The following is a 72,089-nucleotide window of genomic DNA, read 5'->3' on the forward strand; positions in this document are numbered from 1 at the left end:
GGTCTTTGACCTTTAGAAGTAGGCGGATACTTGTGAAGGTATCACAGCCTCACAGGTTATGTACTCAGCCTTAGTTTTTCTCTGGCGTGTAGGAAATTGTCTTTTACTTTCTCTATGTAGTTTAGTTAAGTAAGGAGCTTATTATTACTTCATGTTATTGGCGTAGGAGTGCAGTCAACTTGACATAGTTGTTCACCTGCAAATCCTGCTTTTATGCGATCTGTTCTTCCACCCAGTGAAATACTATTGCACTGTTTTTGGGGCTTCTTTTTTTTTTTTTGAAATACCATGGTTTCTTTGAAGTTTCAAACTTCAAACTAAAGTAATTTAATAGATTGTGTTCTTTTACTATGGATAATTGTTAGTGCTCCATTTGTTCTGCAAATTTGTTTGCATTTAGTCTGTAGATTTTTACAGTTGCTGTTTTGCAATATACTACTGGTTGACATCTATGATTCTTTGAATGTCTTATTAAAATTATTTTTTATCATTTAATTTTTTTGTAGGCATCATCATAATGGGCGATGGGAAGCACGAATTGGGTGCGTTTATGAGAACAAGTACCTCTACTTAGGCACTTTCAGTAATGTCCTGAACTCTATTTCTCTCGTGCTCGCTCTTGTTCTATGAGATTTAGGATCACGAGCACACACACAAATACGTGGTCAGACAAAGTGATTATCATAATCACAGGGACAAAGATACTTAATATTTGGACTGTCCCTTTTGGTTTGGTCACTTTCTGTGATCATCATATATAGTATATGTTGTATGTATTCCTGTCCACTATAAACAATAAGATATAAAGGAAAGGGGGTGAGTACGGTACCAGTAGATCTGCCATTAATTAAAAAATTGCTCCTACGGACTCACATGGCGTCACGTGAGTCAAATATTGTGAATACCTCTTAGGAATGGGTTGCTTGATCTGATTTTATGAAGAAAATTATTAGTATGATTAATTAATTAGGTAAGGTTTTGGTGAAAATTATGATCCACTAAGAATCCTGCTCTTTGCTTGAACCCCGTCACACCTGACTATTACATATGCAGTTATGCACCCCCACCTTTACTTATAAAGATATGTAATAAAGTCAAATTTGATCAGAAAAGAAAACAAAAAGAGGATTAAAGAATAGAATCAATGCCGAATAACAACTTTTATGTCACATGGCAGATTAAGTTGAATCAACTATGTTGGTTTAATATATGTAATTTTTTATGGCAGATTCTTAATTATGCGGAAGTGAATTCCACAAGTTGCTCGAGGTTCTGGTTGTGGACAAACGATTAAGGCGGTAGTACGCATACGAGATTGTCTTCACTTGTGGTATATATATCTGAACCATTCTTTGCAATATTAACTTATTTGTTCTGGTTGGTATAATGATTGTGAATTGTATGAGATTTTTAATTGTGATATAATTGATTGGAATTGCAATAATACTTGCATCATTGACTTAGATACCCGTTTAGGGCTTACTCATTAGGAGTAAGTCTTGAATAGTCCCCGGTTTGGGACTGTTCTTGAATGTTCTATCTCATTTAGGTGATAACTACTTGAATTGTTTTGGATCTAAGAAGATCATGGCTCACTATTTCCCGATTGTTCTCTGGGTACATATGTTGATAGCCGATTATCTACATTGTGTGCTTGGAGAACTATAGGGAAATGCTGCCGGATTTTCTTTAGAACCAAACTTTACAAGTAGTTATTAGTGAGATAGGACATTCAAGAATGGGTTAGGTTGGAGTGATAAGGACCTTATTGGATCATCCGGAGTTGCATTTACATGATATAAACTTTGAATGAAAATGTTTGATGCCTTATATTCTTGTTTATGGTTAAGGAGCTATATATGTTACAAAATATACACATTATCTTAAAATTAATTTTGTTATTCAGTGGTTGAAAATGGATCGAAGTTGGATGTATGGTAAACGAAATTGTACAAGTTTTTTACGAGGAATTGAAGAGTTTAGCACTGTTGCCTTAAAACACCAAACAGAGAATAAGTCAAAGAATATTCTTTGTCCTTGTTGTGACTGTAATAATTCGAGGGGATATCGTGATATAGTTGATATTAAAGATCATCTAATTCGTCGTGGGTTTAAAGAAAACTACACGAGGTGGACATGGCATGGTGAGAGCATATATATTGAGGCAAGTTCTAGTTATTGTCCAAGGGAAGATGAGAATCATTGTGATGATGATAATGACCCCCAAGGTGAGGATATCGATACAGCTGATGATATTGGTGTTGAAAGTGAGAGTGAAGTGGAGAAGGACAGGATAGATGAAATGATGCAAGATGTTGAAGACCATTTCACAGAGTGTCCCCAGACATATGATAGTATTTTGAGAGCTGCTGAAACCCCGTTATATCCTGGTTGTACAAAGTTCACTAAACTTGGTGCTATTATGAAGTTATTCAACTTAAAGGCGAGCAATTGTTGGACTGACAAGGGTTTTACGCAGTTGTTAGAAGCCTTAGTAGAAATGTTTCCCGACGGGAATGAACTTCCAAACTCCACCTATGAGGCCAAGAAACTTATGTGCCCCTTGGGTATGGAGTATGAGAAGATACATGCTTGTCCCAATGACTGTGTGTTGTATCGAAATGAGTATGCTGATTTGCATGAGTGTCCAAGGTGTGGAGTTTCTCGTTACAAGATGAATGATACTGGTGAGATGTGTAAGAAAGGGTCTCCGGCTAAGGTATTATGGTATCTTCCAATTATACCGAGATTTAGGAGACTCTTCTCGGATGAAAAAACTGCAAAATTATTGAGGTGGCATGCTGATGGGAGGAAGAAAGATGGGTTAATGAGGCATCCTGCTGATTCCCCGCAATGGAGGAACATTGATCGAAAGTTCAAGGACTTTGGTGAAGAAGATCGAAATCTTAGGCTTGGTCTTAGTACAGATGGAATGAACCCATTTGGGACACTAAGTACCCAATATAGCACCTGGCCGGTTCTTCTAACTATCTACAATTTGCCTCCTTGGTTATGCATGAAGTCTAGATACATTATGTTGTCCCTTCTAATATCTGGGCCTAAACAACCTGGAAATGACATTGATGTGTATCTAGCGCCTCTCATTGAAGATTTGAAATTGTTGTGGAATGAAGGTGTCCAAATGTTTGATGCATATAGTAAAACCAATTTCACTTTACGTGCCATGATTTTTTGTACGATAAATGACTTCCCAGCTTATGGGAATTTGTCGGGGTACACTGTGAAGGGAAGAACTCCTTGCCCCATTTGTGAAGATGATTTGGAGGCATTGCGCCTAGACAATTGTGGCAAGCATGTATACATGGATAATCAAAGACATCTTCCAGAAGACCACCCTTTTCGATTCAATAAGGGGTCTTTTAATGGAAAAGTGGAGTTGAGAGAAGCTCGTGGCCCTTTACGTGCAAGTGAGGTTTATCAGCGGGTCAAAGACATTGAGAATGAGTTTGGTAAGCCTTACAAAAGCAAATCAACTGGGGGTTACAAGAAGAAGTCTGAGCTATGGTCTCTTCCATATTGGAGACATTTGGAAGTTAGACATTGTCTAGATGTAATGCATATTGAGAAAAATATATGTGATGCCATTGTGGGAACTTTATTAAACATGCCAGGAAAGACAAAGGATGGAGTTAAAGTAAGAAAAGACATGGCTGCTATGGGTCGTTCAGAGTTGGCACCCGAATCTCGAGGAAAACGCTGGTATCTTCCCCCAGCTTGCTTTACCTTGTCTAAAAAGGAAAAAACTAGCTTATGTGAGTCATTGCATGGTTTAAAGGTCCCGGCTGGATTTTCTTCTAATTTTCGTAGACTTGTGTCAATGTCTGACTTGAAATTGGGTGGCATGAAATCTCATGATTGTCATGTCTTGATGCAACAATTATTACCAGTTGCCATTCGAGGAATTTTGCCACCTCAAGTGAGGTATACAATTACAAGATTATGTGTCTTTTTTAACACTATCTGTAGCAAGGTCATAAATCCAAGTATTTTAGATGACTTGCAAGCAGATATACTTGAGACAATGTGTCGATTTGAAATGTATTTTCCCCCATCTTTTTTTGACGTGATGCCTCATTTGGTTATTCATCTTGTACGTGAAATTTAACTTTGTGGACCAGTGTGTATGAGATACATGTATCCTTTTGAACGAGAAATGGGTGACTTAAAGGGAAAAGTCATGAATCCGGCCAAACCTGAAGCTAGTATTGTACAACGAACAGTTTCTGAGGAAGTGGCAGCATGGGTTGCTCAATATCTTGCACGTTCACAGAAAATTGGGTTGCCAAAGTCTCGACACGATGGGAGGCTTGGAGGTCAAGGTACTATTGGCAGGAAAAGGATATCCATGGGCTTTGAAATGAAAAATAAGGCCGAGCTTTTTGTGTTGCAAAATCTTAGTGAGGTTCATCCTTACTTGGACGAGCACATGCTTTTTCTTAAAAATAAATATCCTTCCAAAAGTGATCTTCAGCTGATAAAGGAGCATAATTGTTCATTCGTTACATGGTTCAAGGAACGAGTGATGTCCCAACTATCCACCACACCTAACGATATATCTGACACATTGAGATGGTTGGCATATGGTGCTAAATGTCAAGTCATGTCATATGAGGGATACGACATCAATGGGTATTCTTTTTACACTAGCCGACAAGATGACAAGTCAACAATGCAAAACAGTGGTGTTAAAGTAGTAGGTTTGTCATCTGAGTATGTTAGTGCACATGATAAAACACTTGTGGATAAGAAGAAATTTTATTATGGAATCATTGAAGAAATAATAGAGCTGGATTATGTTGATTTCAAGATTCCTCTATTTCGATGTAAGTGGGCTGATAGTAGCCGTGATGTAAAAACAGATGAACAAGGGAACTTGACCCTTGTAAATCTTGGTCGACGAGGGCATCTAGCTGATCCATTTATATTAGCTTCACAAGCAAAACAAGTTTTTTACATGGCTGACCCAGCTGATTGTAAGTGGTCAGTTGTTTTAGAAGGTAAAAGAAGGATACTTGGCATTGAAGATGTGGTGGACGAGGAAGAATATGATGAGCAATTTAATGAGTCACCACCTTCCGTTTGGAGCATCCCTCCAATAGTCGATGATTTTGACACAACGTTGAAACGAAAAGATCATAATGAAGGATTTTATATCGCAAAAGAGAAGAATGAAGGAGGTATGAATTCTATGATTTTTTTTTTCCAATATGTGTTAGTAATTGCATAAATTGCTTATTATTGTTATGTGTTCAAGTTTATAATTTAAAAATGATATAAATCGATGTCTTAATTTATTTATGTCTTTTTTTTTCAGGTAAGTAATAATGGAGGATGAGGATTTTCATAATCGTTCCATGTCTTTGCAAAGTGAGGAAGATGAGCCACACAATCAATCACAATCAGAGCTACAAACAACCGACTCTCAGAAGAAGAAAAAAAAGCCAAGAGGTCCTTCAAAGGGCCTAAAATCCATGCCTAGGGTTCCTAGAGTGCTTGAATGGGATGAATTGTGTCGACCCATTGGAAAGTGGGCAAAAGCATACAAAATTCATGTTGGTGAAATAAGTCGTGCAAAGGTGTCTATATTGTATAAAGATTGGAATCAAGTTCCACAAGGAATAAAAGACACTTTGTGGGAAGATGTTAAGGTAATATTCACTATTATATGTTAAATGTTATACTATTATATGATCATTTTGACATTATTTGAATATGATGAAAACAATTTATTTGAATATGATGAAATTATTTACTAACTTTTTTTATTTTTTTAATTTTTTGCGTAGAGAGAGTTTCAAATCGAAGAAGATGAAGACAAGAAAAAAAGGTCCTACGCACTTGTGATAAAACTTGGAGAGATTTCAAAACAAAATTGGTCAGTGGTTGGATCACATGTACCAGGAATATGCCGAAGGAGAAAAGAATGCCGTATGTACTCTATGATTTCATATCTGAGGATATGTGGAAAACATTTGTGGAGGAGCATACGACAGATGATTTTAAGGTTTGTGTGTATTAATATCAATGATCATGCGGGTTATTAATACTTTGTTAACGGATTCTTATGTACTAATCTTCATTTATGCTCGTGAAAATAGGAAATCAGTGAGAAGGCAAGACAAAGCCAGTCTTTCAACGAATACCCTCACCATTTAGGAGCCAAATCATATGGTGAAATGAATATTGTATGGCGTAGAAAAGGGTATATTCCCACGACATCTTCAGCATCCAGTACTTCATCTTGTTCTTCGGTTGTGTCTAGTTTGCCGGATAGGACATATGCTTGGCTTCTAGCAAGATCAATAGAAGATGATAAGGGAAATCCTTATTTGCCAGATGAGAAAACAAGAGAGGTGAAAGAATCCATTGTAAGTATATAATAAGTATATGTAATAAGTCTTTATTTCAAGTTTGAATATATTTTGTTAAGTTTATGTATTGCAACCAAAGTTTTCTAACTTGAAGTCATTGTGTAGGATAATTGGAGAAAGCAACAAGCTGAAGGAAACTTTGTTCCTAATAGGCATGATGATATCTTATCTCGTGCCCTTGGGAAAAAAGATCGTAATGGTCGGGCAATAGCATTTGGCAGTGGAATTGGCACTAAAGCTGTATGGGGATCCGGAGAGAGGCGTAGTGGCCGACGGGGTAGGGAATTCGGAGATGATGAGCTGGAAGAATTAGAGGCAAGAGTAGCCCGGAGGGTACGAGAGGAGACTATGCAAGAGATGGATTCTAAAATGGATTCCATGGTTCAAGAGAAGTTTATGTTATTTGCTAAACAGATTGGTATTCAAATTCCAACTGAAATGATAGAAATGAATAACATAGGCCGGACGACTCAGCAAAATCCTAGTAGTTGCCAATCAGTGGGTGATGATCCATTTGCAAACATACAGGTATCCAACACTTTGTTATTTTATATTTTGTATCTTTTTTTTTTTTAATGATTTATGACTGCAACATACTTTTAACTTTGTAACTCAGTTTTCTATATTTTTTAATTATGATTTTTTTCTATCTTTATAAGGAACCGGTTCCTTGTCGGCTATCATTGTTGAAAAATGACTCTGAGAAAGTCATTGTAGCTGAAGGTACATATCATCCGGAGTTAATCCTTGATCATCATAGTAACCTCCTTCCGGATCACGTGAGGGTGAGTGTTGATGATTTTTTTGACGAGTTCAAAGAATTCTCGGTTCCAGTTCCTTCTTCAGTCATCAAGAAACTTAATCATGCTCATGGTACATTTACCCAATGGCCGAAATACTTGGTTTCACTCATGCATGACAAGGTAAATTATTTTTGTAACAATTTACATATAGTTTGCCATACAAAATATAGCAAATTGTTGAATAGATTTGCTTTACTATTGATTAGGAATTCATATCAAATAAGAACAATGGTAACAACAAAGCGGCCAAAGAAAACATGCAAGACAAAATGAAAGTAGTTGAAAGTGGTCGCGAAACAAAAGAGTCCAACACCAATCCAAAAAAAGCTTTTCTTATGGATTATGCTTTGGAAAACTTGTCTCAGAAGTGTGGGTCTTTGAATAGTTTGTTATCTTCATTACCCGAAGGTGAAACTATTAAGGTTAAGGCTGATGCTTGGACCTTTAGTTATGAAGACAGTAAGGACATCATTATCAAACGTGAAGATGTCAATCAACTTCTCACAGGAGCTTGGCTGAATATTTCAGTTTTGCAAGTTTTTATGATGTAAGATATTCAAATTTCACTCTTCCCATATACTTATTTATTACCATTTATAATGTTATTACATGATATATATGTAGGGCCTTGAGTGACTTACTCGATACGGAGGAAGTGGCTTCCATTGGATTCATGTGTCCGGAAATGATTTCAGAAACCTATTTGCATAGTGATGCTGATCGTATCCTACTATACATGACACATGTGATGGAAAAACAAAAATCTAAGCAGTTCATCTTATGCCCATACCATGAAAAGTATAAACTTTGAACTTGTATTTATTTGAACTTTGCAAATTGTTGATATTATTTTACTCTTTTACAAATGTGTGTCTAATTTATTATGTAGGAATCATTGGGTTCTTTTGGTCTTATGCATGGCTAAGCGTGAAGTCATCATCTTTGATTCTTTGAGGCAGAAGCGAAATTTAGCAATTAAGTTTGCAATGACAAAGTAAGTCTAGTTTGTTATTAATGTCATGATTTTATGTGTGTAAGGGTAATATATATATGTTTTTTGTTTCACATGTGTAGTGCTTTTCGAAGTTTTAAGGCATTAAGTGGACAATCTAGGGGAAGTAAATTGACATGGCATTTGGGACAGGTTACCTTAATTTCTGACCCTAAATTTTAGTTTCTTAATAATTGAAGTATAACAATTTAATTCAACTTACAAATATATTACATGTAGTGTCCTCAACAATTGGGTGGACGTGAGTGTGGCTACTACATCATGCGTTATATGTACGAAATACTTGAACATCACCATAGCAGTGAAGATCTTATTCAGGTATGAGTTGTCAAATATTTCATTTTTGTTTGATAAATACAATTTGATGTTAGCTACAATCTTGAATTAAAACTTTCCTCTTGTATATTTGTTGTGTTGATAGGATTTTTCAAGAACTACACCGTACACCGAGGAGGAGATAAATGAGATCCGAGATATTTGGGCAGAGTATTTTATATGTAATGTTGAACTTTAGATTTATCACTTAGCGCATGTTTGACTCTTGTTTTGGATTATAGGCTTGAAATGAAGTAATTTGGTTAATTGGTGTTGGGATGATGAGTATAATGTCTATGATATTGAGATGTAAATTATTGGAAAGGTTGTTAATATAATGCCGTCATTCCCAATTTTATGGGTAGGCCAAATTACAAAGGAGACTCTGCCGAAATTTACATTTGCATTATTCAATAATATTGCATTTTAATTTCAATTATATTAGCGTTAGCATATTACTTTATACCTAGGAAAACAGGTACTACAAACATATACAAGGCAATTATTATATTATAATTAAAAAAAAAAAAAAATTCACCTCATTTGCGTCACTCCTATATAAACAAGTGACGCAAATAACAAAAAAATCCATTTATTGGAAGAGTCATTTGCGTCGCTTGTTTATTAAGGAGCGACGCAAATAACAAAAAAAGTTTATCAAAAGAGTCATTTGCGTCGCTTGTTTATAAAGGGGCGACGCAAATGACTAAAAATAAGTTTATCAGAAAAGTCATTTGCGTCGCTCTTTTATAAAGGAGTGACGCAAATAACAAAAAATAAGTTTATCTAAAGAGTTATTTGCGTCGCTCCTTTAGAAAAGAGTGACGCAAATAACAAAAAATATGTTTGTCAGAAAAGTCATTTGCGTCGCTTATTTATAAAGGAGCGACGCAAATGACAAAAAATAAGTTTATAAAAAAAGTCATTTGCGTCGCTTGTTTATAAAGGAGCGACGCAAATGACAAAAAATAAGTTTATAAAAAAAGTCATTTGCGTCGCTTGTTTATAAAGGAGCGACGCAAATGACTCTTATTTGCGTCGCCCCTAGGAGCGACGCAAATGACTTAAAAGTCATTTGCGTCGCGAGCAGTTGCGTCGCTCATAGAAGCGACGCAAATACACTATAAATGAGCGACGCAAATAAGCCTTTTTCTACTAGTGTGAAATAAAAAAAAATAAAAAATAAAATAAAATAAAACAAACTAGAAACTAAAAGGAAATAAATAAAACGAGAGAAGTGGGAAATTATTAACTAAAGCTACAAAAATAAAATAAAAACTAATAAAATTGCAAAAATACTCAAAATAGAGAACGAATAAGAAAAATAAGAAAATAAGCGAAATAAAGTATAAAACTAGAGAAAATATTAGAAACTAAACCGGAAAATAAGCATAAAAAATACCCTAAAAGTGACATAAAAGTGACTTATCAGTTGCTCACTTACACCATTATCCATTAAAACACAAGCTCTCTCATCCAATGAACTCACATCCAAAGGGCTCTCCTACAACTCGTCATTATTCAAATTTAGCTTATTCTCAATCACACCCTCCTCATAAACTTCACACCATAAATGAGCTCTCAAAAGCTTTAAATCATCATTAAGGTTCAAAGGAAGCTCATCCAAGGGTTGAGGGTCAAACTTGGGAGGTAGCTCAAAATAAACATGAGAAGTACAATCTCCCTCTAAAAAGGCCTCAACATTCTCAATGATGGAAACATGAGACAATTTTGTAGGCTTTATCAAGAAGAGGGAAGAGGTGTTGGTGCTATAGTTGATAGTGGGAGTGATTCTTACTCTTCAAGTTCGCAAAGAGAACCAATGCCGGGACAAGAAGATGATGTTTTGTTTCGTGAGTTCGAAAATCCGGAAGATTAGGAGCTCTTAGGAGGGATTTTGCTACCTGTCACGGAAACCAACTTCACAATTCATCCCCAATATACTAGAATGGTCCAATCGGAGCAATTTTCCGGAAGTGCAAGTGAGGACCCCATTGAACATTTGGACTTATTCCTCGAGTTGTGCGCGATGATGCAAACCAATGAAGTTAGCCAAGACTACATTTGTATGCATCGCTTCCGGCAATCTCCCACCGGAAGAGTAAATAAATGGCTAAAGCAAGTAAAGCCTAACTCTCTCACGACATGGAGGGAGGTAGTCAAGGCATTCTTGAAGCGGTTTATTTCCGAGGAAAAGACTACCGAAATGAGAAGGAAGATCGCATAATTTGAGCAAGAAGCTGATGAAAGTCTTGGTGAAGCTTGGGAGAGGTTCAAAGAGTTAGTGCAAGCGTGTCCTCACCGTGAGAACAATCAAGGTTTGCTCATACGGTTTTTCTACGATGGATTGGAGTCCATGTCTAGAGCCAACTTGGATGCCGGGCGGGTGGACAATTGATCAAGATCCCCCAAAATCACGTTGAAGCAAAAATCAAAGAGGTAGCAAAGAACTACTCTTGGGGGGGTTGAAGAAGGAATGCACCAAAGAGAGGTGAGATTTATGAATTGGAGAAGGTTGATCAATTGCAACATCAAATTGATCAACTAACACAAGGGCTTTCCAAGTTGAACACGAGTGTGAATGCAAGTGGAAGTGGTGGAGCAAGCTCCTCTCAAGTTAATGATACATCTTATTGTGGAGGTTTGAGCCCCGAGCATGTAGCGGCATACAACACAAGGCAAGATGGATTTAGAGGAAGCGGCGGTGGAGCAGCTTGGAGACAACCACCACCCGGGTTTGCATCTCAACCTCAACAATGGAACCAACAAGCTCAACCTTCCTACAATTCCAACCCTCAATACCAAATTCCACCTCCATCCCAACACCAAAACCCAAGAGGAAGCTACTCAAGGAACAACTAATACAACAATCAAACCCAAGTGCCTCAAAGAAATCAAGAACAAGCACCTCAAGCGGAGCTAACACAAACTCAACTCCTTCAAGCCATGCATTAACAAATGCAAACTTTTGGGCAACAAATGCAAGAAATAGGAGCTCATAACAAGATGGTTGATTCACAACTAGCTCAATTGGACTAGAGAACTCTTTTCAATTCACCATATACTCTAGCTGGACAAACACAACCTAACCCTTCTCATAACACAAAACCAGATACATGCAAGGCGATTACATTGAGGTCGGGAACTTCCTATGAAGGTCTAAATGAGGGGGATAGTGAGGAAAAGAAGGGAGGAGAAGAGAGTGTAAATGAGGATAAGAGAGGTGAGAAAGAAAAAGTTGATGAGATAGAAGGAGGTTCGGAGAAGAAGAACCTTGACATTGAGAAGACAACTTCAATTCCTAGTGAGGCTAGGAATCTTGATGGACCGGTTCCTTTTCCCGGTCGACTTGCGAAGAGGAAGTTGAACGACAAGTTTGAAAAATTCCTTAGTGTGATGAAGAATTTGCACATCATTCTCCCTTTCATTGAAGTTGTCACAAAAAAGCCATCTTACTCCAAGTTCCTCAAGGATATTCTCACCAACAAGAGGAAGTTAAATAATGATCTTATCACTGTTCCACATCAAGTGAATGCTCTTGTCCAACATAAGATGCCCAAGAAGGAAAAAGACCCGGGAAGTTTCACTTTACCGGTAAAAATCAGAAACATGGAAGATAGGGGCGCCTTAGCCGATCTTGGACCAAGTGTTAGTTTAATATTTCTATCCATTGCTCAAAAACTCAATATAGAGATGATCCCTACAAGGAAGACAATTTAATTGGCCGATCGATCGGTAAAATTACCTTGTGGAGAGCTTGAGGATGTTCCAATTCAAGTGGGACATTTACATGCCTTGTGACTTTGTAGTGATGGATATGGAGGAAGATATTAACACTCCTTTGATCTTGGGACGTGAAGCTCTTAAAACTTTGGGGGCGGTCATCAATTGCAAGAACAACACCATCACATGTGAGGTGGCCGATGAGGAGATTGTCTTTGAGTTTTCTAAGTTGCTCAAGACCCCCATGGTTGAAAAATGCTATAGAGTTGATGTTGTGAATGAGGAGTTAGATCGCTTGGGGAGGGTAATGATGAAGCCTCGAGATCCAATGGTAGAAGCTCTTACATGTAAGGAAGAGTTCCACTCTCAAGAGGCAAAAGAATTTGTCATGGCAACGGAGGAATCCTCAAAGGAGGAGGTTAAACGACAAGTTGAGATCGAGCTTGAGTCCAAGGAAGAGAAATTGGAGGAGAGTTCTAAGCCTCCACCTAAGGTAGAACTCAAGCCCTTTCCTCCCATTGTGCAAGCTCCGGATTGGAGCTTGCCTTTTGAGCTAATGTGCGATGCGAGAGATTTTGCAGTGGGTGTCGTGCTTGGGAAAATAAATGAAGGAAAATCATGTGTCATCTACTATGCAAGTAGGACTCTTGATGACGCTCAAAAGAACTATACAGCAACGGAGAAGGAAATGCTAGTGGTTATGTTTGCCTTTTATAAGTTTAGGTCCTATATTATTTTTCTCTAAGGTCATTGTGTACACGGATCATATTGCGGTGCGATGTCTCATGACTAAGAAGGAACCAAAGCCTCGACTAATCCGTTGGGTTCTTTCTCTTCAAGATTTTCACATGTAAATGAGGGACAAAAAGGGAGCGGAGAACTATGTTGCGGATCATGTGTCTAGGCTACCCTTTGAGAACAAAAATGATGTACCAATCAATGATGAGATAGGATTTGAAACTCTCATGGCTATGGCTTCAACATCTAGCCCTTGGTATGCGGACATCGCTAATTATCTTGCTTGTGGAGTCATTCCCCCGGAATTTTCTTCTCAACAAAAGAAGAGGTTTTTCAAGGAAGTGAGGAGGTACTTTTGGAATGACCCATACTTGTTCAAACAATGTGGAGATGGCCTTTTTTGAAAATGTGTTCCGCATCATGAAATCGAAGGAGTTCTTTAGAATTGACATTCGCTACCATGTGGAGGATATGGGGGTGTTGATAAGGCGGTGGAAATAATTTCTGAATCTCTATTGTGGTGACCGACGATGCATAAGGATGCCCACAAGTTCATTTCCCAATGTGATAGGTGTCAAAGAAGTGGTGGCATAACCAAAAGGGATGAAATGCCTCAACAAAGTATTTTGGAAGTAGAGCCTTTTGATGTTTTGGGGATGGACTTTATGGGGCCTTTCATTTCCTCTTGTGGAAATCTATATATCTTGGTAGTGGTTGATTATGTGACAAAATGGATTGAAGCCATACCCTCTCCTACCAATGATCACAAGGTTGTGCTTAAGCTTCTAAAGAAGATCATTTTTCCTAGATTTGGGGTTCCAAGGGTGTTAATTAGTGATGGAGGCTCCCATTTTGCCAAAAAGCAATTTGACGCTTGTAGGGAATATTTCAAGCATTATCGCTGGCTTGAACCCCACTGTGATCATACACTTAAGTACGGTGGCGTCCAAAGGGAAAGAAGCTAGAGCAAAAGAGTCGCCAACAAGTTTTAGGAACTTGTAAACCGTTCACCAGGTGAAGGTTACACCCCTTAATGATCTAGGAGATCGTCAACTCCAATAGGTCTGGAACCATGACTGGTAGCTCGGGGATGAAGGTACAAATCCAACCTAAAAGAGATTGAACCTGCCCTAATAATAGGCCTCTACTTTATTCTGATCGTATTCATGTGCGCTTTTTTACTAACATGCAATCAATATGATTAACCCTAAACCTAATTAACCTATGTTGGTTGAATATTAATGCACAAATAAACCTATTATTGGCAATAACTTGAATTATAATCAAATTAACCCTAAACAAGATTATTAATTATCTTATTAAGCGTGATTACAAGTACCAAATTCCCTTTAAACATGCATGAAAGGCGTGATCAAGCAATAACAATAAATATCAAGCAACATAATAACAATAAATTATTATAACAATTATAATCATAAAAAATCATCATCATCATGTTAATAATAAAGCATAATAATAATAGCAAGATCCTAGGCATGATACTAACAAGATTAATAACAAACCCTAGCATGTCACTAAACAATAAAAATTAAAGCTTTAACCCTAACATGATACTAACGATCATAAATATTAGGAAGAAAATAAAAGGCATCATACTTGATATTAAAGTTACCCTAGACTTGATACTAGGAAGATCAAAATACCCTAACATAACACTAGGAATCATAACAACAACCTAAGCATGATTTATACATCATAATATCAATAAAAACCATTAAAGCGCTTACTTGGATGCCTCGTACACTCTTTCTAATAACAAAATACACACGTTAGTAACTTCAAGGAAAATAATAAAAAACAATTAAATTAAATAATTGGAACAGAGATTTGGGACTAAACCCTCAGAAATTAAAAACCTTTCACGTCTAGGGCGAAGGCAACTTCGAATAACACTGGGTGTATCTAGGTCTCGTGAATGAGGAATTTTGTAAAAAGATGGTAAGTTTAGAACAGAGAGAGGGAGAGAGAGAGAGAGAGAGAGAGGGAAGCTTTAGCTTAGAGAGAAAAGAATTAGAAAACTAGAGAGTTGATGATTGTAGATGATTCCAAACGGAGTTTTTAGAAGACAATTTATAGAGAAAATCAGCCAAAAGATAGAAAATCGAACCAGAGTTCTGACGTGAAAAAAAAAGAGTTAGCGCCAAACGCTAATGCTAGCGCCAGGCGCCAAGCTTAGCGCCATGCGCTAATGCTGGCGTTAGGCGCTAACCAAGTTTTTTACGCATTTTCTAAAATAAGATAGAAATTAACCGTTCAGGAGGATAAAATCGTAAGATCCTCAAAAGCACTCTTTTATTCCGATTAAAACTCTAAAAAGTCAACAAAAGTCAATTTATCAATGCTAATTGAATTAGGATTGAAAAGAACCTTCTAGAAGAATCTAGAAGACTAAAACCATTCCTAATTGCATTAGGAATGATAAATCCGTATTAGGCCCTCCCCTAGATCATTGGGCCGCATATAAGGCTCAAACCAGCCCTAGTTTAGTAATTTGGCCATAACTTCCTCAATATTCATCGGAATTTGGCTTATAATATATAATTCATCGGAATTTGGCTCAAACCAACCAAACTGGATTCGCTGTTTTCTTAAAATAGATATTCAAAAACAGAGAGAAAAGAATAAATTAAAACTATCCGCAACACTAGACTTTCCACACTTTCACTTCATTCGATTATGATTTGACGTGAAAGGTACTCATCACCGGGTTTGGTTTTGGGGAGACACAAATGGGTGACTACAGAAGCCCCCACTTTGACTGAGTTTGGAGAAACGCCAGTTTCGAAAACAAAAGTCAAAGTAGCGATAGGGATGGAGAATGATTCAGAACGTTCTGCGATCCTAAATCATTCTTGTAACGCTGATACCTGCAAACCAGCATTAGTTAAACAGATAAAAGAGTTAAGAAACACGTATCTTGCATCGTCGAGCACACGTCTCTGAAAGTAACCGATCTGTTGCTGCATTTCTGTACTTTTGTATTTTTTTTTTCACAACCTCCTACAATCTAGAGAATGCTGCCTAAAGACTGCTACGCTTGTAATTGTCTCCACTTCCACCATGATAAACTTCTGCAAGCTAGAGAACCCCATCGAAGATTGCTTCGCTTGAAACGACCTTGTAGCACTTTGACCATCTTCCGCAAGCCAGGGAACAGGATCGAAGACAACTTCGCTTGAAATCACCTCCATTTGTTTGTGATAACTCTCCGCAAGCTAGGGAACGCTGCCGAAGATATCCTCGCTTAAAGCTATCCTCATTTGTTGCGATAATATTCCAAAGAAAATTACCGGAGACCTACGCTTGTCGATCTATAAAAGCTCGCTTGAACTTTGCTTCCGTTATGCCTGTACGCCGACACTTTTGCTGTTTTTGAACCTGTATGCCGGTGTCTTTTGCTGAATGAACCAGTATGTCGGTGCCTTGCTGAATGAACCAGTATGTCGGTGCCTTTTGCGATTAGCCAATGCTTAGGCGCTTTAAACTATGTGAGACGATCTTTCATCAAGTCGATCACTTTACGTAATTGTAATCAAGACGATTACTAAAATTGTGTCAATTGCTCAGAGGGGCTAACTAGCGTACCAAGGAGCCTAAAATATATTGCAAAAGGTTGAAAAAACCGTACTAAATGGCTGAGCGATCAGGCGCCCCTGAAATAACGCTAGCGCCGCTTATTTGGCTGTAGCGCCAGGCGCTAAGCCTTATCGACTGACGCCAAGGTTTGACGCTTGGCGCTAGAGTCGGGTTTTCCTTAAATACCCTTCTCTTCTTCATTTCCGCTGCTGCTGCTCGCGTTCTTGCTCGAGAAATTCTCAGAACTTCATTTGGCTCATTCTTGCTCTTTTCTCAACCGAATTCGCTCAAATTTGTTTCAAATCAAAGCTTATTCCATCCATTTTCCCAATCTATGTAAGTATCCTCCAATCTAACGCCGGTTTTAATGAATTTTGCATGCATTTGTTTACGAATTTCTTAAAAATTCGAATTTTAATTTGCTAAATTCTTTTTGTTTATCAAATTTTATGCCATGAAATTGCTTAATTATGTTTATATATTGCTTTGGGAGTAATTTGAAACTTGTTTGACTCAATTTGGTGAAGGAACAAACGAATCACCATTGTTGGACCTCTTAATGTCGGGAAGACAATAAGGCTTGTTCCTGACGTTTTTGCTAGCAATTCTTGTCCAATTTTTCAGAATAATTACCATAGTATTGCAAGAAATTGTTTGAATGCTTGAAAAATGTTGTATATGCTCAATATGAATTTGCACTCTGTTTTAGTACTACGTACTCTATTTTTTTTTTTTAAATATTTTTTTTTTGCGAACATAGTATCATGCGGCTAGGTGAACCTTAGCTACCATAGAACCTTAATTTATGATTATTCTTCACAATGTAGCATAGCTAGACAGCGAGGCTCAGGTTCACGGTCCTGAGACGTTCGACGGGAGCATGAGCTCGTAGAGGACGACGCTGATCCGTCCACTTCACTCGGCCGACTCCCTGAGTGGGATGAGCGGACTTTGTACTTCTCTCCCGTTCACCACATCTCTAAGAGGGTGAGACGAGGCATTACAGTTGGGAGGACGCGCTGTCATGGTTTTGGTTGCGACGGTTTTGGCGACCTGTACAAGATGTACATCGTCAATGATGACGAGACAAGACTTCTATGGGAGTCTTGCAGACTGACTGCACTGTTTGAGACCTCAGAGGCCATGATTGCCTCTAGCGGGGGTCACCAAGTGGTTCACGCTCTGGTGGAGTTCTTTTGGGACACCACTAACACTTTCCACTTCCCTTGGGGTGAGATGATGGTCACCCCGACCGATTTCAGTCTCATTACGGGACTGGACTTTAGCTCTGTGGCACTGCCGTTCGATAGCGAGATCAGCGTCTTTTCTCCCGAGGTCGAGGAGCTGTTGGGTCCGATTGTTGTTCGGGCTCTAGCTGAGGTGGAGTCGATTCAGTTCAGCGCGAAGGGGATTCGCCGCTCAACTCTAGCAGCGGCTTTTGTTGATGGTGCGACTACCCGAGAGCAGCGGGTGCGCATCTTTGCACTTATCTTGCTGTCAGGGAAGTTCTCCCCTGACAAGGGTAGTAGGGCGCTGCTTTACTACCTTCCTGTTGTCCGAGATCTACACCGGATCGGGACTTACGACTGGGCCAGCTTGGCCTATGCTGACTTTATTCGAGCATTTTGACATGAGTCCTTCACGGGGAACGTTGCTCTATCCGACTTTTGGAGGGTCTTTGAGGTACACTTTATTTCCTGTAAAGTTTAGCTCTAAGCTTTAGTTAGCACTTCCTGATAATTTTTGCTTTTGTAGATCTGGTTCTACGAGTACTTTCCCTCATCTTTGTCAGCGAGACCGTCGCTGCGCAGGTTTCCAGTAAGTGCTTCCTGGGGAAGCCGCCGCGTGGGGATGCCCACTTCTTATGTCTGAGATTGGATCATCTCGGTATGGTTCTTTACATATTTGAACATTTTGTGATACCTTTGATAGATTCTCGTCGGATAGGCGTTCTTTGCAGGAGCCTGATGTGCAGTACCGACCGTGGGTCGACTTGGCAGTCCTTGGGCTAGCCGCGCAGTATTTTGCTGAGCGTCGCTATTTCTTAGGGACCTATGGTGCGGTCGCGTATCTTGGGGAGAGAGTTTCTATTCAGCATTCCTCAGATACCTTGGTCGTTCCTACTCCTCCACCGCGTCACATGTTTAATGTCGCGAGGTTAGTGAGCATGTTAGAGGGAGCTGGTACCCCTTGGCGATCTTATACGATCCCTGGGCGGTGCTATGAGGAGGAGCAACTGCCGTTGTTAGCTCCAGTTCCTGTACCTGCTGAGGAAGTGGCGGTATGATTTTCATCTTTTACCTTTCGTTAAGTAGCCCCCAAGTAATGCTTTACTGATTTTGACTTGCTTTGTCAGTGTGGTCCTACTGAGTTCGTGCCACCTCGTATGTCCATACACTATCAGGGGACATACGGGCCGATTAAGGAGATGATTCCTCCGGCTCCTGAGGGCGAGCGCTTTGTGGAGCGGTCGATTCCTTGTCACCAGACTTGGTAAGCTTATTTTTCTGCAACTTTAGTCCATATATGGTATGCACGTTTACTGACTTACTTCTTTGACAGTTCTCACGCGAGGTGGTCTCGGCTATGACACAATGCGTAGATGCCTTTCGGAGCCAGCTCATCTGGATGAGGAACGTGGCTACATATCAGTCGAGACGACGCCGTTCAGGAGGTAGCTTCCCTTCTTATGTTTTTGCATTACCGCTTCTATTTTGCATATTTCTGATCTTAGTTTCTTTTACAAGGTCATCCCATTCCTTCTCGTACGCATACGAGACCTGAGGTGCAGAGGGAACCGGCGAGGTCTAGCTCGAGACGTCACCGCACCGGTTCGGGTGGTCGGGGTGGTCATTTTGAGGTTGCCCGTACCGAGGCGGTAGAGGGCTCAGGCTCTTCATCTGAGGGTGCACATGCTGCGCCGGTAGGCCAGGGAGAGGCTACCTCCGCTCTTAAAGGTGGTGGGATGTACGAGGTCGGCTCGTCATCGCAGCAGCCTCCGCAGCCTCAGCCTCAGGTTGATCTTGGGTGGACGGGTCATGTGCTGAGTTTTCCACCTCCCGAGGAGACCGGAGCTAGAGCTGGAGCTGGTGGAGAGGTTACTCCTCATACGGCGCAGTTTTATGAGATGATGGGTGTACGTCCCCCGGCGCCGTAGTTTGTTCCTGTGCTTTTTATTGTTTTATTTTGACTTTTTATAGAACTTTGCCTTTGATTAGACTCATTATTTAGACATGATTGTATACTATTATGAGTTTATTCATCATTTATTATTTTTTCATTTTTTTTTCTTTATTTTTATGTGGATTTTTGTGTGTGCAAAGAATTGTGAAAATTAATTTTGCGCAAAAATTCCGCCATTTTTATTATTGCTGGAGGGTATCCGACTTTCTCCTCAAAAAGAACAATGAAAAATAAAAGTCAAAAAATATTTGATTTATAAAAACTTTGAAGTTAGTCTAAATAAAATCCGAAAAATAATATAATTAATATAATAGTTGTAGTAATTAAGAGGAAGAAATAAATGAATTTTAGAAAAAGATATAAAAAAAACAATAAAGAAACCGTAAATTCATTGGTCAGACTCGAATCAGGTCAAAAAACGCGGTTTTTGGAAAGCTCGTACGATAAGACACATTAGCGCCAACTGGCGTCACGCGTTTTGGTGGATCGTCAGGCGCTACACTTAGCGTTTGGTGCCAGACTCTGGCGTCAGGCGCCAATGTTTGGCGTCTGGTGCTAATGAGCACTGACTCCGAATCCTTCCCGGATTAAAACTGCGCCGATTTTGTGTATAAGTAGCGCCCTGCCCAATCAATTATCTTCAAAACATCAGCAGATTAAATATTTTCTTAGCTCTTAAAAAATAAAAATCATGTCTCTAGTCTCTAAAAGTTTTACCAACTTCACTCATGAATGGTGTCGGTCTCTTAATGCGAAGGAGAGAAGAGAGTTAGATCTGTTTCACCTGGGGTATTTATGGTGTCAAAGGGGTAGATCTTGATTTAGATTTTATTCATACCGCTCTATAATATTGGGATGTAGATACTCATTGCTTTAGAATAGAGTATGATGAAATTAGCCCTTTGCCGGAAGAATTCGGTGCTATTTTAGGCTTCCCTGCACTAGATCTTGTAGTAATCCCTAGAATAAATGAATATTATTATAAGGATTTTGAACGCTTCTTCAATTTAAAAGACAAAGATCTAACAGATATAGTAGATGGTAGCATAGTTAATTTGAAAGAATTTGCTCGCCATTATTTTGATAGACCTTATTCTGAATCTTTCCATGTTCATAGAAGAAGGGCTTTTCTCTTTTGCATGCTTAATCAATATTTTTTCACTAGTGGTAAAAATAATGAGGGTCAAGCAATTATATCAACTGTTTTAGAGCAGATTGAATCTGCGAGAAATCCAATTCCCTTAATAGTTGGAGAGACTATGCTTAGTCTTGATGAATTAAAGAAGAATCCAAAAGCACCTTTCCGGGGCTCTCCAATTTTATTACAGGTAGAAAAATAATATTTTTAATTACATAAATTAAAAATATATTTTTGTATAGTAATAATAATTTATTTGTATTGGAATTATTTTACAGATGTGGTTAATGGAAAGACTAGAATTAATTAGTCCTCCAGACAATATTGAAAAGTACACTCCAAATTGCTTTGTGAGAAGGAAGAAACGCTTCTCTAAGGGTGGGGCGCCATGAATGGAAGAAGGTCTTCGGATCTTGCAATTTTTCCATCAAGTGGGTCATCCCTTGGTGGAAAATAGTAAAGATGGTTGGTGTTAACAAGCAACCTTTCTGCCGTCTTCCAAGCTTGTCCCGAATGACTTTTTATTACCCCTGCAGGGTAAAAAGACAGTACGGACTATTTCATAAAATTCCTTCCTGTAATGTTCATCGTCCCTATGAGTTCCCTGTCTTTCAGGAAGTAGACAAATTTGATGCTTATTGGAGCGCTAGACCTTTATGGGAAGTGATTACCCAAAAGGTTCCTCCTTCTTTGCCCAGTGATGTGAAAAAGTGGCTTATGAAGAAACCTTCAAAGGATGGGAAAAAATATCAGAGTAAAACTGATGTGAAGAGCCGTCTAGGTGACAAAGTGATTCCTGTTAAGGAACGCTTGGGTGAAAGAGTTGAGTTCAAATCACCTACAATGCCTAAGAAGAAAAGTTTTGTGAAAGATAAAGGAAAAAGGAAAGCTAACACCACAGAGAAGAAGATTTAGGTAGAAAAGAAGCATGGGGTCCTAGCTAAGGGAGAGACTATTTACTCAAATATTGAATGTAGGTCCTCTAAAGGATGCCTACTAGCTAAGGTTATGGATGAGGAGGAAGGCGCAGATAAGAATTGGAAGAGGGCTAAGAAAGAGAAAGAAGATTAAGAGCATTGCTTAATTTTCAATTTTTAGTTTTTAAATTCAAAGTTAATTTATTTAAGCTTTATTTAAATGTAATTTATTTTATTAATGAAATTCCAGCTTTTTAATTAAATTATTTACTTTAAATTTAATTTATTAAAGCAATGAAAACCGAAAAATTAATTTTCAAAAAAAAAAAATCGAGTACGGAAGTCGAAAATTTTTCGAAAAACACCAAAATATTCCCCGATATTTTACAGTAAATTGGCACCATGATTCTGTGACTAGCGCCAGCTACAGCAGTCTGGCGTCAGGCGAAGAAGGTTGTCGTCTGGCGCTAATGTTCATCGGCTGGCGCCAGACCGTTTTCTGTGACGCCGATGTTTTGTCGATTTTCTATTGTATTTTTTATTAAGTTTGGGATGCGAGATTTGAAAAAAATAATGTGGCCGCACCCTTAAAGGGTTGCCTACGTATCCTTTCTTAAGGAATTAGACCAAACGTAGCTCTCTTGAGTGCCCTACTCAAGTAATTATGGGTAGTATTTTTTAAGTTGGTCAAGGTTTGTCATGTTTGAAAACTCATTGCCATCCATGTCAGTTAATTTTGCTGCACCTCCTGACAGGATTGTTTTCACAATATAAGGTCTAGACCAATTAGGTCTGAATTTTCCCCTTGGATCTAAAAATTTTTTCCTTAATGCTTTTAACACCAAGTCTCCTACTTTGATGTGTCCTGTCTTGACCTTCTTATTAAAATGCCTAGCCATACGAGTTGGGTAACATTGAGTGTGATGTAGAGCTTCTAGTCGTTTTTCATCAAGTAGAATTAGCTCCTCATATCTTGCCCTAGTCCATTCAACTTCATCGAGTTTGCTTTCTAATGCGATGCGTAGAGATGGAATCTCTAGCTTGACAGATTGTATGGCATCCATTCCATAAACCAAGGAAAATGGCGTATTTCCTGTTGATGTGCGAATTGACGTGCGATAGCCCCACAATGCGAAGTGAAGTTTGTCAGGCCAATCCTTGTAATTTTCCGTCATTTTCTAGATGATAGTCTTTAGATTTTTATTAGCTGCTTCGACTGCTCCATTTGCCTGAGGTCTATAGGGAAAAGAATGATGATGTTGAATACCATATTTCTGTAGCAATTCTTCACATTCGGCTTGAAAGTGAGTTCCATTGTCACTTATCATTTCATGAATGACTCCATATCGACAAATAATATTTCTTTCGATAAAGAGTGCTACATGTTTTGCGGTGATTTTAGCGTACGATTGTGCTTCGACCCACTTTTTGAAGTATCAATTGCCACTAAGATATATTTGTGACCTCCTGTTCCTGGGGGAGTGATTTTGCCGATGATGTCAATTCCCCATGTAGAGAACGGTCATGGCTACGTGTAGGTGTAGAGCAAAGACGGAGGAACGTGTTGTAAATTAGCGTAGATTTGGCACTTAGGGCATCTTTTTACGTATTGATGGCAATCCCTAATCATTGTAGTCCAATACTATCCTTCTCGCATTATCTTTTGGACTAACATTTTGCCATTTACATGAGTTCCACAAATTCCTTCGTGGACTATCCTCATTGCTCTTTGGGCATCCTTTTTTCCTACACATAAGAGAGCTCCGCCCTTAGGTACCCTTTTATGTAGCTCGTTGTCTATGAGTATGTATTGGCAAGCCAAGAGTCTCAATGCTCGTTTTGCTCTTTTGTCAGCATGGGGAGGATATTCTCCTTTGGTGACATAATTGAGTATATCCGTATACCACGGTTCATCTTCTTCTTCGTCCTGGATTCTTTCATCATCTTCTATAGCTTGAATATAGGCCGGTTTGTGCCTTTTTTCTATAGTTAGAGGCATTTGCTTGATTTCCGTAGGAATCCTAACCATTGAGGCTAGTCTTGCCAAGGCATCAGCAAATTCATTTTCTTCTCTAGGTAGATATGTGTATTCTACCTTTTCTAATTGATTAGTAAGAGTTTCCAGATAAGTTTGGTAAGGGGCTAGACTTTTGTTCCTTACTTTCCACCTTTTGGAGATTTGATTTATGATCAATGAAGAGTCTCCGAATATCCGTAACCTTTTTAATCCCAATGCCAAGGCTGTTTCAAGGCCTACCACGCATGCTTCGTATTCAACAGCGTTTTTGGTAACGTCGAAATCAAGCTTTATGGAGATTGGGACATGCTCTTCTTTAAGTGATACTATTAATACTCCAACGCCACATCCCTTTTGGTTTGAGGCTCCGTCAAAGTACAAGGTCCAAGTATCATCTTCAGTGACCATCAAGTCTTCATCTGGAAATTCGTTGTCGTGTATTGGTGTCGAGTCTTCTATTGGAATGTCTGCTAGAAAATCCTATACCACCGATCCTTTGGTAGCTTTTTGTGGCATGAACCTTACATCGAACTGGGCTAAGTTGACTATCCATCTTGATATACGCCCGTTGAGTGTAGATTTCTCGAATAAATACTTGAGTGGATCTAGTCGGGAAACTACGAAGACTGTATGCACGAGCATGTAATGTCTCAACTTGGTTGTGGCCCACACCAAGGCGAGGCACAATTTCTCAAGTGGTGTATAGCGTGCCTTATATTCGAGCATTTTCTTTCTTAGATAGTAGATCGCATTTTCTTTGCCTTCTACTTCTTGTGCAAGCATGGCTCCCATTGTCTCTTTGGTAGCTGTTAAGTACAGCCTAAGAGGTATTCTCGGAAGTTCTAGTGCTAATACGGGAGGATTTGCGAGATAGGATTTGATCTTTTCAAAGGCTTTTTGACACTCGTCATCCCATATCACTGGTACATTCTTTTTAAGCCTTTTAAAGATTGGTTCACATATTGTCGTCAATTTTGACATGAATCTGCTTATGTATTGCAACCGGCCAATAAATCCTCGAATTTGCTTCTCGGTTTTTGGCGGTGGCATTGACATGATTGCCTTGATCTTGGTTGGGTCTATCTCTATTCCTTTAGAGCTGATGACATAACCCAAAAGATTGCCTGAGGTGACTCCAAAAGCACATTTAGATGGGTTCAACCTCATATTGTATTTTCTTAGCCTTTCGAAGAATTTTCTTAAGGCTACTTTATGGCCTGGGCGATCTTTTGACTTTACAATCATGTCGTCCACATATAATTCAACTTCTTTATGCATCATGTCATGGAGCAAGGCAGTCGCTTGATGAGTGTCATTTATGTCACTCATAAGGTAGTCTTTTAGGATGTTTTCATCTCCTTTTTATGTTTTCTTATCTTATTTTTTGTCCTTTTTCCTTTAATTCCTTTCTTTATTTCCTTGTGTTTTTCGTGTTTTCTTCGTGTTTTCCTTTTATTTGGTTCTTTTTCCCTTTTATTCCTTTCCGTTGTTTGTTCTTGTAGGTACCTAGGATTTGTCTTTGCAAGGGGATCAAGATGGGCTATATTGACTAAGCAAGGAGGAAGTAATCGGCTTGGAGAGGGCTAAGAGAGGGCATGGAGAGGCCTTGGAGAGGCCTTGGAGAGGGCATCAAGCCCTACAAGTTTGCCACGGACGCGGGCTCGTATGCACCAAGTTGGCCAATTTCGATCAGGAACTCTCCACGGGCGCGGGTAGTCTTGAGAGACCACTCCATACCATAGAGACTGCGACCCTCTAATCACCCTTTGGGAGCAGGGGAATTGTTGCGCCCTTGTCGCGGGCGCGGAGGCCTTTGCCGCGGGCGCGGGTGTTTCCCAGATAGCCCACGGAGTTTATTATGGGTTTCGTACCCATTTCCCCGCGGGCGCAGGGATTACTAGAGAGGGCGCGGGGATCCCGTTTTCCTTCTTTGCCTATAAATACACTTGTAATTCCTTTTAGAAAACAAATTTTAGATAATTTTCATTAGCTTAGTGATAAAGAGAGAAGTTAGAGAGAAGTTCTTGGTATTGGATTTGTATTTCAACATTTGATCAATTGTGCTTGGATTTCTTCATCTTCAATCATTAATGTTAGTAAGAATTTCTTCTTCTAGTTCATCTTTTTACTTGTTTGTTTTAGTTTCATGTTTGATTGTTTGATTTGCTTGGATTTGAATTGGATATTGTAGTTGATATTGCTTTCTCTTGATTTTGATTTAGAATGATTATCAATTCTAATTCTAGTGATTTGTTCTTGAGTTACACCATGATTAGTGAGTAGATTAGTTGCTAGGGAGAAGGGGAAGCACACTTGATTGATAATTTGTGCTAGTTGATGATCTTTGATTGATTGAATTGTTGTAATTAAATTGGTTGACATAGTTTTGCATGTGATTAATTAGATTAGGAATGATCAACCGATAAGATTAATCTAGATTGCATTGCAATTCTTAATGACATGACCCATCAATTTGAGAATTGCTTTAATTGATTGAGTTTGATAGTGAATTTCCTTGATTAGTCATTCATAGTGACCCCTAGCTTGGCCTCTAGGAGATAGCTCTTGAACTCTCTTGATTGCTACTATTGTTTGTCCTTTGCAATGCTTGAATCAAGCAAGGAAACTATCAATTAGCACGATTATTGAACTAGCATGTGGAACCTATATCCCTAGTATTTAGCTTTTTGAATTACTTGATTATTCTAATTTTGTTACCATAATACCAACAATTTTCTCACTACAGTCTTCGAAATAACTTGATTTAGGCTATAGTTAATACCGACTCACTCCTTTGGTTCGTCCCTATACTTGCCTTATACTTTTATTAGGTTGGTTTGGGATTTTATAAATTGTGTTTGATTTTGGGATAGACAATTAACGACTCGTTTATTCCTCTATCATCGCTGCACATTGGTAAGTAGCACCCGTGTTTTTCAACCCGAATGGAATTACCGTGTAGTAGTAAGTACCCCATGGTGTTATGAAGGTTGTTTTCTCCATGTCTTCTTCTGCCGGAGAATCTGATTATAGCCCGCGTATCCATCCATGAACGAGAGAAGTGCGTGATTTGCTGTGTTATCCACCAGAATATCGATGTGTGGTAAAGGGAAGTCGTCCTTTGGACTTGCCTTATTTAGATCACGATAGTCGACACACATTCTTACTCTTCCATCCTTTTCCGTAAGTGAGACGACGTTGGCGACTTATTCGGGGTATTTAGATACCTTGATGAAACCTGCAGTTATTTGTTTTTGAACTTCTTCTTTTATTTTAAGAGCTACGTCGGGTTTCATTCGACGTAACTTTTGTTTTACAGGTTTCATTCCTGGAATTAGTGGTATGGTGTGTTGAGCTATTTCTCTATTAATGCCTGGCATATCTTCATGTGACCAAGCGAATACATCGATGAATTCTTTAAGCAAGTTAATTAAAACGGTTCTTTCTTGTTCATTAAGTGTTTGTCTGATTTTAACTTCTCTTTTATTGGTTGAATCATATGAGATATCAACCGTCTCAGTTTCTTCAATTATCGGTGTTTTCTTTTCAAGTGTTTCCATTTCTTTAATAAGTTCTTTGTCTTTTTCATTGTTAGTTAAGCAATGCTCATCATCTTGGGTTAAAGAAGAACACAAGGAGTAAGGAGAAGAAACCTTATTATTAAACTCTGAGATCATTACAACAAAGAGTGATATGTCCTCAGGGACTTGATCACTAACTATTCTAGAGGAAGGGATAGAAGGAGGAGGTGCTACAACTAAAGACTTAGATGACTCTATAGGGAGAGACTCTGACTCTGACTCTGACTCAGACGACTCTTCGAATATCGGTCCTTGCCCCGTCGTGATGGAGATCTTCCTTCCACTTGGAGTAGTCACTTTGACGGTTTTGCGCCACTCTTGTAGTGATCCTTCCGCTGGAGTGATAAGCTTCGAGGGATCAAAGCTTTTGCTTTGTAGGATTGTCTGAATGAGCGAGGAATTATCCTCTTTGTATGTTGGCTCATCCTTTTCTCGCCCAAATAGTAATCCCATGACATTAAAGTCAAAGCATGGGGATGTTTTCTCCTTATTGACAAGAGTTGGGATTTCGTCTATGAAATAGCAATCTAAGAAAATTTCAAATCCCGGTTTCCTTATTCAATTTACGACAAATGGTTCGGGAAATTCGTAGCATGGATAGTCCTCTCCTTCTTTTATAAATTGTCCATTAAGGATAAGAGGTTACTGATCCATTGGGATTGCTTTCTTTTGGATGCGAGCGCCCTTACGTGCCTTCGACTTTTCCTGGGCTCGCTTGAGATCTTTCCGAGTCGGTTCAAAACCAAGTCCTAAAGTGTTTAATTTAGGGAGGCCAGGTGATTCCAATGGTTTTGCTATTCCTTTCATCTTTCCTAGGGTCATCCCAGGAAAATGTCCTTGCTTCTTCAGAATAGCGTTCACAATCATATTGGAGTGGGGGTCGTAGGAGAGAGGGGTCCTTTCATCCTCCTCAATTAAGGAGACCTCTTCATTAAATCCCAACAAATCTTCATCGTCTTCATCGGGCTCCACATTAATTATTGGATTCTCTATAGATTTAATTCTCATAGGCGAAGCATCGATCGTAAAGGGAATTCCTCCAACTATAGCTTTTACTTGTTGGTGGAGAGATGAGGGGACGGCCTTTAGGTCATGAAGCCAAGGGCGTCCCAACAATAGATTGAATGAAGCTTTAATATCTACTACTTGGAAAGTATTAGCGTGTTCTATCGCTCCCGCCGTTACATTCATAGTAATTTTACCAAGAGCTTGACGACGAGTGTTGTCATAGGCTCTTATTCCTTGCGTTGATGGGGTTAAGTCTTCATCCCTTATGCCTAACATTCTCGCAGTTCTAAGTGAAAAGACATTAATGGCTGATCCATTGTCTACAAGAGTCATAGGGACGTTCATTCTCTTGCAAACCACAATGAGGTTTAATGCCTTATAATGCTTGTCACCTTCTGTTGGCAAATCCTTGTCGGAAAAGGTGATCAAGTTGATGGGACTAGGGAAATCACTCGTGAGGAAATTAGCCAACCTCTCAGCAGTGGTGTCAGAATCTATCCGTATTTTATCCAAGGCATTCATTACGGCCAACCTATGTTCTCGAGACGTTGCCAGAAGCTCCCATACGTTCATTTCAACTTTGGTTTTCTTGAAATGTTTGACAATGTCATTATCTTCTATGATAGGTATGGGAATTTGCTGTGTGGTTGGCATGGGTTGTGTCGAAACAGGAGGTTGCATTCTCCCAGATCTTGTGAGGACGTCTATTGATGAATCTTCTTCAACCCAAAAGTCATCCATGGCATATGACACTTAAGGTCGAGGTCCTACCATGTCTTTCAAATAGACGTCTTCTTCGTCGCTGTCCCAAACTCCATTAATATTTGCATCCTCTTCTTGTGGAACTTAGACTAGCTTCTTATCATCAATCATTTTCTGAATTAAATCCTTGAATTTAAAACAGTTTTCAATAGTATGACTCCCTGATTGATGATATTGACAGTAAAATTTATCTGTCCTTTTTAATGATTAAAATGGTCTCGGTTCGAGAGGTTTGATCTCGCCACTCTCGGAGAGCATTTTGAACATTTGTGCATATGTGATCCCAATTGGAGTGTAGAGTCTATTACTCTTCTTGGGTTTATCGGTGACTTGTAAAGGAAAGCGTTTCGCATCATAAATCGTTCTCATGGGTGTGAACTCTTACCTGGGTTTATTTTTCGAGGGTGGAACCTCGTCATACTTCTTGTGAAGTTCTTTTACAACTTCGAGGACTTCACATAACAAGTGTGATCCTTCCATCATAGATAGTGTAAGCAATTGTATGTCCTCTTTACTTGCTAGTTCTGGAAGGTTATCCATGGCGTCGAAAAAGATCTCCTCCTCTTCTTTGATAGCATGGATTTCATTGACAGGTTTGATTAGAGATGAGGGATCGACCTCGTTTTCCTCATCAGAGATGGCCAAGGAGTGAGCGAGAGGCGCATTATCAATACTTGGCTTCTTACTGGCAGGGGGCAATGGTAGCTTGTTGTTGTCGATTAAGTCTTGGATAGCTTCTTTAAGCTTCCAACAGTTCTCGATAAGATGGCCCCTACCTTGGTGATACTTGCAATGCGCATTGGGGTTCCAGTTGGTCGTCCTCTTCTCAACTAGTGGGTCCCCAAATGGTCCAATAGGAGTTATAAGACCTTTTGCATGTAATCGGTCAAATGCGGTGTCATAACTCATACCAATAGGAGTAAAGTTCCTCCTAAATGGTTTCTTTTGTCCTTTCCAACAGTTCTTGATAAGATGGCCCCTACCTTGGTGATACTTGCAATGCGCATTGGGGTTCCAGTTGGTCGTCCTCTTCTCAACTAGTAGGTCCCCAAATGGTCCAATAGGAGTTATAAGACCTTTTGCATGTAATCGGTCAAATGCGGTGTCATAACTCATACCAATAGGAGTAAAGTTCCTCCTAAATGGTTTCTTTTGTCCTTTCCAACAGTTCTTGATAAGATGGCCCCTACCTTGGTGATACTTGCAATGCGCATTGGGGTTCCAGTTGGTCGTCCTCTTCTCAACTAGTGGGTCCCCAAATGGTCCAATAGGAGTTATAAGACCTTTTGCATGTAATCGGTCAAATGCGGTGTCATAACTCATACCAATAGGAGTAAAGTTCCTCCTAAATGGTTTCTTTTGTCCTTGATTATTCATAGCAAGGACTTCACTTAGGTTAAAAGTGCTAACATTGTTTAAGTGGGTGGTTTGGGAAGAAGAAGGATTGTCGTTCTTCTTTCCTTTCCAGCCACTGTTGGAGTTATTGTTGGCATCTTTCAACTTAGCCAGGTCGTCTTCAATATTAATTCTGATGTCGTAGACGGCCTTGAAGGTATGGAGATTATTTTTATATTTGAGATGCTTGGAGTACTTTTCTTGAAGGTTTTTGATGAATAACCTTACGGACTCTTTTTCACTAGGCACCTCAATCATCTTGACTGATGTTTCTCTCTATTTGTCAAATAAGGAGGTGAAGCCTTAATTCTCCTTTTGCTTGAGGATTTCAAGTTCTCTATAGTCAGTCTCAACTTAAATATTACATTTGTATCTATCAACAAAAGCGTTTACTATGGACTCACAGGTGGAGGTTTTTTCTTTCTCAATAGAAAAGAACCATTGCTGGCAAACAGTTTCAAGAGATAGTGAGAACAGAGAGGGGACTTTCTTGTCGATACCCTTAATACTCATTATTGTTTTAAAGGCTCTTAAATGAAAGTAAGGGTTATCAGTTGCTTTGAATTTCGGAATGCCGTTGGCATTGAACTTCTGCGGAAGAAGATCCTTGTCCACCGAGACCCCTTGTGAGCTAATCCCTTGAAACTTGTAATCGCTAGATACTTGCTCAGACTCTCTTGCATGAGGTATATCTGTTGTTGTTTCACAGGATCATCAATCTTGAGGGTTAAAACCTTTAACGCCTCAGTCACGGTAACCAGTTGGTTCCTGAGCTCATTGACTTCTTCTTGCGTTGCCATTATTGTCCTAGCTTTCCTCTTACGAGCGTTGGGTTTGTCGAAAAGTTGGACTGGTATAAAAAGGTTGTCTTTGATTAAACGCCCTTCTTTTCTTGACCACGCGCTGTAAATTAAACCATTTTTTTTAATTATTTGACTCAAATCGACCTTGACTTTACGATTTTAAAGAGGAAAAGTAAAAATAGGTGCATATTTTTGGAAAAAATAAGGCATAAATAAGGTATATATTTTTAGGAATCAAGTATGGTATTTAATCAAGTGGTTGAAATTGGAGGATTAATATCCGACTTACCCCCCTTAAAAAAATGACGGAAAAAACGCGCATACAAGACTCTCTTAGACATGGTCAAAAGTGTGTATTAGTGTGTGCGTTATGTGGTGAGTGTAAGTGACATGCTTAGACTTTTGTGTAAGACCATGGGACTTAGTGCCTAGACTCAATTAATGACTTAACAAGGTATAATTAACAGTAAAAATTAACCGAATTAATTAGCAAACAGACACTAGGTGATGACTCAAGCAATAAACTGAATTGTCGTCAAAACGACAGGATTGGCGCCTCTCTTTGCAGCGTAGCGCCCGACGACAGGATTGGCGCCGGGCGCTACACTCCACAAAGTGGCGCTACAGTTCAAACTTGGGAGGTAGCTCAAAATAAACATGAGAAGTACAATCTCCCTCTAAAACCCGGAAAAGAAGCAAAAGAAAATGATTGTTAACCAACTCTACGGTTGGTAAAAATACAACATACTCGGCTTACAAGCCGGGAAAGAAGAAAACTTGGCATACTGCCGCTGAAATTGGGGAGGCGGACTCAACGCTGAGGGGGAGGCTGCTGCTCCAGCTGGTCTTGGCCAGTTGGGCCTTCATTTTGTTCTTCCTCCGCCGGCTCCTCGGTGTCCGAGACTTCATATCCCTGCTCGGCATCCCAATCTTGGAAGCGAGGCGGAGGAGCCTCACCCAGCACTTGGGCATCATACACCTCAGTGGCGTAATCATACCTAAGGTTATAGACTTCAAAGTCTATATTTGGGTAGAGGAGTCTCCAAGTGATCTTCAGGCGGGTTGCATTGTCCCGCTCATTTTCCTCCATCAGCCGTTTTTGCTCCTGAGCGATCTCGTCCGACTACTTGTTCCGCAAATTGACGATCTCGACCCCCAGTCGGGAGACATCTGCCCGGAGTTTGGTGTTTTATTTGTCAGCATCTTCTAATGCCTTGAGTTCAGATTGAGCATCCTTTAGTTTTTGCTCAAGGTCATTAGCCCGGCTGGTGGCTTCATCATTTGCAGTCGTCAAGCTCCGGATCAGCTCCTCCTGTTTCAACTCTACTGCTTTAATCTCTAAATCACACATATAATTAGCATATTCAGCAGAGTTGAGGTTTTCAAGGGCCCTCCGTTTGGCGTCATTTACCTCTTCCTGTTTCCGCCTGAAGGGGCCTCGGAGTCCGTCCACTCTCGGCATTACCTGAGAAAAGAACAGCCGGATTATGACATACTTAGTTAAAATAAAGAAAAGATATCGGGGTTAAGGTGGGGATTCTTTACCTCAGCCATCTGGCCCATTATCCGGTCGAAGTCCACTACCTGAAGATTAGGTATTGAATTCTTCTTTGACCGGGTGAGGGTCCTCACCATCCATTTTGCGAAACCAGCAAGATCCGGCTCGTCGGATGTAAGATCTGCACCAAAAGTAGAAGTACTCTATGAGAAAGAAGCAGCATAGTTGGCATTCATCCGTTGCCGGCTGCTGACTGAACCCCCGGAGGGGTCTACCTTAGTCTTGACTCTCACGAAGTCAAGTGGCCAAGGTATTTCAATCTTTCCCTTACCTTGGGTTTCCGGATGGGGCCTATGAGCCTCCTCCTCCCCAGTTGTTGCCGCACCGGATGCAACATTAGGTGGCGGGCTACCCTTCGTTGTGGTGGAGGCATCCGGCGCTTTCTGCTGCGAACGCTCTGAGCCTTCGCTCAGAATCTTCACTGCAGCAGGGGATTTGCCACCGGTCGTGGGACGATCGGTTTTGGCAGAAGAGTTTGACCGGGGAGGGTCCTTTCTAGCGGCCTTAGCTGCCGGAGCCTTTTCTAGATCTTCTCCTTGACTTTTGAAAAGCTTGGAGAAGGATCGTGGCACACGTTTTGCAGAGTCCTGCAAATTGAAAAAGTTAAGTATACCCAACCGGTAAACTGCCTTTGTAAAAAATATATATAAAATATTAATACTAAGTCAGGCGGTCTTACCCCGCCTTTCTTGGACTCTTTGGCTTCAACGGCTGCTTTCTTGGCAATAGAAGCCTCCTTACGCAGTAGCGCCGCTGACTTAGCCGGAGTTTTTGCCAGGTCAACTATCTTCAAGGCATCGGCTGCATGAATAAAATAAAAGTTAGAAGAAATTATGGAAAGTTTGTAATGTAAAAATAAAATCACAAACATTCCGGATGCAAGTGGATCTACCCTTGGGAAACATGGGACTTAACCCACAGGCGGACAAGAAGCATTCGTCCTTGAAGTAGTCCGGGTGGGGGATTCAGTTCTTTGGAACTATAATATGAGTCCCATCCCCCATGGGCTCAGTAGTGGTTTCAAAGAAACCCGGCTCCATTATTTGCTCCCGGGCCTTAGTAGATAGCTCCGGGAGCGGGCATGTAACACCCCCGATTTACTAATTAATAATAAATAAGAAACAAAGGAAAAATAGACAACCTTTAAATAAAATTGCGGAGTGTTAAGGCTTACAAAATCCCAATAATTACAACCCAATAAACTAGGTGAGCTATTTATACAACTTTATAAACTCATGACATCACACTAATCGAAACACTTGAGCTCCTTTAGCTACGACCACTTGATCCACCTGCTTAGAAAATCTTGACTGCTCACCATTAAGGACAAATTCCAAAATAGATCGTCGCAGGGCCACCATAAGAAAAAGACATGGCCGCAAACACAAATAGAACAACAAAATAACACACACACGTCAGCAAAAAGCTGAGTAATCACCACATATCATAATATAGAGTATAATATAACAATTAATATAATTAACTCACTTAAACAATGTAGTTCGAAACTACATTACACATTGTACTCTGGAAAATAACCTTTAACAACTCAACCTCGGATAATAGTACGAACCTTTACTCAACTCATAACCAATAGTGTGTCATGCTCTTTGTTCTATACCTAGCCTTGGACATGGGTAATTCAAATAAAACCAACAAGTATAAAAACTTGAATACTCCCAATAACTAGAAAACACCTTGAACCAGACCACATACGGGTCAATTCCCACTGTAGGGGACCGTAGAAAAATAAATATTAAAGATTGTACCTCATTCTTAACTCATGATTATTACCCTCTTACCAACAAGCCAATGACTAAGTTATATAACGCCGAGCCTCAACCCAAGAACAAAATAATCATTCTCAACCTTTTGATCTCAGACATTGATCAAATAATCATTCACGACTAATAAATAGTATCTCAATAATGGCACGAGTTCCCAAATTACATGACAATCCGATTCATAAAATCTCAAATCTTAAAAAAAAATACTAATAACCCAAATATAATCAAATCTCAACCCAAAAATAATACTCTGCATCAACAACCCTAAAACCTCGATAAAACAATACTCCCTATAGAAACAACATTAAAAACCCTAGAAAAATAACACAATCAATCAATACCACAAAAATAATACGGCAATTAGAATCATATAATACCACACACTAATCATATACATATAAATCATGATCATATATAATTCACAAATTATAAAATTTACACATAACAATACGGAGTACAATTAATACTAACAATTTATAATCAAACAAATCAAAAAAAAATTAATTAAGGTAGTGTGATTACATATGCTAGTAATACAAACATCTCCAAATAGGTTCGTGTGATTACCTTTTCGATCAAAACAACCATAAACGAAGTATCTAAATTCTAAAGTATGTACGATTCCGCCCTGCAAAAATTGTTTGACAAGTATATAAAAAACGCTACTTCAATTGTCAGTATAAAACTTGGAATTGAAGGATGACTAAATATTACGAAGTAATTGGTAGGCTATATTTGGTTTTTAGTGTAAGGTATGTGTCTTTATGATATTGAGTGATAATAAATTAATAAGGGTTTGCTGCTCATCAAATAAGAAGAATCAAGAGGCAATGATCTCATGGAACGAGTAATGGTGGAATAAAGATATAAAGGAAAAGAATAGTCGAATTTTCGAAAGAACAGAAGGCTCAACGCATAATGTTGAACTGCACAATGATTTTCACAAAACTTTTAGGGTTTTAAATAGTTTATATACGCTTAAAATTGTAGAGTCCTATTTAAATTAAAATAGGGTTTCAAACCTTTCCGAACTCTAAAATAAAAAATGAGATTAGAAAAGAATCTTAATAAATAAAATAACTATTTTTTTTTAAAATATATAATATAAAATTATAAATTATTCGGGTATTACAGGGCATTTCCTGCCCAGAAGAACCGGTTCCGTGTTGTACCGGCGCAGTGTCCGGTTGTGTCTCAGAGTTGGAGAAGAAATCAAATAAAACTTATCTTTCCACCCGGACCACTTGGACACCTTGTCCAAACTCATCAAATACTGGGGCAAGATGGAAAGAGTGTACCATGCTCCATGACCGCCTGGTCCCTTGCTCAAGTAATGCATATGAGCGAAGGCGGAGAAGCTGGGAGCTATGTTCTGGAGCTCGCAGGTGGCGATGTAACTCAAAATGTTCACCCACGAGTTGGGGGTGAGCTGCCAAACTCCCAGATCATACCCCTTTAGGATTTTCCTAATCTCAGTATGGAGGGGGAACCGGAGGCCGGCTTCTATGACCGCCTTGTAGCAGACAAAGTAGTGGTTTGCATTATCAATGTCATTGTCCCATGCCATTACTACGTCAGCAGGCGGGACAATAATATCCCACCCCTTTCAAAAGGGGTGCTTCTCTTTGAAAGCCCTAAAACCGCTCTTTAACAGGGCAATGTCACCCGACAGCATTCTAATCCTTTTAGGGTTGGGGTTGTCAGCGACTTTAGGCGGCTGCGGATAGTCAGCCGCAAAGTTATCCTTGTCAGAGCCAAAAGTTTCGGCCCTTGACCTTTCACCGGCCTCGTCATCGCCGGATCCATTAGAGGAGGCGGCTTCCTCACCGCCTTCCTCCCGTACGCCTGAGCTCCCGGAAGAAGAGGGAGCCTCTTCATTATAACCGCTCTCCTCCAAATCCTCATGTTCCCCATCCGGAACAATCTCATCGGTTAGCACTGCCATAGTGCGCCGGCTCCTAGACTTTCTGGCCGTCTGTTTGACTCTGGCCATTGTGTCCTGCACAGACACAAAGAAGGAGGAATCCGGAGATGAGCACATCGATTCTGACAGTCCAGAAAAGGCACCCCCTATTCTAGACTCAGCCGTTCCAGGGGACTGGCTGAGTGTCCTAGGCAGTGCCGAGTGTGTGGATTGAGAACTCATTTTTAATTCTAAACTATGTATACAGGCGGAGAAAGAATGTATACAAGTTGAAAAAGAGAAAAGCTAAAGATGGTACAGGCAGTTACCTTACTTTAGCTCTGAAAAATCTGAAAACAGCTACAGACGGTGAGCCGGGTGTTGCAACGTCAGCACGCGGAAATCCAAAAAACTTTGACGCAGACGGAAGTAGGAATCTCTCTCTAAAAAACTCTCTTTCTCTCTCTAGAAAGTCAAATGAAAATGAAGTGAGAGAAAAAGGGGGGGTAAACTTCTATTTATAGAAGGTGAAAACGGAGGCATCCCCGTTTGAAATTTAAATTTTACTATCCGTTGTTACTGTTCACCTTTGATAGGTGGATACGTGTCACATGCCCCCACGTGACCCATGTGAGGGGCAAATGTTTAGGGTAAAAATTACCCTAGACAGGTGTCCCAATTAGAGAAGGCCACGTGACAAGATAAGACTGACTCAAGTGGCCCTCTAGCCATTTGACACGTGGCTCCTTCAGATAGGTTCTGAAATGGCGGCCTTCAAAGGCCCAAATCCCAAGAGAACGCCGTAATTCGGCGCAGCCCACCACAATCTAGGTCAAGTGACCTAGATAGGGGCACATTCTCCAATGACCCTATAAATAGGGAGATATTTCCCCATTTTGGGGACACATTCAATCATTTATTACACCTACATTCTCTCTCAACATAGAAACACCTGAGCTTGGAATCCAAGCAGATCCCCACCTAAATTTCCGCACTCTTTATTCTCATTCAAGTTACTAACTTGATATTCGGAGGCGGAGCTCCAACCACCCGGAGTCTCCGTTCTTTTGCAGGTACAACTCAGTCGGACCAATCTTTGTGACGTAACTCTCCCGAGGGACAAAAACCCCCAAAACAAACTCGACAAAAACACTATCTTTCCCTCCACCATCCTCATTCATGTTCTTTGTCACGACAAGAAAGCAAGGAAGGCCGCACAAGCCAGGGTGAAGAAAAAGAAAGGTAAAACATATCCCAATTTCCATTTTTGAAGGTCAAAGAATCATAAAGGATCAAGTTCGAAGCATCTTATGACTCATGTCCGTAATTATATTTGTCATTTTCCTGTTTTGTATTGTCAAGCAGACCATCAATGTTGTATCCCCAATCCCCAGTTTAGGTCTTGTGTTAATATAGCTAAGAGAACTAATCCTCTCCTTGTTCTACTAGTAGTGTCAAGTCAGATGGTAACTAGCCTCCTTTTTGGACCATTGTCAAAACACACCCCCTCCCCCTCCCCCCCCCCCCCCAACACACACACACAACCAAAAAAAAAAAAAAAAAGAGAAGAAGTTTGGCACTTGTTTTAAAATGTGTATTGTTGTTAGACCCAAAAGGTCACAAAAATTACCAACAAAAACTGCCAATTACTAGAGGAGGCCTCAAGGACTCTAGTTGCTAGAACCTGAGTAATTCCCTTGATAATTATTAGAAAAATGCTATGCTATAGTCTAAAGCTGGCTTCATAAACCGGATTTCTTTTGTTTTATGCGGAGTTGATAAATGGCTTCTCGAGAACAGAGGTTCAGGACAATGAGAGACTGCCCATATATTGCATACAATTTTGTTACTTACAAATCATGGTGTCAATTTGTTCTGTCTTGATCACTAATTATTGACAGAACTTAATGCAATCTAGACAAATCTAGCTCTCCAAGAAAAAGCAAATCAGTAATCCTAGTTAAAATTACTCAGCAGAATTGACATTCAAGAATCTCCCGTGTATCTTCAACCTTTATTTCTATGTTATGGCATTGCAGCGAGCATGAAATACGAGGTGCTTGTGTAGTCATACAGATGAAATGCTGGATTGAATATCTGATACTGGAGATGATTGCTTAATTTGTATATCCACCAGACAATTACTTCAGAAAGGAGGCAGATTTGCAGGGAGGATTCATGAATGACGCAACAGCCTCATGAATGTCTCTTCTGTGGCATGTTCTTTCACATCGCAGCAGTGAGTTGGCTCCATTCCAAACAGTTTTTACATTGTTCGGAAAGAGTGTTTCACATAACCCTAAGAGCTTAGGGTTTTCAAGATCACGGAAAGTCTCCAGCATTCTTAGCTTCTGACGTTTTTTCTCCATTTCCAATAGCTGCACCAATACGATTAATGATGTTAATTTAGATAACAGTAATCAAATGTTCCCTCAACTTTAGAAATAGAATTTTTAGCATCTAGAGACAAATTCACATGCTTAGTATACATTAAAGAGGTGCATTTAACATCTGATGAAAGTTCAGAAAGGCCATCAATACATATCTGTCTGGAACCTTAAAAGAAACCCAATATTTCTATCAAATTATGAACTCATTTATCTTGAGCAATGTTGAGACTTGAGATGATTTGTTTACCTTGGTAAACATTACAAATACTTTGCAATCTTTACTACTAGACAGTTTATAACAACACATTGGCTTGCAATCATAATATAGGTTAAACAAACCAGCAAATAGTAGATAGCTTAGTAGAATTTTATGATTCAATAACTGTGATCAACTTCCAGTATAAAATAAGCAACTAGCAGATGAGGAATGCAGGGCTGAAATAATAACAGCCAATACCTCTTGTCTATGTTGCAGATATCCAGCTTTTTGTCCTTCTTGCTGAAGCAATGGTTGATGCCGGGCAATATTGTTAAATCTACTCCCGAATTCATCCTGAACATTTACTTCATCATGAGAATATAATTCAGCATCACCTTTATCACTATGTAATGATTTCTCCGAAATATCTCCAGATCTATCAGATTTATCATGTAAGTAGGCTCTATCAATTTCCGACTTCTCATTGTTGTACTGAGATGCAACTGCATCAGGCTTCATCTCCACATCTTCCATTTCAGCATCTGCATCCCCATCATGGGAAGTCTCCATATAAGATGAGGTCTCAACAGGACTTTCGGCGTGTGAAATATCCTAAAGTAATCATGGCAAAGAGCAATGTGTCAAATGCTTTGCTTTGTTAGATATTCAGTTTACATGCAATATCAACCCTATTCACAGGTTCCAAAGCCAATATTTAACATTTGATTTAGACGCTGTCTGGCATAGTGGCCTGAACATTAATTTATGAAATGTTCTATGCTTCTTACTATCACAATAAGATGGCTCCATATGCAGCTAAGGATATGTGCCACAATTCACAAACATGGCATCAATTACAAATATCAAGTCTCCAACAAATAGCAATGATCGCTTAAGTAAATTCAATAAATATTATGATACTCTAATCATAATTAATTCAGTTTTTTGTCATTCAAAAAAAATATATATAATTTTAAAAAATAAAAATAAAAGGTAACACGAAATCAACAAAATAATGCAAGTTTCAACTGATTCTCGACATATCAAATTAAAATCTGTTCCTACATGTTATACCTAGAACAGATTTTACACTCATAAAATAGCGTAACAATTATCCTTTGGGAATATTGCCCCAAAAACTTACTCTCTTAAAGAAAAACAATTAGTTACCTACCTAGTAAGTAGGAATATACTCAAACTTAATACCTCACAAAAGGGTGAAAATTTCCCAGCAAAATACGAAATTACTGAAAAGCTAAAAAGATAGGAAAAACAAATGAGATACCAAAAGGCCTGGAAAATGTCATCCTTCCAAATAGAATATATATATCCTCAGGTAATAAAAATAATAAAGAATTTATTTTTTTGAAAAAGGTTATTTTCAACCCAATCGTTGAAAGCTTGACCAGTTTTTTAAAATGAACAGTCTAGATTTTAAATTTATTCAGTTAATAGCCTAATGCAAAACAGGACCGTATTCTACTTATATAATATAATAAAAAATATATGTAACCCACCTCTTGCCTGTATTCTTCGTGTAGCCCAGTCTTGGGGACTTTAATTTGAGGTGAAGCAACTTGACCTCCCATTTCACGTGCCAGTTGTGCCTCACGAGCCTCACGCTCCCGCCTACGACGCTTCATAATGCATATAGCACAAAGACAGTCATCTTTGTGACGCTTAACTCTGTAGGTTTCAACAAGATAAGGGGCTACTTTAGATTCAAAGCAAGTAAAACATCTAAATCAAAACTAACATTAAAACCGAGCCAAAAAAATAAAAACAAAAACAAAATCCCTGTATACACGAAAGCATATGTAATAATTAAGTTTGATGTTCAGGAGATAAAGGACCAGGACGAGCTTTGTACAATATCTCTTGTTCAAATCTGCAAAATCATATTGGAATTTTTGGAATAAAAAGAGTATTTCGGGATGGACTCATGTTGTAGCCTAAAACCGCGTTTTGGAGCAGCCCAAACCCACACACTCTTTGCGCCAGGCAATAACTGTATAAATAATTCACCAGTATTATAACGTAACCTTATCATTTTTAGGTCAATTTATCACCAGTTAATTTGATAACATAGCTGTATTGGTAACTTTAGATATGATACATAAACTAAGAATATGTTGATTGTTTTCTTCAAAAAAAACAATAATAAAAAAAAAATATAGAATAGGTTAATTGCTAACTTCACTGAAAATACATATAAGTTAATAACTATAAGCAAATATAAGATAGCTGCAACTTCAGAAATTCCCCATCCCAGACCCTAGAAACATACCCTTTTCCTTTTTTAAGCTTCTTTCCATGACCTGAAGTTGTTGGTTCATCCAGGGGACTGCCTTCTTCACCTAAATAATAGGAGACCATGACACTCATCATTCATATGCTGTTATAAGACACAAACACCCAAGAGAGAGAGTGGCTAACTAACAAACGCATATAAAAAATAATCCTCTAAAGCAAAGTCATGAAAGTAATCGCAAGCAGAATGGAAGCAGAAGTAAACAAAGAATTTAAAAAAAAAAAAAGGAAAAACGTGCTTACAGTAAGATTGAAATTGAGAAGGTATGAAGGGATGCGAAATAAAACAAAATTGATAACATTACATTTTAAATTGGGATTCTTTTCAACTAAAATCAGGCATCAAACTTGCATTATTCGTTCTTTGGTTTTTGATAACCAAATAAAGAGAAAAAGAAAATTGAAATTTAGGTAAAAAAAAAAAAAAAAAAAAAAGGAGAAAGGAGTATAAAAAGAGAAAAGCAAGAAATAATTACAAGTCATACAAAGATTTGAAAATCACTTGACCTACAGATTGATTTATTTCTAACCAACCACAACGAAAATGTACCCCTACCTTATAAAAAGTAGAAAATAACTCTTAGGAATAGTGTGCTACCAACTATACCCTCAAAAATATGTACAAAAATGTGTAGAAAAATGTGTATTTACTTTTTTACCCTCATTAATATGTTTGCTCTCATTAATATATTTAATGTTTTTTTTTCATCAAACACATCATCAATTTATTCAATTTTTTTTTAACAAAATATTGTAATGCCTATTTTAAAATATTAAAATTACACTTCATATGTTATTATTATTATTCAAAAACATAAAAAAAAAAAAATAAATAAAATAAAATTGTAGTTACGAAGAGATTGTTTATTACAAAGAGACTATTTATTTTTACTCCTTCGTGGTTGCTCTTCTTATTTTACAATCTTGTCGTCCTTTAATTGCAACACTATTGTTAAGGTTTATTAGCTTTTGAATTGTACGTTGTTTGATGACACATAAATAACATTATGGATTTTGAATAGGATTCATATGAAATAGTGATATTTAAGCAAATATTATCAAGAGGTGTAAAGAACTTAAAAATCCTAAAATCAGGGGAAATCGATGGAAAAAAAAATGGTACGAAGTATTAATTATGGAGAGATTTTACGGGGAAAAATATAACTAAGTGGTTATTAATTTAATATTAGATATTAGATGGTTATAGAACAATAAAAAAAAAAAAAAAAAAAAAAAAAACTTAGATTATAACTTTTGAGGGTTTAAAAAAATAATTGTCATAACAGATTTTGGTGGCTTTTATACTTCTACAAAGTCACCACATAGGCACATAAACCAAATAGTACGTATTAAAACTAGCAGGTCTACCACTTAAACCAAAAGGGTAAATATATGCCAATATAACTTCTCTACAAGAGCTAGCTCCTTTGCGCGCATCGTGCGCGTAGGCCACCCTAGTAGAGAGAAGGTTAGAAACAAAGAAAAGAGGGCCTCATAAACCTCTATTACATATATCAGACACCAATTTAATAATTGCAAGGAAACTAAGATAATTTTTTAGGTTTTATCACGAAATTTTTTTTATACATGAAGTTATGATCAACAGAAACAAGAAAAGGATTACCAACAGAAAAGAAAAAAAAAAAAAAAAAAAAAAAAAAAAAAAAAAAAAAAAAAAAAAAAAAAAAATTAAACAAAACAAAACAAAAAAACAGAATACAAAAGTAGCCCATATAATAGCAATAACAGAATACAAATTAGCCCAGGTTGTTTGAATTTCTCCCAGTGAATAACTATTAAAGGGTCCTGCAGCTTTAGCCCACAGAGAGTGATTATCATAGTGTAGAGACCAAGCCAATAATACCCTTAATGAATTATTATCAACACTAATCTAATCTACTTAGTCACTAATACAATGATGTTGAATCAACCTGGCGACTCATAGTGTTTAGGGTAAAAATACCCTAGACACGTGGACCAATGAGAGGAAGCCACGTGTCGAGCTCAGGATGGCCCACGTGGCCTAACATCCTCTTGACACTTGGCGCCCTCAGATACACCTTTGAAATTGCGGCCTTCAAGGGCCCAAATCCCTAGAAGCGCCGTTTTACGGCGCAGCCCACTGAAAGTAGGTCAAGTAACCTAGATAGGGGCACGTTTTCCAAGGACCCTATAAATAGGGAGATATTTCCCACTTTGGGGGACACATTCAATCATTTATTACACCTGCATTCTCTCACATCAGAGAAAGACCTGAGCTTGGAATCCGAGCAGATACCCACTTAAATTTCTGTTCTCTTTATTCTCATTCAGGTTACTAACTTGATCGTTGGAGGCGGAGCTCCACCCACCCGGAGTCTCCGTTATATTGCAGGTACAGCTCAGCCGGATCAAACTTCGTGACGTAACTCTCCCAAGGGACAAAAACCCCCAAAACATTTGGCGCCGTCTAAGAGAGTACCTCGAAGATGGTTCAAGAGTCTGTACCACCCCCTAACCGTCTGGGCGATGACCCAGAAGTCTTTACAGACCATGAGGATCAGGTCAAAACCTTTACAGCCGATGATGGCTCGCTCAGAATCAAGAGCATCCGACCCAGAGATATTCTGGAGCGGGGTGCCTCCCAGGCGGGTACAAGTCGACCCTTGGGCAGCCGAAGGGGGAAACCCATACGGCCGCTGGATCAGCACCTGTCACCCAAGACGAACTCATGAGGTTCATGACAAGTTTCAAGGGTGAAATTAAAGAGCTGATCACCCAGAGCCCGGGCTGGCCAAGTAAAGGCCAGTCGGCCAAGAAGACTCCTCTGGAAAAGGGGAAGTCAGTCAGAGAGCGGCAGCCCACTCCTCATCCAAAGGAGAAGGCAGCCGGGACCATTGATTGGTCGAAAATTCTTCTCCCAAAGAAGAACACCAACAACACTCGCCGGACTCAGCAGCCGGTGAGAAGTAAAAAATCAACTCTTGATGCCCGGGAGATTATCAACCGAAAGAGAAATCAGCAGTTGTCTGAATCGGCTTCTACATCGAATTTTCCAGGCAGCTTTAACAATACTTCTGTGGGGAACGCACTTTCCTTGCATGAGAGTCAGACATGCGGTAATACCAACCACTCTGGCCCTCAGATGATTGGGCTGCACCATATGTACCTTCTCAGGTCTATGGTCAGTACCCACCTTACTATATGCAGCCGGCTCTCTTCGGAGGTCAGGCGGCATATCACAATGTCCAGCCACTGGACTGGCAGCTTCGTCTGCTCCGCCTGGGTGAACAACCTTCTGCATTCACCCGGGAGATAACTGAGGCGGCCCAGCCGGCCAAGGTTAAGAATGTATTGGTTGGTACCTATGATGGTACCACCAATCCGGAAGACCACCTCATGGCTTACACCAACCTCATGTATCTGCAGGGGCTGGATGATTAGGGATGTCAATGGGGCGGGGCGGGGCGGATGTTGGCATTCCCATCCCCATCCCCACCTAATATTTTCATCCCCATCCCCATCCCCATCCCCGCGGCGGGTCCAATTTTCATCCCCATCCCCGCCCCACCGGGTACAACTCCAAAACCATCCCCGCCCCAACCCCCACTTGGATATCCATCCCCACCTAATCCCCACCAAAGACCCGCCTTATCCCCACCCAAGATCCACCTAATATCCGCATCTCAAATACACAATCTTACATAATTAATACGAATTATAAAATAAAACATTCTATACACATTTTTGTGTTATAATATAAGTGTCGTACAAAATATTAAAATTAATATTGTATTTCATGTAATTATTTTATAAATAGAATAAAAGTATGTAATTTTGCTTTAAAAGATATATAGATGTGGGTATGAGGCGGGGATGGGGCGGGTACGAATTGGGGCGGGTGGGGCGGGGCGGGGATGGGGCGGGTACAACTTAAAATCCACCCCCGCCCCATCACCCATGGCGGGTATGGTTTTTATCCCCATCCCCGCCCCACCACCCGCCAATCCAAGACCCATCCCCGCCCCATTGGGGCGGGGATGGGGCGGGTCTCCTACTTGACCCGCCCCACTGACATCCCTATGGATGATGCCACTTGGTGTCAGTGTTTCCCGGCTACATTGAAGGGCATTGCCCAACAATGGTTTGGTAATCTGCCAGCCGGATCCATCGATAGTTTTAGGAAGCTTGCCTTCCTATTTGCTTCCAACTTCTCAATGAACATCCCTGCTAAGAAAACAAGCTTGGACTTGAGCACCATTAAGCAGGGGGAGAGAGAAGGGTTGCGCTCCTATGTCAGGCGGTTCAATCTGATTAGAATTCAGATTCAAGGAATGTATGACAAAGTAGCTTTTACAGACTTTTTTAAAGGTCTGAGAGACGGGTCGACTTTTAAGTTCGACCTAGTCAGAAAAGGGGCCTTCACCTTACAGGCGGCTCTGAGGGAGGCGGAAAGCTACATTCAAGCTACTGACCTCTGCTTGCCTGGTAACCAGTCGGACTTCAAGAAGTCCGACAAGCAGAAAGACAGCCGGCCTGCAGCCGGCCAAAAAGAAAGAAGAGAGTAAAAAGAGAAAAGAAATCTGGGCGGTTAGTGATTCTGACCAGCCGTCCCAGAAGAAGAAGAAGAAAGAATTTAAACCGTACGTCCCAAAGTACGAGTTTAATAAGGACTGCAACTCCATCCTCATGGAGATTAAGGACCGGCTGTCCCTAGAGAAGCCGAATCCAATGAAAAGTTCCATTCAATCAAGGAACAAAAATAAATTTTGCCAATACCATGAGGAAGTCGGCCATGACACCAACAACTGCTTCAGCCTTCAACGAGCGTTGGACCGTCTGACAAGGGAATGCTGAATTCCTACATTTCTAAGTCCCCAGCCGAGGCAAAAAAGAAGAATAAGGGTCAGTCCTCTAAGACTACCCCCCTGCTAGTAGCTCGGATACCGACAAGGAGCCGGTCTACACAATAGCAGGCGGGTTCTCATGTGGTGGCCCTACTATCCGGGGCACCAAGAGCCATCTTCGAAAGATGGACAAAGATGATGATGGGCAGGCGTCTGCAAGCTCCTCCTTCTCGGATGTTCTGATCACCGAGAAGGATAGGGGCAGTGTTCGCCGCCCACATGATGACCCGGTTGTCATTGAATGTAAGGTTGCCAACCAACGAGCTGGACAGATCCTTATTGACACCGGCAGCTCATCAGACATCATCAGTCTCCGGTGCTTGCAGAAGGTGAAATACAATGACAGCAGCTTGCATCCGGTTACCCACCCCTTAGTTGGCTTTGGGGGTGGAATGGTTTACCCAGTTGAGAGGGTCGATCTACCCATCCGGCTGGGTGAGAAAGGAAAAGGGCGACACTTGGTCGTCAAGTATTTGGTCGCTGAGGAGTTGACCGCCTACAACATTATCTAGGGCCGGCCAACCCTCAACGAATCCAAGGCTGTAATCATCCCTTCCCTCATGCTCATCAAGTATAAGAGGGATGACGGCTCTGTTGGTTCCTTAAATGGGGATCAGAAGACGGCCCGGGAGTGCTATCTCTCAGCCGTCAAAGATACTGTGGCCCAAGACGGCCAGGAACCAATAGACCTTGACAATGTCAAGGATGCTGATCTAGTACCAGCCCCACCAGCAGCCGGGAAGAAAAGAAAGGCACCTATGCTGGTGGAGGTGAAAAAAGAGAAAATATAGCAATCACTGACCGATGAACGGTCAGATCAGCTCCGTCCCCAACCGGCTGGTGAACACATTGATATACCTCTGGACGACAGTCGTCCGGAGCGTACCGTGAAGGTTGGGACGGTTGCTTTTGCTAAGTTGGGTGCAGATTTACACCTTCGGCTGAAAGAATTCAAAGACATTTTTGCCTTTGAAGTGGAAGAGATGTCAGGCGTCAGCCCGGATCTTGTTGTCCACAAACTCGCCGTGGACCCTAAAAAGAAGCCCATGCGGCAGAAGAAAAGAAATCACGGCGAGGAAAGAAGTCAGGCGGCAGCTGCCGAAGTTAAAAAGCTGTTGGATGCTGGGTTCATTCGGCCATGTAATTTCCCTGACTGGGTGGCGAATGTTGTGCTTGTAAAGAAGCCGAATGGTACCTAGCGTATGTGTGTTGATTACACAGATCTCAACAAGGCATGTCCCAAGGACAGTTATCCGCTTCCTAAGATCGACAATCTGGTCGATTCGACAGCCGGGCATGCCTTAATGAGCTTTATGGATGCCTACTCCGGCTTCCATTAGATACCCCTATGGAAGAAAGATCAAGAAAAGATGGTCTTCGTCACTGATCAGGGGTTATTCTGTTACACTGTGATGCCGTTTGGCTTGAAAAATGCGCCGGCTACGTTCCAACGGATGATTAATACGGTCTTTATTAATCAAATTGGGAGGAATGTAGAGGCGTACATTGATGACATGATAGTCAAATCCAAGCACCAGGCGGATCACCTTGCTGATCTCCGAGAAACCTTCACCACGCTCAGGCAGCATAAGGTTATGTTAAATCCTAAGAAATGCGTCTTTGGTGTTGAGTCTGGGAAGTTTCTCGGATTCCTGATTGATCAAAGGGGGATAGAGGCTAACCCTGAGAAGATACAAGCGGTGATTGACATGAAGTCACCCCGCACTGTCAAGGAAGCACAGAGACTAACCGGTTGCCTGGCCGCCTTGGGGAGATTCCTCAGCCGGTCAGGTGACAAATGCCTTTACTTCTTCCAAGCAATCAGGAAGAAGACCAGATTTGAGTGGGGGGATGATGCTGAGGCGGCTTTTCAACGGCTGAAAGAACACTTGCACTCTTTGCCAAGGCTTGTTAGCCCACTGCCTAGAGAGGTGTTATACATGTACCTAGCCGTCTCGGATCATGCCCTCAGCGCCGTTCTCCTTGCTGAGAGAGACGGTGTTCAGCTTCCGGTCTATTTCATTAGCCATGTTCTAAAAAATGCTGAGCTCCGGTACCCCATGGTAGAAAAATTTGGCCTTGCCCTGTATATGGCTTTCAAGAAATTGAAACCTTATTTTCTGGCTCATCCGGTGGTAATCTACACCGACCAGCCACTCAAGCGGCCAATGTCTACTTTGGAGTCATCCGGCAGAATGTTGAAATGGGCTATTGAAATGCAAAGTCTTGAAATCACTTTTGAACCTAGAAAGGCAGTGAAAGGTCAGGCGTTTGCCGACTTCATTGTCAAAATGACTCGACCGGTGCAACCGGATAATATTGACCAGGTTTGGAAAGTGTATGTAGACGGAAGCTCAACGAAGAACGGCTGTGGTGCAGGAATTATATATGAGTCTCCTGAGGGGGACAAATTTGAATATGCACTGCGTTTTAGGTTTCAAGCCTCAAACAACGAGGCGGAGTATGAAGTCCTGCTAGCCGGAATCCGCATGTGTAAGGCAGCAGGGGCAACTAAAATTGATGCCTATTCTGATTCTTAGTTGGTCGTCAGTCAATATGAGGGAACATATGAAGCAACTCATCCGGCTATGATCAAATATCTTCAGGCACTCAAAGAAGAGGCTGGGGCACTTGAGGAATTCCGTCTGAATCAAGTGCCTAGCTCAGACAACAACCAGGCGGATGCGTTGTCCAAATTGGCTTCATCCGCCTGTTGTGACACTCCTCGGTCGGTCTTTTGGGAAGTTCTTGAAAAGAGAAGTATACATGAAGAGCCCATTGGAATCTTGGACCGAAGTTCTACCTGGATGAATCGCATCCGGGCATATTTAGCAGACGGCAATCTTCCTGATTCACCACAGGAGGCAGCCGTCATGAAAAAGCGAGCAGCAAACTTCGAGTTGGGAAACGGAAAACTTTTCAAAGCGGGTTTCCTCAAACCTCTATTGAAGTGTGTTACCCCAGAGAAGGGGAAAGAAGTTCTCGAATAATTGCATGCTGGGTACTGCGCCTCTCATATAGGCGGCAGGTCCCTAGCCGCGGCATTACTTCTGGCCTACTCTTGAAGCAGATGCTAAAGAGTTAGTCAAAAGATGTGACAAATGCCAAAGGATTGGCCCACTTATTCATCGCCCAGCTACTGATTTGACGGCAATCCACAGCCCAGTCCCATTTGCCAAATGGGGCATGGATATCCTAGGACCTTATACGCCTGCTCCAGGCGGAAAGCGCTACATTTTGGTGGCTGTGGATTATTTTACCAAATGGGTAGAAGCTGAGCCGGTTAAGAACATCAAGACAAAGGATGTCATCTCTTTCATCTGGAAGAACATCATCACCCGGTTTGGGCATCATACACCTCAGTGGCGTAATCATATCTCAGCTTATAGACCTCAAAGTCTATTTCTGGGTAAAGGAGGCTCCAGGTGATCTTCAGCCGGGCCAAGTTGTCCCGCTCATTCTCCTCAGCTGTTTTTGCTCTTGGGCAAGCTCGTCCGACTGCTTGTTTCGCAGATTGACAAGTTCAATCCCCAGGCGGGTAACGTCTGCTCGGAGCTGGGCGTTCTCCTTGTCAGCATCTTCTAATGCCTTGAGATCTGATTTGGCATCCTGCAGCTTTTTATCAAGGTCATTAGCCCGGCTATTAGCTTCGTCATTTGCAGCCGTCAAATTCTGGATCCTGTTTCAACTCTACTGCTTTAATCTTTAAATTACACATATAATCAGAATATTCAGCAGAGTTGAGGTTTTCAAGGGCCCTCCGTTTGGCGTCATTTACCTCTTCCTGCTTCCGCCTGAAGGGGCCCCGGAGACTGTCCACTCTCAGCATCACTTGAGACAATAACAGCCGGTTTATGAGTTACGTAGCCAAATTAAAGATAAAAGATATCAAGGTGGAGAGGTTTATTACCTCAGCCAGTGGACCCATTATCCGGTCGAAGTCCACGACCTGCACATCAAGTATGCAGTTCTTCTCAGACCGGGTGAGGGTCCTCACCTCCGTTTTGCAAAACCCGCAAGATTCGGCTCGTCAGAAGTCAGATCTGCATCAAAAGTAATACTCTGTGAGATAGAGGGAAAGTAGTCGGCACTCATCCGTTGTCGGCTGACCGACTCTTTAGAGAGATCAACCATGGTCTTGACTCTCATAAAATCAAGTGGCCAAGGTATTTCAATCCGTTCCTTACCTTGGGCTTCCGGATGGGTCTCCGGCTTCTGCTCCTCCCAGGCGTTGCCGCACCGCCTGCAACATTAGGTGGCTCGCCACCCTTCGATGCCGTAGAGACATCGGCGCTTTGTGCTGCGAGCGTTCTGATTCGCTCAGTTTTCTCAGCACAGCAGGGGATTTGCCCCCGGTCGTTGGACGATCGGATCGGGCAGATGATTGTGTCTGGGGAGGAGGAGGGCCCTTCTGGCGGCTTTAGCAGCCGGAGTCTTCTCCAGATCGTCTCCTTGCCTTTTGAGCAGCTTGGAGAAAGATCGTGGGACCTTCTTGACGGACTCCTGAGAAATAAACAAAGGGTAAGAATACCCAACCGGAAAATTGTAAAAGAAAAGGAAATATGCAAACACATAAAGTCAGGCGGTCTCACCCCGCCTTTCTTGGAATCTTTAGCCTTGACGGCTGCCTTCTTGGCAAGTGCCGCCTTTTTGCGCAGCAGCGCCGCGGACTTAGCCGATGTCTTCGCCTGGTCTACCATTCTCAAGGCTTCATCTGCAAGAACAAGAATTTATGGTTAGAAGAAATTATGGCAAGTTTGCAATTAAAGTAAAATAACAATCATTCCGGATGAGAAGTATTCTACCCCTGGAAAACATGGTACTTAGCCCGCAGGCGGACAAGAAGCACTCGTCCTTGAAGAAGTCCGGATGGGGAATCCAGTTTTTAGGTACAATGATGTGAGTCCCATCCCCCATGGGCTCAGTTGTTGTTTCAAAGAATCCCGGCTCCATTATTTGCTCCCGGGCCTTAGTAGATAGCGCCAGGAGAGGGCATTTACGTCCAAGAAGAGCCGGCTCAGTATTGTACCGGCGCAGTGTCCGGTTGTGTCTTAGGGTGGGGGAGGAGACCAAATAAAACTTGTCCTTCCACCCGGACCATTTGGACACTTTGTCCAAAGTCATCGAGTATTGGGGAGGGTAGTCAGAGTATACCATGCCCCATGGTCGTCTGGAGCCTTGCTCAAATAGTGCATATGAGCGAAGGCGGAGAAGCTGGGGTTCAAGTTTTGAAACTCGCAGGCGGCGATGTAACTTAGAATATTCACCCACGAATTGGGGGTGAGCTGCCAAACCCCTAGATCGTACCCCTTAAGGATTTTCCTAATCCCGGGGTGGAGGGGGAACCGGAGGCCGGCTTCGATAACCGCCTCGTAACAGATGAAGTAGTCATTTGCGTGCTCAATATCATCGCTCCAAGCCATTACAGCGTCAGCCGGAGGGACGATAATCTCCCAACCCCTTCATAAGGGGTGCTTTTCCTTGAAGGCCCTGAATCCGCTATTAAGGAGGGCGATGTTACCCGGCAGCATCCGGGTCCTTTTAGGGTTAGGGTTGTCAGCGGCTGCTGATAGTCAGCCGCAAAATTATCCTGGTCAGAGCCGGAAGATTCGGCCCTTGACCTTTGGTCGGCCTCAGCATCGCCGTCTTCATTAGAGGAGGCGGCTCCCTCGCCGTCTACCTCTCGTACCCCGGAGCTCCCGGAAGTAGAGGGAGCCTCTTCTTCAGAACCACTCTCCTCCCAATCCCTCTGTTCCCCGTCTGGGAACACCTCATCGGCCGGCACTTCCATAGTGCGCCGGCTCCTAGACCGTCTAGCCGTTTGTTTCGTTCTGGCCATTGTGTCCTGCACAGACACAGAGAGGGAGGAATTCGGAGATGAGCATATCGGTTCCGACAGTCCAGCAAAGGCACCCCCTGTTCTAGACTCAACCGTTCCTGGGATCGGCTGAGTGTCCTAGGCAGTGCCGAGTGGGTGGATTGAGAACTCATTTATATTCTCTAATAAACTAGGTATACGGGCGGAGAAAAAATGGTATACAAATTGAAAGGGAGGAAAGCTAAAATGGTACAAGCGGTTACCTCGCTTTTACTCTGAAAAATCTGAAAACCGCTACAGCCGGTAAACCGGGTGTTGAACTGCTCGCACTCGGAAACGTGAACTTGCTGTGACGCAGACGGGAGCAGAGAATCTCTCTGTAGAATCTCTCTCTATCTCTCACTAAAAAGTCAAATGTGAACGTAAAGTGTGAAAAAGGGGGGGCTAACTTTCTATTTATAGAAAGTGAAAATGGGGGGAAATTTTTGATTTGAAATTCAAAAATTTTACCCGTTACTGTTCACCCATGAAAGGTGGACACGTGTCACAGGCCCCACGTGATATGCACGTGCAACCTGTGAGGGGCAAATGTTTAGGGTAAAAATACCCTAGACACGTGGACCAATGAGAGGAAGCCACGTGTCGAGCTCAGGATGGCCCACGTGGCCTAACATCCTCTTGACACTTGGCGCCCTTAGATACACCTCTGAAATTGCGGCCTTCAAGGGCCCAAATCCCTAGAAGCGCCGTTTTACGGCGCAGCCCACTGAAAGTAGGTCAAGTAACCTAGATAGGGGCACGTTTTCCAAGGACCCTATAAATAGGGAGATATTTCCCACTTTGGGGGACACATTCAATCATTTATTACACCTGCATTCTCTCACATCAGAGAAAGACCTGAGCTTCGAATCCGAGCAGATACCCACTTAAATTTCTGTTCTCTTTATTCTCGTTCAGGTTACTAACTTGATCGTTGGAGGCGGAGCTCCACCCACCCGGAGTCTCCGTTATATTGCAGGTACAGCTCAGCCGGATCAAACTTCGTGACGTAACTCTCCCAAGGGACAAAAACCCCCAAAACACATGGTAACTGGACATTGGAAGTTTGGAACTCATGGCTAACTTCCACTATCTTTTCAATACATATAAAACTTTTATGTTTGGTTTGCAATGGTTCTTGTGTCTCACAGGGTTCTGACAGAGCAAATCTTACCCTGAAACATCCTAGTCTGACCCTCAGTAATGTTCTTCTCATCTCTCCCATATTTCCTCCGCTTATTATAATTAACACATTTTGACTTTTGACACTATCCACAAACCCTAAATTGAAATAGTCAAGTGGGTTGTGGGATTTTGTTAAAATCGTCTCAATATTTGTTTCCAAAATATCAACTTTTTATATTTCTCAAAAAAAAAAAAAATAAATAAATAAATCAACTTTTTACTACGTATAAGTTTTGCTAGTTGATAATTAGAGACATTAATAGTTGAACTTGTGCATTGCCAAACGTCATAAAAGAAAGTGTAAACTAAAAAAGAACAGAAGAAGTAATTAAAAATCTTGTGTCAAATACTTGTTATAATCACGTCCATGTACAATTTTACCCTTTTGGCTTTGTAAATAATCTATACACAAGAGGGGATGGGACAGTTGACAGGGACTATATAAAGAAAGAGTTGTGTTAAGTACTTATATCGTCCTTGGTACGAGGACATGTCGAGTATGTGGGACAGTAAGTACTCGTGCTCATGGTATTAAATCTCAGCCACATCACCACGTCACAAATACAATGTGAAGGACATGGAACTTATCGAGACTGGACCGAAATATAAAGTGACAACAATCTTAAGCCAATCACAAATTCCACCTATTTAGAAATCATACAAAGATATGAAAACTACTCTCAGAAACTAGTACATTTCCGAACCATGTCCACTTTCCACCTTGCTACATTGGTTATGAAGTATAATAGTTTTTTGAGTAGTCACCAAGACCATCAAGTTTAATGTCAAAAGACAAATAAGTTGCACAGGGCACACTTGCCTGGTCCACAAGGCGAGCAACAATTCTCCTGTTTTTCCTATCACCAAAATAACTTAAAGTTGTGGGGAGCCAAAGCAAGAGCAAATAATACCCATATTGCAAACGTTTTTCCACAAATAGTTGTTGCAATATTAATTAAGTTTATAAAAACTAAAGGTCTAGCAAATGACATCTCTTTAAAATGAAATAGTAATTGAACCCTTAGGAGTGAGATTAATTGATGAGAGAAAAATTATTGGACTAGGCAGAATAGAATGCTGAACCACAAATCTTCAAATTTAATCTAAAAATCATTGCCTTACTCATACGATTTAACTTTAATCATTAAGAAGGATCTCTCAACTCATCTACAAGATTCATAATGTGCATTATACACATGTATATCAATTTTGCATATACAAAATTGATATACATGTATCTGTTCAAATAGAAGATCTCTAAGAGTGGTACAAATCAAATTTCAGCCTTTGGACCTTCTCACATTAAATGTGAAGGAAACACTTTACTTGTTCTTCACCTTATAACCGACCTTGATATTAGAATTCAAATGAATTTTTACCTTCCATACCTCAATAAATAACATCTATGAGTGTAAATTGGCATTTATATGCTTGATTGACTCATGGGTACCACAAATCCTTTGTCCATTAAAAACAAATAAATAAACTCATTAAGCTAGCATATACTCCCTCCGTTTTTAAATACTTGCTCCATTTCTCTTGGGCACATATTCCGATGCTAACCTTTTATCAATAGTATCTTTAATTATCAATAAGTATAAATTCTAACAACTAAAAATCAATAATTTATTCATTAAGACGATTTCAACAGGTACCCACAAGACTATTTTTTCTTATATATAAATCACAAACACTAGTCAAAGTAGAACAAATGAATAGTGTAAAAAATAGAAATGGAGCAGGTATTTAAAAACGGAGGGAGTACATGTGAAGTTCAAGATAAGATCACCTTTGCAAAGTTTAGGAAAGATTAAATAAATTAATTGGAAAAGGGGGAAAATAAAAAATCATCTGGGAAAAGGTGCTAGAAAGTCTATGAGTATATGCCTATATTCTATATTTCAGGTATACTACGGCAGATGCATTCCCATATCATGGTTAAGAATGACTTCCTAACCCAGCCACCAATGGTACAAACATATCCCCTATCTTCTTCAACATCTAAAGCCAATATTTTACCATTGTACCTTAGCGCATTTTATAAGTTACTACCTTTATAAGAAAAACTATGATGGTACTTTGTTACCCTAAAATTCAAATGTTAGCATTTTAAGATAATATGCCATAAAACTTGTTACAAAATTGCCATAATCAAAAAAAAAAAATTAAAATACAATGGAAGGGTTGGTGTTGAAAGATGAGATTTGAATGAACAAGGATGAGGCTGGAGATGTAGAGCTTGTACAGAAGTATAAATAAGCAAAAGAGATTGTCAAATTACTAAGAACTACCGAATCTAGCTTACACAATATCAAAAAACATACATCCACTATCATTAAATTTGGACCCAAATCTAAAGATCCTACAACTCTACAATAGGAGCTATATTGATTACTTATACAGATTAAAATTTAAAATTAACACGCATACTAATATACTATATACATTTTAAATTTCGCAACCATAATCACTTAAATACCTGCAAACTAGTCCACAGTCAAGTGACCAATGAGTTACCCTTTGTTTTCTATACGTAGTATAAACAAAAGTATAGGCATGAGCGAAGAAACATCCTCCAATCTATTAACAGCTTATTACCTGCCTCTAGTTAAATCCACATATAAATGAGAACATATATTTACTTACCTTTCATCTTCTGTGTTTGTTCAGTATACAGCCCAGCTGCCATCCAATACTTCATAAAGTTCTTTTTGACTCGCTTCATAAGATCAACAATGTAGTCACCCTTATTGTTGTACTTGCTGCAATTATCCCATATGTACTGTACATCCTTATAGACATCCTCAGAATCCATATACTTTTTTCCACTTTCAAGATTGCTGCGGATGGTGCCAAAATCCATTGGAGTATCAATGACATCAAAGTAATCCTATCACAAAAGAATAGAATAAGATAACCAGTTGCAAAGTACACTCTTCAGATGAACAAGGTATGAAGGTATCAAACAATGATTAACTGCAATACGCTTAAAGCAAGCTCACTCTACCCAACATATTGTTAACTAAGAACCTTTTTAGAATTTGAGTGACCAAGATGATTGACCACTTTAACACAGTATGCCTAAAACACCCTTATTGAATGAGTAAACAATAAGTAACAAACTAACAAATTAAACACTCTTCTTCTTCTTCTTCTTGAACGCCTTAGTCCAAAAGCTAATTTTAAAAATACAGACTAGAAGCTAATGCCACACAATAATGATTTTCTAAGCCTCCTAAGTCAACGAAACTAAATTGATAGAGGGGATGTATAAATTATAAAATTGTACTAACCCATCATTAACACTATAACCACCACCAAAATCAGAAATGTATGCAGCAAGAAAATAAGCCTAAAAATGTTTCTGTCTAACTCGACTAAAGCCAAGAATGTCTCATTAGACAGAAAAGATACCTAATAAGTATATTTCTCGAGTGCACCAGTCAAAACCAAACCTGGTCGTATTAAGTATCATGCCATCCAATTAACCTTGAAATTTAAGCATTATAGAAACAAGGTTCTCAGTATTGATAAAGTTATCACATCATACTTACTGGTATTCCTAACCCAATAGGATCAACAGGTACATTAAAGGGTTCAGCAGCATCCATTTTCATAATCTTCTGGATCACCTAATAAAATCAACAACCAGTTAAATTACATTAATACAAGTAAATAACATCCCAAAACTCTACATTCTACTAGTACATCTCAAAAATCGAATGTTATTACAAAATAATAAAAATAACTCTCCATCTCATACCTCTAAAGAAGCCTCCAACTCTTCCTTGTTATATTTAGCTTCTTGTTGAGGAAACCTTGCTTTGTATTCCTCAACCTTCTCCTCGTTTTGTGACAAATCATTAACACCGCTCTCTTTACCATCCAGGGCTGGAGCACTTGAACTTTTTGAAACAATAATCTTACCACCACCCGAGGTAGGGGGACTTGAACTTTTCCTAATAACAATCTTACCACCACCTGAGGTAGGGGGACTTGAACTTTTCCGAATAACAATCTTACCACTCTCTTTACCACCAGAGGATGGAGAACTTGAATTTTTCGAAAACACGATCTTACCACTCTCTTTACCACCAGAAGCCGGGATACTTGAACTTTTTAAAGACACAGCATTACCACTCTCAATACTAACTGAAACTGGGGGGCTTGAATTTTTCATAAACACAGCCTTACCACTCTCATTACCATTACCATCTACAGCTGTGGAACTCGGAGACACAATCTTACCTTTCTCATTACAACCTGAGGCCAGGGAACTCGAGATTTTCAAAGACACAATCTTACCACTCTCATTCTCAGCCGAGGCCATAGGACTTGAACTTTTTAAAGACACAAGCTTACCACTCTCATTCTCAGCCGAGGCTAGAGGACTTGAACTTTTCAAAGACACAACCTTACCACTCTCATTTTCATTCTCAGCCGAGGCCAGAAGACTTGAACTTTTCAAAGACACAATCTTACCAATCTCATTCTCATTCTCAGCTGAGGCTAGAGGACTTGAACTTTTCGCCACAGCCTTACCGCTCTCATTCTCAACCGAGGCCAGAGGACTCGAACTTTTTAAATTCACAACCTTACCACTCTCAACACCACCCAAGGCCGGGGGACTCGAACTTTTCGAAGATACAATCTTAATAACCCCAGATTTTTTACTACTCCCATCAACCTTCTCGCCACTGACAACTTCTTTATCATCTTTCTTCTCCACTACACTACCAACTTCACTATTTTTTACCCCGTCACCTTGAACTTGACCAACAGATGAACCAACAACCTGAGGCTCAACGGGTGGAGGTGGTTTAGGCGTTGTTTTCAGCTTCAATTTAACACGCCCATAAACAGCAGTTGGAGTAGGTCTTTGAAACACTTTCGGAAGTACAGGCATTGTTTCCACTGCCTTAACCGGCATCGCTGGTGCCGATACCATAACCGGTTCTGATATCGGTTTCGACACTTCTTGCACCTTATTGTTGTCTTCCTCCTCAGACCCAGAATTATTTTCCTCGGAATTTACACTTTCAATGTCATTATTTGGGGATTCTTCAGTGGTTGTCGGAACAATAGGCGATTGCGACTTTCGTTTCTTGCTCTTCCCCTTCTTATGCCCACGTTTTCGCTTCATTATTCTTGATTACTGCAAACTTAATCGAATGAATTCAAAACCAAATAAATAATAATCTTGATTGAATTGTAAAATTGGAGGTGAAATCAAAAACCCTAAAATTAAAAGAGGAAGAAATTCGATTAACGAAGTTTGTGGGAAGATGGGGATTGTTCCTTGCTGCGATGCCGGGAAACCAGTTTGAATTTTTGATTTGTTCTTGTCGCTCTAATTTCAAATTTCGACTATGAAGAAGCAACTTCTATTTACTTTTTTTTTTTTTCCCCTTGTTTTTCTTCTTTATTTATATATGTTCGAGTTAACGATTTCGAAGAGGGGGTTGAATTTTTGTGTTTCCAGGCGCATGGTCTATATTGATTTTTTAACTTTAGCAAGGAAAAATTTATACAATAACTAAATGAAGTCGTTTTGCATGCTCCGGTTTAAAATAATTTTATTGTACATCGAATATTTTGCGAAAAGTGATCCTTTTTCATATAAAAGTGACCCTTTTTTTTTATAAACCTAAAACGTTGCCCTTATTCCTTACCCACTTGTATTTCTCCCCTCCTCTTCACCTTCTCTCTCCTATTCTCCTTCTCTCCCGTACTCTTCTCCTTCTCTCTCTACATTTATGCTCCTTCTCCTCTCTCTCTCCTACTCCTTCTCTTGTCTTTCATATTCTCTTTCTTTCCTCTTCTTTCCCCTTTTTCGACAATCACCAACAACCCCACAATCACCGACATCAACAACCCCACAATCACCCGACATCAATTGTTTCGGGGTTTTTTGGAATCCCTCGGGACACTAGTTACGCTTCGGCTGGCAGCAAGACTCGGACACCTGTAAAACACGAATATTTCGGTGCTGGAATATTCGCCTCTGACGGTTAAGTTAGTAATCGGAAAACAGGAAAGCTAGAGACAGAAAGTCGAGAGAAGCTGGAACTATTTAGTGCTCTATTTAATATTATGTCACAATCCACCCCTCCCATCATAAATGATTGGGGTATTTATAGGGGTGGAAACTGTGTTATTGCCCTAGAATGACGTGATTTGATTGGCAGCGCAATAAAGTAATGCCACTTGTCTAGGGGTTAGCGTCGTTTTGCGGCTTTCTCGGGATTTGGGTCTTCTGATGTAAGAATTCCATTTTCTATTATTTCGGGTGCTCTTTAAGAGCTTGACACGCATCATCTTCCCATAGGGACACATGTAGCCCTCTAATTGGGCCACGTGTCACTACGGGATTGGACGACAAGAGGGGGTGACTCGTACGCTACGGGCCGCCTCCTCTAATCTTCTACTCTTCCTATTGCGTCCGAGTAAGATGGAATAGGGCATATGGTAGAACATTTGTACGGATCTGTTCGCCTATTTAACAGATGACTGCCTTGGGCTAAATGGCACATCTCTTCCGCCTGTAATCCCTCTAATGGACGGATGAGTCTGAGAATTAGGCAGACGGAACCCAACGCATTATCTTTTTAAGGGAGACCTCGGACGCCCGGCCTTTTAGGGTGGCAGATTTTATTCTGCTGACATGGCCGTCTATTTGGACGTGTCGTTATCCGTCCGTCTTTTTTTCCGTCCAAAATGACAAGGGATCCTTTTTAACCTTTTTGAATTCTAGGTTGACTTTTTCAAAAAGTAAATGTTTGAATTCTTAGGCGGGAAAAGATGGATTTACCAGTTTGCCCCTATAAATTTTCCTATAAATAGAAGAGGTTTGACCTCATTTTGGCACTTTGGAACTTTAAGCATATTAGAGAGAAGTCAGTGCTTCTAGAGAGAGAAAGTGTCTTTTCCCTTGAATCTTCAAGAGCTCCACCGTTCGATTGAGTTTTCCGGTCAAATTTGAGGTTTTTAACCACCTTCCAGAGTTTTCTACACGTACAGAGGTAGACCGACTGTTCTTCATTTTTCTTTTTACTTCCCCTTTTTTTTAAACTGGCTCTACACTCGGCTTCGTCGTTTCTCCTCATGAGGTCGGCCGTTCGCCTATGACTGAGGAGTCTATAGTGGACGGAGACAAGTTGTCTCTTTCATGGAATGGGTCTATTTCTAGTGAGTACCAAATCTCATCCACTTATTCTTCTCTGTCCCTGCATCGAAAATGGCCCGTACGATGCAAATGTACAATAGAGATGCAGCAAGAAACTCAAACGACAGTTTGGTACATCCTAGGGTCCCTTACGACCCAAACAATGTGAACACATATACCGAATCTACCACTAACACGACCTCTACTGGTAGTATTGGGTGTTCGGCGTTTGAAGTGACCGCATCGTTTGAAGAATGCCAAAGAACACAAGGCATATCTTCCTCTAGGGGTGCGTCCGTGTAATACCCGGATATTTTATGATTTTATATATTATATTTTATAATAAAAAAAAAAGTTATTTTTATTTATTAAATAACTTTCCTAATCTTATATTTTTTTATTTTAGAGTTCGGAAAGTTTTAAAACCCTTTATAGTTTAAATAGACTCTTTTATTAACACCTATTTATATTAATAAACCCTTATTATTTTAATTGTTTTTATTCTTTTGCCGTTGCTCGTCACTTTTGTTCTTCTTTTTGGTGCTTGCTCATCTCGTCACTTTTGAACATTGAATCTTGTTTTTATTATCAAGCAATACCTCAAGATATAGTGATTAATTGATTATCATCATGATTTATCACTCACTGTGGAATGTGTGTCATCAAGCCTTTTATTTACACATTAATTGTTGGACGTGAGTTTCGAGTGGCGTACAACTATTTGATTCAATTATTTTGCACATCACTCACTGTGGAATTTTTGTGTCATTCTACTTGAAGTGTTGGAGTATTTATTTCATATTTCGTTCTCAATTGTGTCTCATTGTTTTGGTATTCGTCGGAAAGGTAATCACACGTATCAACTTTAGAGTTGTTTATATAATTGTTTTATATTATTATTGAATGATTAATTGTTCATATGCTTTAATTTATATGTATGATTAGTGTATACAATTTCATGATTTGATCAGATTTAATGTCTTGTTATTATTGTTGTATATGATGACTCGTATAAATATGTTAGGGTTTTTAATGTTGTTGTTATAGAGAGTATTGTTTTATCGAGGTTTTAGGGTTGTTAATACGGAGTATTGTTTTTGGGTTGAGATTTGATTATATTTGGGTTATTAGTATTTTTGTAAGAGTTGAGATATTATAAATCGAATTGTCTTGTAATTTGGGAACTCTTGCCATTATTGAGATACTATTTATTATCAAGTTTTTGATTATTTGATCGATGTATGAGATCAAAAAGGTTGAGATTATTATTTTGTTCTTGGTTTGAGGTTCGGCGTTATATACCTTAGTCCTTGGCATGTTGGTAAGGAGATGGTAATCATGAGTTAAGAATGAGGTACAATCTTTATTTATTTTTCTATGGTCCTCTACAGTGGGAATTGGCCCGTATGTGGTCTGGTTCAAGGTGTTTTCTAATTATTGGGAGTATTCAAGTTTTTATACTTGTTGGTTTTATTCGAATTACCCATGTCCAAGGCTAGGTGTAAAACAAAGAGCATGGCACACTATTGGTTATGAGTTGAGTAAAGGTTCGTATTATTATTTGAGGTTGAGTTGTTAAAGGTTATTTTCAGAGTACAATGTGTAATGTAGTTTCGAACTACATTGTTTAATTGATCTAGTAATGTTAATTATTATATTATACTCTATATTCTGGTATGTGGTGATTACTCAGTTTTTGCTGACGTATGTGTTGTTTTGTTGTGCTACTTGTGTTTGCGGCCATGTCTTTTTCTCATGGTGGCCCTGCGACGATCTATTTTGGAATTTGTCCTTAATGGTGAGCAGTCAATTTTGTCTAAGCAGGTTGATCAAGTGGTCGTAGCTAAAGGAGCTCAAGTGTTTCGATTAGTTTGTTATAACAAGTTTGTAAAGTTGTATAAATAGCTCACTTAGATTTATTGGGTTGTAATTATTGGGATTTTTGTAAGCCTTAACACTTGACAGGTTGTTAAGTGTGGCGGTAATACCTCCGATTTAGGTGTATGCTTCCGCAATTTTATTTAAATGTTGTCTATTTTTCATTTATTTATTGTTTATTATTAGCTAGTAAATCGGGGGTGTTACAAAATGGTATCAAGAGCCAAACCGCTCATGGGATTTACGCAGGGATCTTCATATCCCAGCATGGTTTTGTTTAGGAATGAACCTGTTAATTAAGAGTAGGATTAAAATTTACGTAGGCTAAGCCGTTTCTGTAGTATTTCTTTTTATATGCTTGTGCTTGTTATGTGTTCTTTTTTATGTGACTAGATTGAGTTCGGGGACGAACTCCTTTTTTAAGGGGGATAGTATGTAATACCCCTAATGTAGAGGGTAAAAATACCTCGTATACGTGGACCAATCCCATAGTGACACGTGGCCCAGTTATAGGGTGACATGTGTCACCACGGGAAGATGCCATGCAATCCAGAGTCCTTAAGGTCTCAGGCCAATCCCATAGTGACACGTGGCCCAGTTATAGGGTGACACGTGTCACCACGGGAAGATGCCATGTGTTTAGGCAATGTGTTCCCTCTTTAAATCAGCACGCCAGAAAGCCCTAACAACGTCAGGGCCCAAATCCCGAGAGATATCAATGAAAGCCGCAAAACGGCGCCCCAAGAGTGGCACGTGGCATTCGCTGATTGCGCAGCCAATCATGTCACGCAAATCTAGGGTATAAACCCTAGAGAGGGGCACGAGTCCCACCCCTATAAATACCCCAATCATTTATGATGGGAAGGGGATTAAGACATTTAAAAACAACATAGCATTAAATAGCTCCAACTTCTCTCTACTTTCTCTCTATAGCCTTTTCCGTTCTGATCACTGACTTGATCGTCGGAGGCGAATATTCCGTTGATCGGAATATTCGTTGTTTTGCAGGTTGGACCGACTCGTTGCCAGAAGAGCGTGACCAGTACCCCAGGAAATCCAAAAAATACCGAAACACCTAATATTTTAGTACTCTATTTTGAATGAAGTTTTTATGCAAGTTATATTTAATTGTATATGTTTTATATAATCATGCAAATTTGGGTGTTGTGATCACCTAGAATCATGTGTAAGGATTAAAGAATACAATATAGATTAATTTGTGATGATTTGTGCAATGTAATGTGTATGTATGGATGATCATTATATGAAGCATGTAATTATGTGACTATTTGGTTATGCTTATTTAATGATGTTATTTATTATTTATTTGGTGCTTTAGGTTATTGGTAAGATCTATATTTTTATTATTTAATATCTCCTTCAATTTTTGCAACCAATGAGTGTTTATTTGAGAAACCTTATGATCAAATTAGGAATGTACTTGGAGAATTGATGAAATATATATATTTGGTGATGATAAACTACGCGAGAGGAGTGTATGAATTTTGCTTTGGTCAAGCCGCATACTTTAAGGAGAGTGGAGACCCTGCTTTTCTGTAGAACTAGGTAGTGAAAGATGAGTTTTTGTTATTTTGAATTGCCATGAGAATTTGAGGAGCATAACTTTGGTGGAAAGAGAATAGGGATACGATTCGTGAGACAATTGACTTTCGTTGGGAGAATTTGAAAACCAAGTTGGAGAGAAGAAAATTTTGAGGAGCCCATGGATTCATAAACATGGAAATATAAATCAGGCCTTTTGGGTTAATTAATGTATTAACAATCATTATGGATTTAATGAATCGAGTATTTCCATGAGTACAGTAATTCGATAAATATATGGCTTTATTAATGATATCTTGCTATACTTGAAGAGTGAGGAGAATTATAATAGACATTTGAGGATTATGTGACATTTTAGGGACGACTTGTAATATGCTCAGTTTTCGAAGTGTGAATTTTTATTAATTAGAGTAAGTTTCATTTTGGGACAAAAAAAAATTCAAGTGGTGAGTAAGTGGTCTACACCTAACAATGTGACCGATATAAGGAGTTTATTGGGATAGATGTTTAAAGAGGGTTGTGAAGCACTTTTGAGGATTGTTGTATATACCTTGATGAAAGAGAGTTAGTTTGAATGGGATGAGAAGTGTAAACAAGCCTTTTAACTCTTAAAGAACATTTAATCGTTGCACTTGTTTTAGTCTTGCCTAATGGGAGTGGTGGACTTGAAGTTTTTACTTAATGGATGTGTGTTGCAACAAAATGGAAAAATGATAATGCTTCTTGCAAAGACAAATCTTATGAGACCAATTACCCTACCATGATCTTGAGATTGCGTATATATTGTTTACATTGGAGATTCATTCGAAATACAGTGTCACCTGTAAGATTTTTACAGATCTTAATAGCCTTCGGTTGTTAGCTAAGGAGAGATAAAGGGATTATTGAGTGCCTATGAATTGAACTATTCAAATTTGAGGAAATTATAGAATAACAAGTTGTGGATAAATTATTGCAGAAAGAAGAAATGAAAAAGAAATGCCTAATGATGTTATTGAGGTGAGTTACGGGGGCGTAACTCTTTTCTTTAAGAGGGGTAGAATGCGATGTAATTTCGCGCTTTTTACCTCAATTATGCTATTTATTGCTTGAGTTTGCATTATTTTGCTTATTAATATGCACTATTGTTGTATTTACATGCAATTAAAGTATGTAAACTTTGGCCAAGTACGAGTCTATTAAGCATAAAGTTCAGTTTGTTGAGTGTGCATGTTGAGAATCAATCAATTTACAGCAATATAAAACACAAAAGTTTGAATGGTTTTGGAAAATTTATGGCTTTTGGGTTAAGTTTCGAGGGCGAAACTTCTTTTAAGAGGGGTAGATTGTAATCCCCCGTATTTTTAAATATTTTATAAATGAAATTTTATTTTATTTATAATATTTATTTGTACTTTTCCGGAATTTAATTACAAAAGTTTCAAATTATTAATATTGGTCAAAAATTATTTTAGCACAAACTATTTTATGAACTTATGTTCTACAATTCATGATCATACAAACAAAGCCTAGTCCATTTCATTTACCTAATTGACCCAATAATTTTATGAGGCCCAATCTTCTTACTTACCCTACAACATTCTCTCCTATAAATACCCCATTAATCCCCAAAAATTTCCCACACAAAAAGGTTAGTCTTATTTTCTCTCTCCTTTGTTTTATTAATTTGTATAATTATAATTATTGATTTATGGATTTTGATTTTATTGTTTGAAAGTAATTTAATTAGTATCAAGTTGTATTTTGATGACTAAACTTTATAATTTCAGATTTTATAAGTATCATAATTTTCAAATTTTGTAAATTTTATAACCTAGGGTTTTTAATTATTGAAAATCATGATTTTAGGGTTTTTATGAACAATTGATTTAGGGCTTTTATAGTAATGATGTTTTGAAATTTTGGTGATTATAACTAATGATTAGTTTAACTTAATTCCAGATTATTTTGAACATGTAAATTAGTGTTTTAATTTTTAGATTTTCGTTCGTTAATATTAATCCCGTTTTAATCCCGATCAGATTCTGAACTCATCCGATTTTGATGAAAAAGTAGTGTTTTCGGGCAGTTTTTGATTTTAACGAAGTTTTTTATATACTTAAAATATTATCCTTGAGTTTGATTAATAAAATTAATTATGTTTAAAGTTAATTAAGCATAAATATATGTTTTTATTGAAGTTTTAAGTCTTGGAAATAGTTTTTAAGTACTACTTTTGATGTTTTATAAAGAGGGTTTAATCACCCATTAAAAAGGGAGATTTTTAGGGGTTTATATATAATTTTCAGATTTTTATTAGACTTTGAACTTGCTGTAATTTCATGTATAAGAGTGTATTTTAAGGTTTTTATGAAGAAAATTTAAAGAACTATATATAAGCCTTTAATTTTAACTAAAGGGAAGGTTTTAAAGTGTTGTTTGATTTGGATTTTGAAGGTTTTAAAGTAAGTTAGTATTGCTGAAAATTTGATTGATTGGGTATTGATTGAGATGTTATTATTTGGCTTAGGAGAGGAGTTTATTGAAGGTGAATCTAGTTAGTAAAGTGGCATACCAATTCGTTTGCTCAAGGTACGTACAAGTTACGAAACCTTTCTTTTAGGTGCATGTTTAAGGACGACGGATCGAGAACTTAGTATCATGTATAGGGATGACTGAGTTAAATTGTTTGGTTATACATTGTGAATTTCGTATGACGTGCACTATTTTATATTGCAAGTATTATTTGTGCTCTAATTATGCAAGGTGCGCTTAGAGGCAAAGGTATATGATTGGTGTAATGATTAATTTATTACTCATTCATGATTATGCAAGCAGGATGAGTAAAGGAAGAATTTAAGTCTTCTAAGACGAGGTTGAGGTTTTGGGGTGCCTTATGCACTCAAGGTGTTTATACACCGAGGTAGTAAAGGAATAAATAATAAATGTTGCTTGCCACTAATAAATCAAGAATTGAAATTGAAAAGTTGTTTAACTTGATTGAATCGATATTGGATTGATTGTATTGTTATGCATATGAGTCATCACCAAGTCTAAACCTGTAAATCACGTAAAGTGCAAGATGGATGAGCAATAAAACTCTGGATTGGTGCACTTCTGGAGTAATGACAATCAGGGGTTGGGGTACATGGGGTATTAGCCGTGTACTTTTCTCGAGGCCGTCTGATCTACGAGTCTCTTATTTCAAATATTTTTCAAAATTAGGAGTTAGGTGAGATCTCATACTAACTACGGTCACGGAGTCGCGCCCGTGGTCGTTGGATGTTTATTGATGTTTCCGAAAGGAGGCATGTGGTTTTTCTTTTATTGATGTTCCAAATGGAGCATGGGTTGGACAACCTTGTCTATTGCGTAATCCAATGAATAAAAATAATGATTTACCTATTATTAATTAATGGAGTCTTAGTAATATAAATAGTTGAGTCGTGTGTTGAGTCTATAATTTAATTATGCATGATGATTGATTATTAGTAGCATGTTATGGATTTCTTAATTTATTTTGCAGCTTGTATGTACTCAACTTTGCTGATTGCGTGCTTTGTGTGTCTTTCTTTGGTCATGGCCTTCGCCTTTCAATGACCCTGTGACGATCCAATTTTTACACTTGTAATATTGGGGAGCAGAATTACCACAGGTTCTTACACATGCAGCATTCATCAGGGTTGTGGGATCTTGAGTAGAGAGTTGGTTGTTTGCATTTTATTTCTTTTGCAAGTTTGAATTTATTTTAATTCGATTTTATTCGACACTATTTCTTTTGGGTTTGAATTTATTTGAACACTGAATTTAATCACTTACTACTTTTATTGGGTTTTGAATAAGGGCCTTAATGGTTCCAAGTTGTATGACTTAATTTGGTTTCATTCGTTGGTTTTGAAACTTATTTATAACTGATTTAGTTTTTCCGCTGCTATTTTCTGATAAAGCCTTAACGTTTGAACACGTGGCGGTAGCACGCTAGTAATTCTCTTGAATATTGTTCAGGGTCCTCACATGTTTAAAGAGAGAATTATTGGGGTGTTACAGTCCGGGCAAACCCCGGAGCTAAGGTTCCCCCATTATGCCAACTCGGTCTTGGACCCGGCCGAGTTGTTATCTCAGAAAAGACCTCCTTCCTCTTCTGCGGCGAACAGAGCTAGTCCGTCTCAATTTATCTCCAACATAGTAGGTCAGACAGGCCCAAGACAGGCATTGTTATTACTGAACCGTTCGACCTGCCACCTCGCAGTGCCCCTTCTTCTGGAAATCGTGCGGCCGCTGCAAAAGATAAGGGCAAGGGTCCCATGGCAGTTGAAGACGCGGCAATCTCTGGGGATGGCCAGGGCTCCAGAAGAAGGAGCTCGGTCGAGGCTGCTGACTTGGACAGAGTTTTGTCCTCTAAATTTAGAGCTGCTCTCACCTTAGCGAAGAGGGAGTAGAGAACGAGGTTGAGGGTGAGGCGGCAGAAGAGGAGGTCGTCGCCAACATTGATACTTTCAAGGACCCGTACGCCTGTACGGTGGGTAGCACGACCTTAGGCTACCTGAATGAGGGTCTAGAGGAGTACAAGGCATTCCTCCAACTGGGGGAATGGTTTGAGCTGGTGGCCCCCCAAAAGATCTCTTTCGGTGGCCGCCTAGGAAGACGAGCGGCCGCGCCGCAGATCCTTCAGCGCCTACTGTGCCGCTCTAGATGTTGGACTTCGCTTCCCCCTTCATCCCTTTATTCGTACCATCCTAGACGAGTACAACATTGCTCTTTTCCAGTTGATGCCGAACAGCTGGGTAAATATTTTTAGGTACTTGGTGACGTGCATCCAGAAAGGCTTCAAGCCGGACTTTCCGGTTTTCTACGAGATGCACGTCATGACCCGTAATCATAACAAGATTAATAACAAAACCTAACATGTCACTAAACAATAAAAATCAAAGCTTTAACACTAACATGATATTAAGAAAGAAATAGGAAGCATCATAGAAATCATAATTGACATTATATTCTTTACCCTAAACATCATACTAAGGAAAGCATCCTAACATGATACTAGGGATCAAAATAGGAACCTAAACATGATTTCTATATCAAAATATCAATTAAACAATTAAAGCACTTACTTGGATGCCTCGTATCTCTTTCTAATAACAAAATACACACGTTAGTAACTTCAAGGAAAATAATTAAATCAAAGAATTTAATTAAATAATTGAAATAGGGATTTAGGATCAAACCCTCAAAAATATCAAACCTTTCACGTCTAGGGCGAAGGCAACTTCAAATTGGGCTAGGTGTGTCTAGATCTTGTGAATGCGGAATTTTGTTTGTGAAAAGTTAGTTTAGAAAAAGAGAGAGAGAGTATCAAGAATTTCTTGATGAGAGTTGGTTAGAGTTTATTTGAAAAAGGGGAGATATAACCTCTATTTAAAGAGAAAAAAGAGGGTCGAAGAATAAGAAAAGAATCCGAAATTGAATCGAAATAAAACTCGATGGCCAACAGTTTTTGCGGATTTTGTTTTTATCATATCTTTTGATCCAGAAGTCCAAATAAGACATATAATACTGCTTTGGAAAGCTCTTGAAGTCTACTTTCTAACCCAATTAGAATCAGATAAAAGTCTTTTTTAGATAAAAAGATATGGCCGAAATAGTAGGACGGTGTCAGTTTTGGATAGAGTTTCATATTCCATTCATATCTATTTCGTTATAGCTCGGACTTAATATTATAATATATCATTGGAAAGATAATTTCAAGATCTATCCAACCATATAAGATTCGGATAAATATTAAGAGGCACAAAAATAATATCAGACTGTCTTTGAACATCTTTAAATTCGAATAGAATTAGGATTTAAGAAAAAGGAAAGTTTTTATAAAAGAAAAGTTTTTATTTAACTCAAATTCTTTCATTTTATCTTTTCAAAAAGGATAATTAAGATCTTTTAAAACCTTATATAAGATTCTAATTAATCCTAATTAGTTTAGGAATAGGATTAGACCTTTGGACCCTCCACATGATCATTAGGTCGTAGGTAAAATCTGGTTTGGGTCCAGTTTAGTATTTTGGCCATTGTTTAGGGTAAAAATACCCTAGACACGTGGACTAATGAGAGGAGGCCACGTGTCGAGCTCAGGATGACCCATGTGGCTTAATATCCTCTTGACACTTGGCGCCCTCAGATACATCTCTGAAATGGCGGCCTTCAAGGGCCCAAATCCCAAGAATCGCCATTTGACGGCGCAACCCACTGAAATTTAGGTCAAGTGACCTAGATAGGGGCACGTTCTCCAAGGACCCTATAAATAGGGAGATATTTCCCCATTTTGGGGACACATTCAATCATTTATTACACCTACATTCTCTCACATCAAAGAAGCACCTGAGCTTGGAATCCAAGCATATCCCCACCTAAATTTCCGTACTCTTTATTCCCTTTCAAGTTACTAACTTGATCGTCGGAGGCGGAGCTCCTACCACCCGGAGTCTCCGTTGTTTTGCAGGTACAACTCAGCCGGATCAGACTTCGTGACGTAACTCTCCCGAGGGACAAAAACACCCAAAACATTTGGCGCCGTCTGTGGGGAGAGTACCTCGAAGATGGTTCAAGAGTCTGTACCACCCCCTAACCGTCTGGGCGATGACTTAGAAGTCTTTACAGACCAGGAGGATGAAGATCCTCGGGTCGAAACCTATACAGCCGATGATGGCTCTCTCATAACCAAGCGCATCCGGCTCAGAGACACTCTAGAGCGGGGTGCCTCCCAGGCGGGTACAAATCGACCCCCTGGACAGCCGGAAGGGGAAACCCATACGGCAGCTGGATCAGCACCCGTCACCCGAGACGAACTCATGAGATTCATGACAAGTTTCAAGGGTGAAATTAAAGAACTGATCACTAAGAGCCGGGCTGGCCCAAGTAAAGGTCAGTTGGCCAAGAAGACTCCTCTGGAAAAGGGGAAGTCAGTCAGAGATCGGCAGCCCACTCCTCATCCAAAGGAGAAGGTAGCCGAGACCATTGATTGGTAAAAAACTCTTCTTCCTAAGAGGAATACCAACAACACCCGCCGGACTCAACAACCGGTGGGAAGTAAAAAATCAACTCTTGATGCCCGGGAGATTATCAACCGGAAGAGAAGTCAACAGTTGTCTGAGTCGGATTCTGTGTCGAATTTTCCAGACAGCTTTAACAATACTTCTGCAGGGAATGCACCTTCCTTGCATGAGATTCAGACAGGCGGTAATACCGTCCACTCTAGCCCTCAGATGATTGGGACTGCCCCATATGTACCTTCTCAGGTCTACGGTCAGTACCCACCTTACTATATGCAGTCGGCTCTCTTCAGAGGTCAGGCGGCATACCACAATGTCCAGCCACTGGACTGGCAGCTTCGTCTGCTCCGCCTGGGTGAACAACCTTCTGCGTTCACCCGGGAGATAACCGAGGAGGCACAGCCGGCCAAGGTTAAGAATGTATTGGTTGGTACCTATGATGGTACCACCAATCCGGAAGATCACCTCATGGCCTACACCAACCTCATGTACTTACAAGGGTTGGATGATGCCACTTGGTGTCGTTGCTTCCCGGCTACATTGAAGGGCATTGCCCAACAAGGGTTTGGAAATTTGCCAGCCGGGTCCATTGATAGTTTTAGGAAGCTTGCCTTCCTGTTTGCTTCCAACTTCTCAATGAACATCCCTGCTAAGAAAACAAGCTTGGACTTGAGCACCATTAAGCAGGGGGAGAGAGAAGGGCTGCGCTCCTATGTCAGGCGGTTCAATCTGATTAGAATTCAGATTCAAGGACTGTCTGATGAGGTAGCTTTTACAGACTTTTTCAAAGGTCTGAGAGACGGGTCGACTTTTAAGTCAACCTAGTCAGAAAAGGGGCTTTCACTTTACAGGCGACCCTGAGGGAGGCGGAAAGCTGTATTCAAGAAACCGACCTCTGCACGCCTGGTAATCTATCAGACTCCAAAAAGTCTGACAAACAAAAAGACAGACGGCCTGCTCAGCCGGCCAAAAAGAAAGAAGAGAGCAAGAAGAGAAAAG

At 39.8% G+C, this 72,089-nt stretch overlaps 2 protein-coding genes and 1 non-coding gene across 3 annotated transcripts; 1 reads left to right on the plus strand and 2 right to left on the minus strand.

The window, feature by feature from the left end:
• The first annotated feature begins 1,930 nt into the window (after positions 1-1,930).
• LOC145631805 (uncharacterized) lies at positions 1,931-4,126 on the plus strand. The gene has a single exon (XM_081683987.1). The coding sequence runs from the start codon at positions 1,931-1,933 to the stop codon at positions 4,124-4,126; it is 2,196 nt and encodes a 731-aa protein (XP_081540113.1).
• A 6,599-nt stretch (positions 4,127-10,725) lies between these two features.
• LOC145564821 (small nucleolar RNA R71) lies at positions 10,726-10,833 on the minus strand. The gene has a single exon (XR_014094911.1). It is a non-coding gene; the product is annotated as a small nucleolar RNA R71 (small nucleolar RNA).
• Positions 10,834-38,435: 27,602 nt separating this feature from the next.
• Positions 38,436-58,889, minus strand: LOC145555694 (uncharacterized). The gene is made up of 7 exons (XM_081617433.1): positions 57,223-58,889; positions 57,014-57,091; positions 56,106-56,349; positions 41,509-41,578; positions 40,739-40,907; positions 39,480-39,833; positions 38,436-39,010 (listed from the first exon to the last, which is right to left on the minus strand). The coding sequence occupies exons 1-7, from the start codon at positions 58,600-58,602 to the stop codon at positions 38,774-38,776; spliced, it is 2,532 nt and encodes an 843-aa protein (XP_081473559.1). The 5' UTR covers positions 58,603-58,889; the 3' UTR covers positions 38,436-38,773.
• Positions 58,890-72,089: the final 13,200 nt, after the last annotated feature.

The sequence above is a fragment of the Chenopodium album genome, chromosome 1, assembly GCF_948465745.1.
Source record: "Chenopodium album chromosome 1, dcCheAlbu1.1, whole genome shotgun sequence".
Classification (NCBI taxonomy): Eukaryota; Viridiplantae; Streptophyta; class Magnoliopsida; order Caryophyllales; family Amaranthaceae; genus Chenopodium; species Chenopodium album.

Excerpts from the sequence above, each read along its gene's own strand:
- LOC145555694 (XM_081617433.1), bottom strand. The coding sequence starts at position 58,602 with ATGAAGCGAAAACGTGGGCATAAGAAGGGGAAGAGCAAGAAACGAAAG. Across the intron at positions 57,092-57,222 it reads AGTTGGAGGCTTCTTTAGAG|GTGATCCAGAAGATTATGAA; the intron begins GTATGAGATGGA and ends TGATTTTATTAG. Across the intron at positions 40,908-41,508 it reads AAGCTTAAAAAAGGAAAAGG|AGTTAAGCGTCACAAAGATG; the intron begins GTATGTTTCTAG and ends TGAAACCTACAG.
- LOC145631805 (XM_081683987.1), top strand. The coding sequence starts at position 1,931 with ATGTATGGTAAACGAAATTGTACAAGTTTTTTACGAGGAATTGAAGAG.